This window comes from Lutra lutra, chromosome 3 (genome assembly GCF_902655055.1).
Source record: "Lutra lutra chromosome 3, mLutLut1.2, whole genome shotgun sequence".
Taxonomy (NCBI): domain Eukaryota; kingdom Metazoa; phylum Chordata; class Mammalia; order Carnivora; family Mustelidae; genus Lutra; species Lutra lutra.
This window is the reverse complement of record NC_062280.1, coordinates 160,219,113-160,291,201: the sequence shown is the minus strand read 5'-3', so window position 1 is coordinate 160,291,201 and position 72,089 is coordinate 160,219,113.

Genomic DNA, 72,089 nt, shown 5'->3' with positions numbered 1-72,089 from the left:
AACTTTTATTCCCTTGGTATTTCATTTGAAATATTGTGATGAATTTTCCACTTGCCTGAAGAGGGTGATAAAATAGTTTCCCCATCAATGTACTTCCCTCCTTTTCAACCAACTTGGGAATCATTGTGTTCAATGATACCATGGGTATATTGGGTGGTGTTAAATGGAGACTCTTTATGGAAGATTATGAAATCTATATTTAGAATAGTTGATGTAAAATTCAGTGTTATGGGGACTCCTGGGTGGCTCAGTCAGTTAAGTCTCTGCCTTAGGCTCAAATCATGATCCCAGGATCCTGGGTTCTTGTCAGCCATCAGGTTCCTTGCTCAGTAGGGAGCCTGCTTCTCCCTCCACTTGCTCTGCCACTCTGCCTGCCTCTCTGTCTGCCACTCCCCCTGCTTGTGCTCTCTTTCTCCCTTTCTCTCTCTGACAAATAAATAAATAAAAATCTTAAAAATAAAGTAAAATAAAATAAAATTCAGTCTTATGTTAAAGACTAATAAAATGGAATACTTGAGATTGAGTAGTTGATTATGAATGTAAATATGACAAATGACAGTTTGTCTCTTAAGTATTCTGTCATTAATTCGGGAAAAGTGAGATGGTGATAAGACCATCTCATTCAAGGTCATATGTAGTGACATTGAATGGGAAAAACATGCTTATAGATTATAATATCAAATATTTTATGAGATTCTAATCTTTCTTATGTACTAAGTAGTGGGATCTAAATGAAACTTTAATCAAGTCTAAAAAAATGATGCATTAGCCACCCACAATTTCCGTTACATTTATTAAGGTGCACAGGATCTTATTAAGACTCATAACTGTCCTTTAGTTCCATCTCGTCATGTTGTGGTAGCCACTGTTGGTGACCAAATCCTCCTCCTTTCTGGCCAGGAGAATTGCAGTGTTTGGCAGTGCCTGGGTGTCTTAGTCAGTTAAGCACCCGCCTTCAGCTCAGGTCATGATCCCATGATCCTGGGATGGAGTCCTGCATTGAGCTAGCTGCTCAATGGGGATTCTGCTGCTCCCTCTCTTTCTACCCTTCCCCCTTCTCATGTTGACTGTCTGTTTCTCTCTCAAATAAATAAATAAAATCATAAAAAAGGATTAAAAAATAAAGAATATAGTGTTCGTTCTGGAGTTTGTCAGATATTGAATAATAATTTCCAGAGAATGAACTTTTTGGACTAATGATTGGTTTAGGGATGGTTATATGACAACATCTGGCAAAGAAATTTAAGGGGAATTTTTACTAACAGAGAAAACTTCTGCAAAGTATTTATTTAAGAAAGAGAGAGAAATGCTATGCAAGCTATCTCACCATACTTCATCTCACACTTCTTCTTTGGTTTGAGACTTTTTTATATGGCTTAGAGATGCTATAAGGCATTTTGTAACCATGAGGAGAAGTTCAAGAGCTCTACAGAGCTGACCCAGATTCCTGACATTATTGATCCATCGACAGAACAAACTCTGGAACTTCTGACCTATGGATAGTTATCCTAGGATAACTGTATATGGATAATAAGTCTTTTATACCTGAAGCTTACTTAAAATAACTAATCTATTTGCAGGAAAAACAGAGTTGACACAAAATAATTTTACTATGACTACATTGTCATATAAACGATCAATCATGTAAAAGAGTATTTAAGACTACTTTAAATAATCTATAGCCTTTTGGCAATAGTAGGATTAGCATTTGGAAGCTATATCTACTATAGTATAAACAAGATATGACATCTTTAAAATACTAAAGCCAAATAAAAAGCATGCTAGTTGATATTTATGGCAGAGGAACCACTCAACCAAGAGCAGAGGCCTGACTCTAACTCTAGGTCTTTACTGCCATTTCCAGTACACCTTCAAGCTCAGGGGCGTGTGGTCTGGCTTTCAAGTCATTAGTAATGATGAGTTGCTAAAATATGTGTCAGTTCATGACGAAGATGGCTAGCTTTCCAAAGTTGTTTCACACTGCATGCCATTATGAATAAGTACTTTTGCATTACCAGTGTTAATGAGTAGGGACTGAAGGGGTCTTGAGAGACAAAGGTATTACAAGACTTTTCATTTGAGCAAATGGCTTTTATCACAGAAAATATTAAAGCTTATTGTTTCAGGTTAGAATTTCTTGTTAAAGGTTCTAGCCTTTATTTCAGATGACCTAAAGTAGACATCACATATTAAGAGTGGTGGGTGAACGTGGAGGCCAGGAAGCCAAATATAATAAAATTGATGTTGAAAGTGTCTATAGGAAAGGACTTTGAATATGGTTACTATATATGGAACAGTTTGAAGAAAATAAATCATATAGACCATTTATAATTTTTAAATTTTGGAATTATTATAGGTGCACAGGTAGTTGCAGATAGTGAAACAGGTCCCATGTATTCTTCACCCAGTTTCCCCAATATAATGTTTGCCTCATTGTAGTACAAGATCAAAACCAGGATTCTGACACTGGGGCAAGTGTGTGTATGATTCTATATCACTTTATCACAAATGGAGCTTACCACTGCAATCAAGATAACCAGCTATTCCATCACCACAAAGATTTTCCTCATGTTATCCCCTTACAGCCATGCTCATATCTTACTCTTCTATCTCTATAATTCTGTAATTTCAGATATTTCATAGAAATGCACTCCTTCAATATGTCATCTTTATGGATTTTCTTCTTTCACATAGTATGCTTAATACACTTCTCTGGAGACTCATCTAGGCTGTTGCATACATTAATAGCCAATTCTTTCATTTGCCCAGTATCATTTCATGACATGGATGACCATCATTTGTTTGGCCATTTGCTCACTGAAGAACATTTGAGTTGTTTTAGGTTTTTGGAAAAACTACTTTGGTTGTTACAAAGGTGCTATAATCATTCATCTATAAATTTTTATGTGAATGTACATTTTAATTAACCTGGGATAAATGTCCAGAAATGCAAATTCTAGACCAAATGGAAGGTACATGTTTAGTTTAAAGAGAAACTGACAAAGTGTTTTCCAGAATAGCTGTACAATTTTGCATATCTCAATATGGTTTTGATTTGCATTTTCCTGATAATTAGTGATACTGAACACCTTTCATGGACCTGCTGGCCATTTTTGTATCCTATTTGGAAAAAAAAGTCTACTCAAGTCTTGTGCCAATTTGAATTCAATTTTCATTTTCTCACTTACTGAGTTGTATGAATTTCTTACATATTTTGTATAGTAAGTCCTTATCAGAATAATGGCTTGTAAATATTTTCTTCCTATTCTATAGGTTGCCTTTTATTTAAAAAAAAAGTTTGTTTTTTACTTTGATGTCCCACTTGTTTATTTTTGCTTTTGTTGCTTATGTTTTCTGATGTTATATAAAAAAAAAAATCATTGCATATCTGGGTGTGTTTGAGAAGAATGTGTATTTCACTACTGTTGGAAGACATGTACTGTTATATCTATTAGGCCTGTTTGTTTTATAGTGTGGTCCAAGTCCAACATTTCCTTATTTGATTTTCCCCCACTCTTACTCTCTTCCTCCCACTCTCTCTCAAATAAATAAATAAATAAAATCTGTAAAAAAATTAGTCTCTCAACTTTTATAGTAATCTTAAGTGGTTAATAAATATTTTACAGAAATAGAGTATTCTGATTCTGACTATATACTTTGCCAGAGTGCTGTTTATTTTCATGTATTCATGTTACTAGGTAGCATCTTTTGTTTTTAATTTAAAGAATTTCTTTGAACATTTCTTCTAAGCCAGGGGTAATGGTGGTGAACTTTATCAGCTTTGCTTTTTAGGAAAAGTCAATATTTCACCTTCATTTCCTAAAGGAAAACTTTGCTGAATAAAATATTCTTTTTTTTTTTTTTAAAGATTTTTTATTTATTTATTTGACAGAGAGAGATCACAAGTAGATGGAGAGGCAGGCAGAGAGAGAGAGGGAAGCAGGCTTCTTGCTGAGCAGAGAGCCCGATGTGGGACTCGATCCCAGGACCCTGAGATCATGACCTGAGCCGAAGGCAGCGGCTTAACCCACTGAGCCACCCAGGTGCCCATGAATAAAATATTCTTGATGTGCAGTTTCATTCTTTTAGCACGTTGAACCTTAGATCTCATTCTTTCCTGGTCCAAGGTCTCTACTGAGAAATGCACTGATAGCCTTATTAGTTTTCCTATGTATGAGATAAATATATTTTTGTTCTACTGCTGTTTTTTAAAATTCTCACTCTGTATTTAATTTTGGACAATTTTATTATAATATGTCTTGGGTAATATTTTTTAAATTGAAATTTAGGCAGCAATTATTAGCTTCGTGAACATGGATGTCCAAATCTCTTCTCAGATTAGGGACATTCTCAACCATTCTTTCTCTCTTTTTAAAAATTATTTATTATTATCAATTTTTAAAATTTTAACTTCAGTATAGTCAACATACAGTGTTATATTAGTTTCAGGTGTACAATACAGTTTTCAGAGTTACAGGTCTTTACCTCTTTGATTAAGTTTATTCCTAGGTACTTTATTATTTTTGGTACAATTGTAAATAATACTGTCCTCTTAATTTCTCTTTCTCCTACTTCATTGTTAATGTATGGAAATGCAACATATTTCTGTATATTGATTTTGTATCCTGCAAACTTGCAGAATTCATTTATCAGTTCTAGTAGTTTTTTGGTGGAGTTAATGTATTCTATATTTGGTATCATGTCATCTGCAAGTAGTTAAAGTTTTACTTCTTCCTTACCAATTTGGAAGCCTTTTATTCTTTTTTCTTGTGCGATTGCTATGGTATGACTTCCATTACTGTTTTAAATGCAGTGACAATGGACATTCTTGTCTTGTTCCTGATCTTAGGGGAAAAGTGTTCAGTTTTTCACTACTAAGTATGATGTTAGCTGTGGATTTTTCATATGTGGCTTTATAATATTAAGGTGTGTTTCTTCTAAACCTACTTTTAGAGAGCTTTTGTCATAAATGGTTATTTATTTGTCAACTGCTTTGTCCTTTGTCCTTTGTCAACTGCTTTCTCTGCATCAAGTGAAATGATTATTTGGTTCTTATCTTTTTTCTTGTTGGTGTGTTGTATCATGTTGATTGATTTGTGAATATTGAACCACTATTGCATGCAGGGAATAAATCACACTTGATCATGGTGAATGTTTTTAAAAAATTATTATTGGGTTCTGTTTTCTAATATTTTGTTTCTCTCTCTCTCTCTCTCTTTTTTTTTTTTTTTGTAGTGTCTTTATCTGGTTTTGGTATCAGGATAATGCTGGCCTCCTAGGATGAATTTGGATGCTCTCCTTTCTCTTGTATTTTTTTGGCACAGTTAGAGAAGAATCGGTATTAACTCTTCTTTAAATGTTTGGTAGAATTTACCTGTGAAGCTGTCTGGGCTTAGACTTCTTTCAATGGATGCTTTTTGGTTACTGATTCAGTTTCATTGCTGATAGTCAGTCTGTTCAAATTTTCTATTTCTTTTTGACTCAGTTTTGGGAGTTTATCCATTTCTTCTATGTTGTTCAACTTATTGACATATAATGTTTCATAATATTCTCTTATAATCCTTTATATTTTTGCGGTGTTGGTTTTTATTTTTCCTCTTTCATTTCTAATTTTCTTTATGGAATCTTCTGTCTCTCTCTCTCTCTTTCTTTTCAAAGAAACAGCTCCTGCTTTCATTTTTCTGTACTATTGCTTTCTTCAGTTTCTTTTTTGTTTATTTCTGTTCTATTCTTTATTATTTCCTTTCTTCTACTTAGTTAAGGGGTATTGTTTGTTCTGCTTATCCTAGCTCCTTTAGGTGTAAGATTAGATTGTTTATCACAAATTTTTTCTTGCTTCTTGAGGTAGTCCTGTATTGCTACATACTTCCCTCTTAGGACCACTTTTGCTTCATCCCAAAGATTTTGGACAATCATGCTTTCATTTTCATTTGTGTCCATGTAGCTTTTTATTTCTTCTCTGATTTCTTGGTTGATCCATTCATTGTTTAGTGGCATATTATTTAGTCTCCTTTTTTTTTGTGCACTTTGTGCACTTTCCAGATTTTGTTATTGTTGTTGTTCACTACTAGTTTCATAACATAATGATCAAAAAAGATGCATGATATAACTTCAATCCTTTTGAATTTCTTAAGACTTGTTTTGTGAGCTAATATGTGGTATATTCTGGAAAATATTTCATGTGCACTTGAAAAGGATGAATATTGTGGTGTTTTAGAATGCAATATTCTGAATATATCTGGTCCAATGTGTAGCTGTTTTCTTGTTGATTCTCTGTATGGGTAACATATCCATTGATATTAGTGGGGTGGTAAAATTTCCCTATGATTTATGTTTGTTCTTAACTGCTTTACATATTAACCTAAATAAATATTCTCAGTACCTGTTCCTAAATTCCAATGGTAGTGCATAATTATTTACAATTATTATATCTTCTTGTTGCATTGTTGCCTTTATGATTATATAGTGTCCTTCTTTGTCTCTTCTTTGTCTTCTTTGCCTTTGTTCAAAGTCTGTTTTGTCAGAGGGCGCATGGGTGGCTCAGTAGGATAAGCATTTGCCTTCAGCTCCTAGGGCTTGCGACTGAGTCCTGTGTTGGCCTCCCTATTCAGTGGGGAGTCTGCTTCTCTATTTCTCTCTGACATTCTCCATGCTCATGCTCTGTCTCTCTCTCTCTCTCTCACTTGCTATCTTTCTCAAATAAATAAAATAAAATCTTTAGAAAAATACGGGCTATTTTTTTGAGAAATAGGTTTTGTTACCCTGGTTTTCTTTTCACTTCCATTTGCAAGATAAATGCTTTTCATTCAATTTCATTCAATCTGCAGGTGCTTTAGGTCTGAAATGAATCTCTTGTAGGTAGCATATTGATGAATTATGCTTTTTTTAATCCATTATGTCACACTATGTCATTTGATTGGAGAATTTAGTCCATTCAAATTCAAAATAATTATTGATAGTTATGCACCTATTGCCATTTTGTTACTTATTTTATGGTTATTTTTGTATATATATTTTTTCCTCCTCTTGCTCTCTTTTCATGTTTTCTGGATTCTTTTAGTGAAATGCTTAGGTTCTTTGCTCTTTATTTTTTGCATATCTGTTGCTGGTTTTTGATCTGTGGTTACCAGTCGGTTTGTATATAACATCTTATGCAGTTTATATTAACTTTATGGTCCCTTATGTTTGAACCCATTCTTTACTCTTCTCCCCTTATATTTTAGGTATGTGGTATCATACTTTACATCATTTTATTTTATGAGCCCCCTGACTAATTTTTATGGATATACTTATTTTTACTGCTTTTGTGCTTCCTACTTTTCTTACTCCTACTTATGGTTTTACCTTCCCACTCAAAGTGCCCCTTTACATTTCTTTTAATGCTGGTCATAAAGGTTTTTTAGTGGTTTCAGTGGTCATGGATTCCTCTAACTTTGTTTGGGAAATTCTTTATCTCTCCTTCAATTCTTAATGATAGCCTTGCTGGATACAGTATTCTTGGCTGATTTTTTTTTTTTCCCTTTCAGTATTTTGAATATGTCATGTCTCTCTTCTGGCCTGCAAGGTTTCTACCAAAAACTCAGCTGCTAGATTTGTGGGGTTCACTTTGTATGTAATTTATTTATTTTCTGTTACTGTTTTTAAAATTCTCTCTTAATCACTATTTTAAAAAAATATATTTGTTTATTTATTTATTTATCTGCCATTTTAGTTACTCTGTGTTTTGGTGTGGACCTCTTTGGGTTGATTTTGTTGGGGAATCTCTGTGCCTCTTGGATCTGGGTATATCTATTCTTCCTCAGATTTGGCAACTTTTTAGCTATTATTTAATCACATAAATTTTCACCCCCTTTCTCTCTCTTCTCCTTCTACAATCCCTGTAATATGAATGTTATTATACTTGATGTTGTCATCACTGAGTTATGTAAGTCTATTTTCTTTTTTCTCTTTGTTCACCTTGGTTGCTTTTCATTACTGTATTCTCCAGGTCACTGATCTATCCTTCTGTTTCATCTAGTCTGCTATTTATTCCATCTAGTGTATTTTTAATTTCAGTTATTGAGTTTTCATTTCATTGGTTCTTGTTAAAAAAATTTTATTTATTTTTTAAAATTTCTTTTCAGTGTTCCAGAATTCATTGTTTATGCACCACACCCATGCAATACATGCCCTCCATAATACCCACCACCAGGCTCACCCAACCTCCCACCTCCCTCCACTCCAGAACCCTCTGTTTGTTTCTCAGAGTCCACAGTCTCTCATGGTTCATCTCCCCCTCCAATATCCCCCAGGAAATGTGAGTTAAGGATAACTCACTTATCCTCTCCATCTCCCCATGTCCTCCATGTTATTTCTTATGCTCCACAAGTAAGTAAAACCATATGATAATTGACTCTTTCTGCTTGACTTATTTCACTCAGCATAATCTCTTCCAGTCCCGTCCATGTTGATACAAAAGTTGGGTATTCATTCATTCTGATGGCAGCATAATACTCCATTGTATATATGGACCATATCTTCTTTACCCTTTCGTCCACTGAAGGACATCTTGGTTCTGTCCACAGTTTGGTGACTGTGGCCATTGCTGCTATGAACGTTGGGGTACAGATGGCCCTTCTTTTCACTACATCTGTATCTTTGGGCTAAATACCCAGTAGTGCAATTGCAGAGTCATAGGGTAGCTCTATTTTTAATTTCTTAAGGAATCTCCACATTGTTTTCCAAAGTGGCTACACCAAGTTGCATGCCCACCAACAGTGCAAGAGGGTTCCCCTTTCTCCACATACTTTCCAACACATGCTGTTTATTGTCTTGTTAATTTTGGCCATTCTAACTGGTGTAAGGTGGTATCTCATAGTGGTTTTGATTTGAATCTCCCTGATGGCTAATGATGATGAACATTTTTTTATGTGTCTGTTAGCCATTTGTATGTATTCTTTGGAGAAGTGTCTTTTCATGTCTTCTGCCCATTTTTTGACATGATTATCTGTTTTGTGTTCTGCTGAGTTTGAGGTGTTCTTTATAGATCTTGGATATCAGCCCTTTGTCTATACTGTCATTTGCTAATATCTTCTCCCATTCTGTGAGTGTTTCCTTTGCTGTGCAGAAGCTTTTGATCTTGATGAATTCCCAAAAATTCATTTTTGTTTTTGTTTCTTTTGCCTTTGGAGACATATCTTGAAAGAAGTTACTGTGGCCCATGTCAAAGAAGTTACTGCCTATGCTCTCCTCTAGGATTCTAATGGATTCCTGTCTCACATTGAGGTTTTTTATCCATTTCGAGTTTATCTTTGTGTATGGTAGAAGAGAATGGTAGAGTTTCATTCTTCTATACACAGCTGTCCAATTTTCCCAGCACCAGTAATTGAAGAGACTGTCTTTTTTCCACCGTATATTTTTTCCTGCTTTGTTGAAGATTAGTTGACCATAAAATTGAGGGTCCATATCTGGGCTCTCTACTCTGTTCCACTGGTCTATATGTCTGTTTTTGTGCCAGTACCATGCTGTCTTGGTGATCACAGCTTTGTAGTAAAGCTTGAAATCAGGCAACATGATGCCCCCAGTTTTGTTTTTCTTTTTCAACATTTCCTTAGCAACTCAGGGTATCTTCTGGTTCCATTCAAATTTTAGAATTGTTTGCTCCAGCTCTTTGAAAAATGCCAGTGGAATTTTGATCAGAATGTCATTGAAAGTATAGATAGCTCTAGGCAGTATAGACATTTTAACAATGTTTATTCTTCTGATCCATGAGCATGGAATGGTCTTCCATCTTTTTGTGTCTTCCTCAATATCTTCCATGAGTTTTCTGTAGTTCCTTGAGTACAGATCCATTACCTCTTTGGTTAGGTTTATTGCCAGGTATCTTATGGTTCTTGGTGCTATAGTAAATGAAATCAATTCTCTAATTACCCTTTCTGTATCTCCATTGTTAGTGTATAAGAAAGCAACTGATTTCTCTACATTGATTTTGTATCCTGCCACATTATTGAATTGCTGTATGAGTTCTAATAGTTTGGGGGTTGGGTATTTTGGGTTTTTCATATAAAGTATCATGTCATCTGTGAAGAGAGAGAGTTTGACTTCTTCACTGCCAATTTGAATACATTTTATTTCTCTTTGTTGTCTGATTGCTGTTGCTAGGACTTCTAATACTATGTTGAACCAGAGTGGTGAGAGTGGGCATCCTTGTCGTGTTCCTGATCTCAAAGGAAAGGCTGTCGGCTTTTCCCCACTGAGGATGATTTTCACTGTGTGTTTTTCATAGATAGATTTTATGAAGTTGAATAATGTTCCCTCTATCCCTATACTTTGAAACATTTTAATCAGGAAAGGATGCTGTATTATCTCATTGGTTCTTTTTCATGTTTTCTACCTCTTTGTTAGGCATCTTCCTGAGTTTCTCCACTCTTTTCTCAAGACCAGTGAATATCCTTATGACCATTACTTAAAATTCTCTAATAGGATATTAATTATCTCATTTCATTTAGATATCTTGTTATGATTCTCTCCTGTTCTTTCATTTGGGGCATATTCTTCTGTCCCCTCATTTTGTCTAACTCTGTGTCTGTTTCTGTGTATTTGGAAAGTCAGCTATGTCTCCTGCTTTTAAAAGTAGTGGCTTTATGAAGATGAGGTTAGGTTCTTTAGTGCCCTGCACTGCAATGTCCCCTGGGACTTCAGGATGTCTTATATGTGTGTTATGTGTGCCTACTATTGTGGCTGAAGCTCATTTATCTTCAGACAAGACATCTGCAATGTCTCTACTTGTCTGTTATGGGAAGCATTTGGAATCAGTTGTTAGTGGGCCAGTGCAAGCCTGGCTTGGGTTTGAGTTCAGTCAGATCAGGAATTTATGAAAGATGTGGTAGGGCCAAATTGTAGGGCAATCACCCCGTGTTGTGACCTGAACAGCTTTCACTGGTGGGCAGGGCTTGCATTCAGACCAGGTATCAGCCCCCAGGCCATGGCTAGGACAGCAGTCAAACTGGTGCATAGTTATCTTCCCCTTTCCCTATAGCAGGATTCACTTTGGAGTGGTGCTTGCCCCTGTTGGGGCCATTTGTGAGCACCAGGTTTATGACACTTTCTTGAATGGTCTCAGCCATAGGTGTGTTAGAGGGGCCAAGTCTATAAGAAAACACCAAGGTAAAGTGTGAGGTGTTAGGAAGGTTTGTGTAAGTCTTCTGTGGGAGGAGACCAGGAGCTGTTTTAGAAAAGTCCTTTCACAGGGTTACAGGGGATGGATCCATAAAAGAACTTGAGGGCATGGTGTGTGGTGCCAGCTAGGTCTGCTGGTCCACTGCAGGAGGGGAACTGCAGCTACTCAAAACTCTTGCCAAGGCCAGCTGGGTTGGAGGTGGTGAATCAGAAGTGTGTGAGGGCAGAGTACACTGTTAGCAAGTTGTATGGAAAGTGTTGTCCCTGAGCTGGTTCCCACAGTTGTTTGTGTGTCTAGGCTGTGGGTTGGGGGAGGGAATTGGTGTCTGCCAACTCTTTTGTTCCTGGAAAATTCTCCCAAAGATCCCTGCCCCTCCAGCACATACTTTGAGATTCATAAACAAATCTCCTTCCTGTATACCCAAGGTATTTTCCAAACTTCTGCTTCTATGCTTTATCTTCCATGGGCTGTTTGTTGTGCTAGCTCTTTAAGGGTGGGGGCTCAGTTTCCTCTTTCCCTCCTGGCTCTCTCAGAGCTAAGCCCACTGAGTTTTAAAATTCAGAATGATAAGTCCTACTGATTTCAAGAACTCTAAAAAGTATGTCCCTCTGGTTTTCAAAGATTTTATTTATTTATTTGATAGAGATCACAAGTAGGCAGAGAGGCAGGCAGAGAGAGAGGAGGAAGCAGGCTCCCCACTGAGCAGAAAGCCCGATGTGGGGCTCGATCCCAGCACCCTGGGATCATGACCTGAGCCGAAGGCAGAGGCTTTAACCCACTGAGCCACCCAGGCGCCCCTCCCTCTGGTTTCCAAAGACAAATGTTGTAGGGATTTGTCTTCCTTGTGTGGATTCCCCATACCTGGGCTGTCTGATATGAAAGTCTCTTTCTTTCCCCACTCCACAGCTGGGGTGTCCTTCCCTCCTGTGGTTAGTCCTCCATTTATTTGGGGCCAGTTACTGGAGAAATATCATATTCCTTTGGAGGAGTCATGTTTCCATGACTCTCCATGTCCCTGCAGCTTTCGACAGTTGTCTTTGCATTTTAAGAAACAGTTACCTTTTTCACAGTTAATGGACTAACTTCAGTAGAGAAAGATCTTCACCTGGGGTTGGAGGGAAGCTGGTGTTTGCTATGCTTAGTGCAGGGCACCCAGTGTGGGAACAAATGACAGGACCATATCAGGAAGGCATGGTGACTTGTTGGCCCAGACTGTTATGTCCATAAAATCAACAACTGTATGGTCCTGGAAAAATGCTGTGGGAGACTGTTGAGGTGAAACCAGGTCCAGTGGCTGGGGATCAGGGAAAACAGTAGTAGTGGCTGTAGTCAATGCATATGCATAAGCTCAGCTGTGAGGACCAGCTGCAATACTTGTGTAGTAACAGAGACTTCTTGCAAACACACTTATAGTACCAAGGACCATGGCAGGCAGCAAGGGCTGGGACCAACTGTGGGGCACACTGGCTATTGTCGGAGCCCTGGCTGCTAGTGTGTACTATCATGGCTGCTGGGTCTTGCAGTAAAGATTGGTGCCAGGGATCTGGGTAGGGGTGTGTAGATGCACAGCTACAGAGTCTAACAACAGGTGAGTGTAGTGGCACACGCTGGTATTAAGACAGAGCAAAAGTTGATGAAATCTCTAGGGGGTCTGTGGTGGCTTTGCTGGTTCTGCTGGTTGTTGATTTATTCAGTGGCAAAAGCTGCTAGGGTTATCTTCAGAGCATGTCCTTGGAAACCTTGTCACCCTCACTGCATGACTGACACTGGTAGCCCCTACTTTCCTTCTTTGCTCTTGGTATTCATTATATGTCTCAGCTTTGCTACTCTTTGGGTAGGATGAAACTAAAGTGAGTACTTTGTGATGTGCCCCTAATAGTGGGGGAAGCTGCTCATTCACCGTGCTCTTCTTTCCCAGTAAGAAGAGCCTTTTTACTGGGGAGTTCCCTCTTTGCAAAGAGCAGTCCTGGGTGGGGCGATGGGATGGTACAGACAAAATGAAGCTGTTCTTTTCCCCCATTTTGTGCTGTTATTCTCAAGTTGTTTGTTGCTGTTGTTGTTGTTTGTTTCAGCATGTTACTGAAGCTTCTTAAGTGGACTCCAGAGTTCTCTCAGAACGGATCTTGTTTGTGTATAGATTTGCAAGTGTTGCCCTTTGTGAGAGAATGTAGGTTGGGGTCTCCTGCTTTGCTATATTGGGAACATCATTCTCTTCCATCCATTTCTAATGGAATTTCTACCTCTATTTGGGGGTATTGCAGAGTCTATAAATGTCATTTTGGGGGCTGAAGTTATTGAAAAATGAGCTTACCTTCCTCCTGATCACTACTCATTAACTAGCGACTTGAAGAAACAAGAGACAAGATTTGGAAGGAACCTGACTCCTTTAATCACCTCATAGAAGTTCACTTACTAGAAATCTACATTGCACTGTTCAGAGAATGAGAAAGAAATTCCATTGGGGTTTATCTGTTAAAATAATCATCATTACCCTATTACCCTACTCCAGGACCTACAGAAACTATCACAGTTAGTAGCCATATAATCTCACAATTCTCATATTTTTCTGATGAATCTGAAGCTCCAGGAAGTAGATAGACACAGTGAAATTGAAAGAGTATAGCTTAGTTTTCATAAGGTCTAATGATTTTTTTTTGTTACTTTAAATTATTTTTATAAAGTTAAGTAGGATTTCTTTTCCAAAGCAGACAATAAAATACTGTAGGTACTATGAATATTCAACCATTTTGAATCTACTAAGTGAGCTAAGGTGTAAGGAAGTTTATGTGAATAGTACATAAACACAAATAGCTAAATAAATACAGTAGATTTTTCTTGAGCATGGCTCTAGAATGTATTATCTTACTCTCTAGGAAAGAACACAAATCACTATTATTTTCTATCTAAATGCTACAGTCCATTCCAACTGTTGAAACTGCAGTGAGGAAAGGTCTCAACAGCCCAGTTCTTTGAAGGGTGATCCTTATCTCTTTCAGGAAGAATAGAGTCCAATGTTGAAATAGTTTATCTCCTTTCCAGTCTTTAAATATGTATGAAGAGTAGGTGTTTGTTTTGATATATGGGATCACTGGTGTTAATATTAAATAGTTCCTCTTTTATTCCTAAAGTAACGCTTCATTAATATGTGAAATATAATATCACCTTTGGTCATATTGTTTTAGTCTATTTGGCTGCAGGCTTAGTGTGACAGTCTTGCATCAATTTACATAGTGAAGATTATTTTTTGCTGCTGAAGGGGACTAAAATTTCATGTATAAGCATAGGTTTTTTGCAAGGAATAAGAGAAAATGGTTAGGATCCATAGACTTCAAATGGCTGTTAGATTTTCAATATGGTGGTATGGCTGAAGATCCTTTTCTTTATTAAGAAATATATATCAGCATCTTCTTAATTATAATAGATCATCATTAAACCAACAAAGACTGAAAATTGATGTTCTCAAACTGTTTCAGGATTAGTAATATTTAACAACTTTCTATCAGAGAGTCAAACCCAGCAGTATAACTTGTATGCCTTTACTTAACCTTTATTTTTTTTTATTGAAGTCTAATTAACATACAGAGTTATATTAGTTTCAGGTGTACAATAGAGTAATTCAGCATTTCTATACATTGCCAAGTGCTCATCACAGTGGTGTACTCTTAATTCTCTTTATCTATCCTAACCTTTTTTCATGAGTAAAGCTCCTGCATTTACCTTTTAATTATGAAAAACTTCAAACATTTAGAAAAAGATAACGAATAGTATAACTAATCCCCAATTATCAATTCATGGCCAATATTTTTTCATTTGTATTCTCACCCATTTCTCCTGCCCCAAAATTAACTTGAAGTAAATCCCAGATGTCATAAAATTTTTTTTTAAAGATTTTATTTATTTATTTGTCAGAGAGAAAGGGAGAGCAAGTGAGCACAGGCAGACAGAAGCAGAGGCAGAGGGAGAAGTAGGCTCCCTGCCAAGCAGGAAGCCTGATGTGGGACTCGATCCCAGGACGCTGGGATCATGACCTGACCCAAAGGCAGCTGCTTAACCAACTGAGCCATCCAGGCGTCCCTCATAAAATTTTCTTAAATAGATATTTTAAGCAGATTTAGAATTATGGAGAGTGACAAAGATTATTAGTCAGAAGAAAGCTAAAAGAAAAAATGTATGTATATATATCAATTTTAAATTGATTACCTGAACATATGCTAATGTAATAGATAAGTACAAATATTATAGAATGAATATATGGTATATGAAGATGGCTCCATATTCCTAGACAATCCTCCCACTGAAAAGTAGGGTCTGTGCCAACCCCCTCCTTTTAATCTTTGAGGGCTCTCTGACTAATTAGCCACGAGGAATATAGGGAAAGTGGACTGTGACTCTTTCCAGGATGTTACCTTATGAGACTGGCAGCTTCTACTTCCTGTCTCTTAGAATACACCTTTTTGGAACTTAGCCACCGTCTAGTGAGGCAGCTCAAGCTTCCCTCTGCAAAAGGGCCCGCTAAAGGGGACCCAGTTCCTGCTGCTAACCACAACCAGGCCTCCAGATGAATTGCGCACACATTTTACCCGTCATATGAATGAATCATTTTAGAAGTTGTCCTCTAATCTGAGTGAAGATGTTGCATCTCAAATTGATTAAAGCAAGGATGAAGTTTCTTCACCAGCAGGTTCAGGAGCAAAAGAATTGATAACTGTTGTTTTAAACCACTAGGTATTTTTGTTGTTGTTGTTGTTATGAAGCATTAGATAATACTAGAAGGATAATTCTCCACACAAATTACTTTAGGAGTGGGCTATATGAAGGAGAGCTATTTCTGATGTTTACACCATATTCTCAAATATTGCTATCACCATTAAAACACCAAAGTGTGTGTTTGTGAACTGTGTCCTTCTTAAAGCCTCCACTAATTCTGTATATGACTCTTCAAATTCCATTCATTTTCCCCCCCATGTATATCATTTTGTATTTCTCTTTGCTTAGTACTTAAAAAAGTTATGATGTATATTTGATATATTTTCAACCTCATATGTTCTGGTGTCAAGCTGTCCTCTACATGGGATATAAAATCTTTGAAAATAAGAACCATGCTTTTAATCTCCCAAAGGAACATATTTGTCACATAATCAATGTTTATTTTTGAATGAATGAGTGATTTAAATATTGCTTTGCTTAAGGTTCTTATTCAGTGAGTGTATATAGTTTTTTCTAAATAAATATAGCTCATTGTGGTAACTTTATAAACTCTAATCTATCTTTTTCCCAATACAATTTCTTGAAGTAGATTATAATGAAAATGGTACCTTTTTTTTATAACAATGATGAATGTTGAAATAAAAACTTGTAGGGTAACTGTAAGATGCAGCCTTTTTTTTTTTTTTTAACCCAAGGAAAATACTATAAATCAGTCCCATGATCCAGTGTTTTCTAAGGGAAATTGTACATGCAGGGGAGTTGAGGGGAGAAATGAACATAAGCTTTTATCTCTTTAGTTATTTACACTTAAATACATATAGCTAAAAGCTAGTGGCCTGAAATAAATCGTATATCAAATATCATTCATTCAGGAGATCAGAGACAACACCATTATTTTAACAAAGAGAATTTAATATAAGGAATTCTTAACCAAGTATTAGAGAAATGAAAACACAGGAAGGAAACACTATGGTAGTAACTATAAGGGATAAGTACCACCAATGGGGTGAAAAGAGGCTGAGATTATTAAGCCTCACAAACTTGGAGAATGGGCTCACCCTATGGAGTTGGGTGCTGGATTTCTGAGAAAGGGCTTAATGGGTTGTGATTTGTATTCTGAGAACAATGGAAACAACTGCTGCAGGAGGGACAAACTGTCACTGTCAGGATGAAGAACCACTGCTGAAGTTTTGCAGGAAGCAGGGTGTCCTTCTCCCTCCTTCAAGTGCCCTCTGTTACAGTTCTGCAAGGAATTTGCTGGAAGAACTGAAACCTGTTTTCCAAAGTCCCAGTATTCCAGGGCAGAGTATGAAAGTGTTGTCCTTTAAGCTAAGGGACAATAGCTTAAAAATCAATCCATATGGGGCCCCTGGCTCAGTAGGTTAAGCATCTGCCTTTAGCCCAGATCATAATCCCAGGGTCCTGGGATGGAGCCCCATGTCAGGCTCCCTGCTGAGCAGGCAGTCTGCTTCTCCCTCTCCCTTTGCCCCTTCCCCTGTTTGTGTGCACTCTCTCAAATAAAAAAGTAAATTCTTATTTTTAAATTAAATAAATCAATCCATATGGGTTGTTATTAAAACCGTTGGTTACTCAATTATCATGTTACTATTGGCAAGAGGGAGTAATTAACATATCAGAAGAGTGGTCCTTTACAGTTTTAATAGTTATCATTTAAAATAAATGGGTCCAACTTCATATTTATGGTTTTAGTCTGGAGTAACTTTATTCAGTTATGCAATGGAAACATAACCTGTAAATTTTAATAAATTTGGCCTTTTAGTTTGGTATTTGCAAGAAATGCATACATCAAAGTACATTTATAATGTCCAGATAATTCTATTGCTTAATTGCATATAAGATATTAAGATAGTTCAGGAATATATGAATCTAAAATATCAACTATTCTAATGAGGGAACTAAGAGAGAAAGAGAGAGTGAACAGGTTGCCATTATCGAGTTTGTTTATTAATAGAGACACAATTAAAATATTTGTAGTTTTTTTCTTTTAAAGGGTAAGAGACAGAAAAAAGAAGGGGAGCAATGGCTAGAACAAGGGGTAAGGACAGAAGAAAAATGAGAATTAACAGTGAGAAGAACTTTGAAATGAGCAGAGATAGGAGACTGAAAGGAGGTAAAGAAAGGGAAGGGAAAGTGGTAACAAGTAGGTAAGAGAGAAAGATATTATGAAAAACTCTTGCCAAACAATGTCTAAGATTATATCTGCTTAGCTATTAAATAGAGACTCTGTAGAGTCATAGAAAATCCCCCAGTTTAGAGGTTGATTTTATATATATATATATATATATATATATATATATATATATATATATATATAACTGAATTTTCTAATGATCTTAATCAGCGAGTAATTTCTTGTGCATGAAGCCATTCTGGTATTTTTAAAGAGCTTTACATAAGTATTTCTATTTTCTTCAGATTCTAAAATTTCACAAAGGCCTAGATTTTGCCACTTTTAAAATACTCAACACACTGTAAATTAATGCACCATTTTCTTGTTAAAATCAGCCTTGCATAAAATGATCTGTAGCTGAACAGGAGCAATAGCAAAGGTGTGAACTACTTCAGGGAAGTGCTAACTTCAGAGCCCAAATGAGAACATTTAAATGCTAAAATTTTTCAGCAATAGCAAACAGATGTTTCTGCAAAATATCATTTTTTTCGTGTTTTCCAAACTGCTTTTTCTATGTACATTCACTTCTTCATTCTTCAAACTTGGACTTTCCTGCCACTTTACCAATTTTCAGTGCCCATTCATCCTTGAAATGTTTCATTTTTACTTCTCAATCTCTCCTCCTCTGCAGTAATTGCAATGGAAGATGGGTATATGGCTTTGCTCTAAAAAATGAATTCAGTATTAGTGACATGTACCAGGCTGATGGCAGTGCAAACAGAAGGCCATTGTTTTAATCACAGTAACCCAGGCACCAAACAACATATCTCACGGTGCCTGAACAACTATTCTCAATTCTATCCTGAAAGAAGGGACAATGATTAACCCTTTGGCTTAAAACATAATTTGTGTTAATTTTTGAAATGACTGTGCGTGATATAGGTTTCTGCTTGAAAAGACATATTGTATTGATGATGCCAATCAAATAGCCATTAAATGCTATTGAATTTGGATGGCTCACTAAGGCAGACACCTGCCTACTGATTGTAAGTTCCAATTAAATTTGTGATTGCATAGAAATTAACTCTCAAAAAGAGGGTAAACACATATTTCAAAGGCAACTTGGGTGGTTCTAATCTCATCATTAGCAAATTTTATATTCCACAGGACATATAAATTTCTAGTAATGTGTGTTATAAAACATGATAAAATAAAACTGGTCTCTCCATGCATAAGTAGACTATGTATGGACTACATCTAAGTTTCCTGCTGTCCAAAACAGCACCCTAGCTCCACAAATACCAACTGAGAGTGGTTTCTTGGGGTTAAGAAAAAAAAAATGGGCATAAGATTCAGGAAGACTAGATTTAAGTAAGACATATCTTCACAGTGAACTGATGGCATGACCCTGTGCAAATTTCTAAATTTCTCTGGGCATTACTTTTGTCAGCTATAGAAAGATAGGGTAGAGTAGGTAATCACAGAGGTCCCATACTCTTTAAATGCTCTCTGACTGAAATGGCCCTGGGCTCTTGAATCTAAAACAAACCCTATAGAAAAGTAGAGAGATTGAGAGTCTGTCTCAATGAATCTTTAAAAGAATACGACCCCTTGTGGGTAGTTAGAGTCAGAAGTTTTCTCAATGTTGTGATTTGATGTAGCTTTAAACTGTCTATTTCTAAAATATAACCCCCTCATATAGCTTCACTATTAGAGCTTAATTACTTCGTACTTTAATGGGTTTTGCTTATCAAGGTTCTCCTTGATAAGCAAGGGGAAGCAAATAACCTTTAGGACACACCATACTTTATGTTTGTCATTAGTTAATATAATAACTCAGATTGGTTTATAACCCAAACCTGCAGAATAGGACATAAACAAAGCAGATGGAGCTAGAGCCCTATCTTTGAGGAAGGGAAGGGGATCAGAGAAGGAAAGAATAATTCCTAGCTTCTAACTCATGTGTTTGGTGAACTAGCCAGATTACATTTCATGAATTAATGTAATGATGAGATTATTTGAATTCCAATTATGAGAGGTACAAATGACCAAATTAGAATGTTTTAGTTCAAAGGAGAGGGGAAAAAAAAAAAAAAAAAAAAAAAGCTAGGGAGGGGAGAATGACAACATCTTGAAATATTAGAATGAGTATTCAGGATGTCAAAGGGTTGAAATCAGTACAAATAAGTAGAAATTACATAAAATAAATTGCAAGTGAATATCAGCATAAACTTCTTAATATTTATAGTTGTGAAAAATCAGAATAATGTGTTTTTAGAGGTAATAAGTTCTTCACCCTTGAAAATTTCAAGTAGAGTTTGGACAGCCACCGCCAAAAAAAATATACAGACAAGTTTCTTGCCTAAAATTAGCATTTAGACCAGCTTTAAAAAAAGTATTCCCCAAAATGTTAATTCCAAAGGACACTAATTGTAATCTCTAAGGGGGGAAACAGATTCTATTGTCCAATAAGTATGGTAAATGGCATTTGAGTAAAGTTAATCATGCAACTTAGATACACATCTTCCCCTAATCTTTAAATTAATAACACACTATTCAAATCCCCAGTGGGAAATCTTGCTTATTTATTTATTTATTTTTTAATTATTATTATTTTTTTATTTATTTGACAGACAGAGATCACAAGTAGGCAGAGAGGCAGGCAGAGGGAGAGAGAGGAGAAAGCAGGCTCCCCGCTGAGCAGAGAGCCCGATGCAGGGCTCGATCCCAGGACTCTGGGATCATGACCTTAGCTGAAGGCAGAGGCCTTAACCCACTGAGCCACCCAGGCGCCCCAAATCTTGCTTTTTTAATGTAGGTAACCATGGAATCTTTTTCTGTGAATGATCATATGACATAATGTTTTATATATGTTGAAAAGTGTAATATGTTTCACAAATTATATAAGCTCTTATGTTCTTTCAGAATTTAATCTGGTTCAAACTATTAATATTCCCTATTGGAGTATAGTGTAGTGATTATGATTTAAGTATAAAACACTTTTGAGCCCTACAACTTTTTTCCCCCTAAATTCTATCTCATAGATAAATGCCCAGCTTGCCTATACAGAAGACTGGGCGATGTCACATCTTTAGAAGGTGCAATCTTTTTTAGGAAGGCTATGGCAATATTAGGTATATGCACGATGCTATTTAGAGAATCAACATGGATTATGGCAGTTAATTCTTACAATAAATACATGAGAATATATTAGTACTGTGATTTTACAACTAAGAAAACCATGCATCAGGTAATTGAAATAACTTGTTCAGAACCATACATTCAAAAAATGGGTAAGACTCAGTGTTTTTGCCTTCAGAATCTGTCTTAAAATTCTTATTATTTTCCTATGATATCAAATATGTGTGATGTTTCGTCAAGAAGCTGTCAGGCAAAGATCTTTAAAAACAGACAGCAAAGTAATCTTAATGATTTAGCTATTTTCTCCCATGAAAACACTAAGGTGAATAAATTATCCCTGGAATTTCTTTCTGGCTTTGTGATGGTAGAGATAAACTGAAAAATAATCTCCATACAATCGAGACATTCACACACCGTTATTAGATCAAGAGGCCTCACCATCACCTGTTACAGACATCTGTGGAAAACAGGATTCATTTTTATCAATCTGAAATTGCTTTGTGGAAATAGTCATTGCTTAACAGAGAAGAATGGATCAAATTGCCTCTAAGCTTCCTTCATCTATATGAATGTAGGAGCCAAATTTTAAGATTTTATTTATTTATTTGACAGACAGAGATCACAAGCAGGCAGAGAGGCAGGCAGAGAGAGAGGAGGAAGCAGGCTCCCTGCTGAGCAGAGAGCCCGATTCGGGGCTCGATCCCAGGACCCTGAGATCATGACCTGAGCCGAAGGCAGCGGCTCAACCCACTGAGCCACCCAGGCACCCCTGTAGGAACCAAATTTTAACTACTCTTCCTGCAAAAGATACATATGATGAACATTAAAAGAAAAGACACATGGTCTTTTCAGAAATTTAGCAATTTTTTTCAGTGGGTAGCACTGCCAATTTGCTAAGAAACATAAAGAATTTTAAGAAAATTAGCTCTAAATTCAAGGCTATGAGGAAAAGTCTAGCATTACCATACATATGCCAAGATGGTTTTGAATTCTTTGGATTGAGTATTTTAATTTTTTGAAATTGCCAACAGTTTGTTAGGAGATAACCTAAATTAGCAGTTTCTGTAAAAAGAATGATTTCATTTCCCCATTCATTGACATTGTTAAACATTAAATCTCCATTCATTATGGATCCGTGAGATAAGTAGTTTTAGTAATTTTTTTCCTACTGTGAAAAAGTGGTAGAAACTGTAAAATATTAAAGGAAAAATTTTATACTGAATAGAAGAAAGCACTAATAAATCAAAGATAAAGAGTTAAGGCTCATTCGCTTTTCAGACTTTCGCTGTTTTGCTGGTAGCTATATAATATAAACCTTGTTCTGAATCTATATTTAATAGAGCTTTCAGGATTTATTAGATCAACTCAAGATGTCTTTTCCAGAAAAAGTACACTGTCTATGATTCTTAATGCTTACATGATCCGAATCCATAAATAAGAAGACCACTAAATTCATCTATCAATGCTATTTAATTTTCTTTAGTTTTATTTTATGGGGGAAAATTTTACATTTGGCTAGTAAATATGACTTCTGGGCTTTGTAAAGATCAGCACCCTTGGTTTGTCTAATACCTCCTGAAAAACTCATGACTAAAAGCATTGAAACCCATTCTGTTACTTCCTTCTACTGCCTTAGTTCGTGGAGGTGTTCTGAGGACATGCCATATGCTTTCTGAACTTTTCTGAATGACAGCTACCTAGTTAATCAAGGGCAGACTTCTGAAATACTGTAAAATGCTATTTTCATCTGCTTTCCTTTCTTTGCTGCTTCTTTTTGCATCTCAGAAAAAGAACAAATGAGAAGAATAGAAATAAATTAGAGGAATAAATCCTATCACTTTTTCCTAATCAATGTTTATGGAAAATGTTGAATCTTTTCATAATTCTTTCAATTTGTAAAAAAAATTAAATAGGCAATTATGTTACTAGCATAACTCAGAAAACCTCTCCTATCCTGCTTTATCCACACTCTGAATACCCTTTTTTTCTAAAATCTGCAGTTTGATCAGAGAAATTTGTTCATTAAAACATGATTTTTTAATACCTGACACATATTTGAAATTAAAATTTTAACCTTTTCCTTATAACAACTATCTACTAACAATGTATGTTTTATAAATATATGATTTAAGGATTGTGGCTAGTGGCTTCCTTCCTACCTTCCTTCCCTCTTTCCCTGAAGATTCATATTTCATTGCTAGGGCCTATGCTAAGACATGGGATAGAGTGTATGAAGCAATAATTGTGACCCTTCTCTTCACGTCACTTAGAGTCTAAGGGGGGAGACTGGAAACTATCAAAATTGTATACAAATAGCCTTTCAGTGTTTTATACTGTATGTTGTGGCAACAGTGAAGTCAATGGCCAAAGATTTTGAAATAGATTAATATCGATGGAGTGCAGCTACAGCATTAGATAGAATAGTAAAGAATGCTTCTCTGAGAAAGTAGCACTTTATTTTATTTTTTATTTATTTATTTTTAAAGATTTTATTTATTTATTTGACAGAGAGACATCACAAGTAGACGGAGAGGCAGGCAGAGAGAGAGAGAGAGGGAAGCAGGCTCCCTGCTGAGCAGAGAGCCCAATGCGGGGCTCGATCCCAGGACCCTGAGATCATGACCTGAGCCGAAGGCAGCGTCTTAACCCACTGAGCCACCCAGGCGCCCGAAAGTAGCACTTTAAACTGATACTTGAGGAATGAGAAGGAGACACCCATGGAAAAGAATGTGTGTGCTTATGAGAGAGAATGATTCACTCTAGAGACTGGCATAAACAGTCTGACTCAGATCAGTGAGAGATGGGCTATGGGGATTAGAAGAGCGAGCTGGCTTGAAGTTGGAGAAACAAGCCCAGGCTGCCTCAGATAGGTCTTGCAATCTATGTTAAGGAGTGTGAATTCCCGTATGAGTGCCACAGAGAAATACAGAAAATACCTGGCAAAGGTGTTATAAATTTATTTTACATTTATTTATAATTACATTACATTATTTCCATCTTACATTTATTTTACATATATTTATAAATTACTTTTCTCTGCATGGAAATACAACAAGAGTGAAAGGGGAGACATTAGTGCTCTATTAAAATGAGCTAGAGTAGTGTTGGTGGTGAGGACTAGTGCAGTAGAGAAGTAGGACGCTGGAAAGAATGTAAGTTTGATTTTGGAGGCAATTTGGCAGAATTAGTGATGATATGGGGTCCTCTGGGAGGGGGAGAGTGGAATCCAATGTGATTCCTGAGTTTTTGGCTTGAATGACTCAAGTAGACCTGGTCATTGCGATGTTGGGTGCCTGGAGTTGGTCTGTGAGAGGAGGAGGGGAGAAGTTTTGAGGGGAAAATTAGGAGTTTACTACTGGGTGTGTTAAATTCTAAAGTCATTTTTTGTTCATTTGTTTGGCTTGCACATGAAGAGAGAGACCAGTGTTGGTAAAAGTTTGAACAGAATATAATCTTGGAAGAAAACTGGTCACTGTATTAGTTTCCCAGGGCTGCTGTAACAAAGAGGCACAGATGGAGTGATTTAAAACAGCAGAAATTTACTCTTCCGCAGTTCTGCAGGCATGAAGAAATAAATCAAGGCCTCTCCAGGACCATGCGCCCTCTGAGACCTCTAAAGAAGAATATTCACTTTTCTTTTCCAGTTTCTGGTTTGCAGCAAGACAGCTGCTATCTAAGTCCCCATTTTTACCTGGCCATCCTCCCAGTGTGTGTCTGTGTCTTCCCTCGTGTGTCCATCTCTCTCTACCTGTTAAGGCTACCAGATACATTGGAATAAGGTCCTAGTCTGATCTCATCTTAACTAATTACATCTGCAATGACACTATATCTAAACATGGTAGCATTCTGAGGTCTTGGGGGTCAGGACTCCAACATGTCTTTTTGTGGAACAAATTCAACCCGTAATTCACCTATCAAGGGAGTATAGAGAAAGAGAAAAAAAAACAAGCTTAACAATGAACGGTTGAAAAATGCCAGCATTTGGGTTTCTTGTGGTGAAGGCTTTGATGAAATTCTGGAGTGTTTGGTGGGAGGAAGTCAGACATGTATTTCACCACATCAAGTTAAGAGAGTATTAAAGGCAGAAGGGAGTAAACAGAGTTCAATTCTATGGTGAGGAGCAAAATGAAGGCAGGAAATGGCTAAGGTCATTAATGAACAGTGGAAGTACTGAGGTCTGTAATGATAATCCTGGCCATTAATAAAATAGTAAGTTATACCAAGTCAACATTATTAACAAAGCAATGTGTAGTGTCTTGTAGAAGGATTTACATAGAAGTTATTATTCATAACATTATTATGTAATTTAGGTGTTGATGTTCTCTGGAAACTCAATGATGAATAACAACTAATTTCCAAGATTAAAAGGATTCTATATGGCTAATTAGCCCTATATTGTCTATATATATGATGGAATAGAGGAGCTCTCTTTCATTTTAGCTCGCTATGGAAGGAAATAAATGTGGACTCTGGTTTCACAGAATAAAAAGAAATTCTATCCTCACAAGTGAGATAAATGTAGAAAATAAAATGAAAATTTGAAAAGAATATAAAAATACATACGTATAATACAGCTTTGGGAACTAAAAAAAATACTGGAAAGCTAAAAGTTATAGAAAAAAAGAAATATTTGATTATATATTAAAAAATGGTAAGAGATACCATAAGCTAACACACTGATCTATTTTTTCTAATGCTAAAATGTGTAATATATGACTCTTATGGATTAATTTTACAAACACCAAAAATGGAAGATATAGAGTAGAAGTGAGGTAAAATAAAGAGAAAAATTGAAAACAAATGTGTATATGATAAAAATAATACTGTATTATCTTAAGTAAGTGTGTTTATGTTTTTATGCATAGCATATACGTCTGCATAAGGAGATAGACACAATTATAGTCCCTGAATGATGCTTAATTTAAGGAGATGAGAATTTGGGTAATTTTTACTTTCTTTCATCTAATATTTGTATATTTAGTATGATATGGAGAAAAGCAACAAATATCTTTTCATAGTGTATAAATGAGCTGATTCAGTTTTTCTAGATTTTTTTGGTATCTACAATTCACTCTATTCTTGCGCGTTTTTAGAAAGATATATGGGCGCCTGGGTGGCTCAGTGGGTTAAGCCGCTGCCTTCGGCTCGGGTCATGATCTCGGGGTCCTGGGATCGAGGCCCGCATCGGGCTCTCTGCTCGGCAGGGAGCCTGCTTCCCTCTCTCTCTTTCTCTGCCTGCCTCTCCATCTGCTTGTGATCTCTCTCTGTCAAATAAAAAAAAAAAAAAAAAAAAAAAAAAAAAAAGAAAGATATACTGACTGGACATTTATGATTGTCTTCTCCGAGTAAGGAATTATGAATGAGAACTATATACATGCCCTTATGGGCCTGATATTGTAATGGATAAAACGGATCTCAAAACAAGTGCATTATTTTTACCTTTTTACTTTTTACTTTGTAAGCACCATGATGTGAATCAAGGATTTCCATATATAAAGATTTATTTTGTATGACTCTTCTTCTTCTTGCTAGTTCTCAAATATTTTGGCCCTAGATAATTTTTACTCTTAAACTCCTTAACTTACCTTTCTTAGAGTTAACAAAAAAGGGCAATATACAGGACATCTAAAGATTGGCTGAATAGATCAAATTAATGATAAAATTTAACATTCTTAAAAATTGTGAATAAAAACAGAAATCACAAGTATGTCTGTACTTAAGTAAATATGTTCATTTTTATTATATTAAAAACATACCTGTTGTTTCTCGTGAAAATGTACAAAGGTGACTCAATTCAGGAAGAGTAGGACATAATTAATTATGAGACAGGTTAATGCAACCTTCTCTTGAGTCCAAACTTAAAGCATTTTAATTTACGTGCCATTGTTTAGGAGAGGAAAAGGTCAAATTAGTCTCTAAGGCGAACTAGGGAATTTTCCTAGTCCACCAAAACTATCAGATGAAGAAACAACATCATTCCTCTGCATTATATGCAAGGAAATAAGTAGAAAAGTAATGAAAACCTAGGGAAATATGGGCTCATATTTATCCAGTACAGTTCTGAAATACTCCACAAGAAAATCTCGAGAACTGAGGAAGCAGTTCATATCCTCCCATTATTTTCTTGTACTCTCTCCATAAAGCTGGTTTGAAGGAGGAATTTCTCAGTTAATAGTTTCTATAGAAGCAGTTTAACCAGTTTCCTAGGGAGCATAGTTGCTTAGGAAACTCAAATATATTAGAACACAGAGGCTGAGACTAGACACCTGCTGGTACACACAGTTTCAGGCTGCCATTTTTACCCACTTCTCTCTCTCCTTGGCTGTGATTTCATAGGGTGGAAGTGCAGAGTTGGAAAACCAATGCCATTCTTGGGATGGGGTGGGGATAATGTAATTGCTTGTGGGCTTACCATAAAGACCACCTTTGCTAGATAAGTTGTTTCCGAGGGCAAATTGGGCGGCATGTTCCTTCCCTGAACATGCCATCCATTGGCCAGTGGGATAATCCCTGTGGATTTACTATAATCCTGGCACATTAAGAAATGGTAATTGAATTTCATGAGAGCCGATTTCCCAAATCTCCTCAATTAAGAAAAAAAAAGAAAAAAATTCAAGGGCATAGATATACAATATACATTCTAAACCTTAGGCTGGTTTCCTGAAAATAGCAATGATGTTTTCCCTTTGAAATGTATAATGATATATAAAAATAGAGTGCCTGCTATATAACCACTTCAGGATTTTTGAATCAATGAATAATTCTGGTTTTAATTAGCTGTTTTTATTTTTTATATGAAATATAGGTTGCATAGATAGGAGGTTATATGCATTTATCTCTTTCTCCATCTATCTAAATGTGTTTTGTAATGCCTTTTTAAAGTTGACCACTCATTTTCAGCTGATATCCTTTAAAAATGTGAAATGATGATGGCAATGTGGTAACACGTGCTGCAAATGTGACTTGTGGTCTCAGCACGCCAGGCTGCAACATTTCACAGCTGTTCAGAAGACATGAGGAACAAAGAAACAGAACCCGTGCGAGTGGGCTGAGAACCCCTAGATGACACAGCATCATATAAAGAGAAAAAAAAAAACAACTTTGCAATTAACCAAAGCAATCCCTGAGGTTTGAAGCTCAGCATTATCCCTGCCTTCCGCATTCTGTCTGTGAGCTTTTAGACACAGGCAATCACAACATTTTCTCAAAAACATTCTGTTGTAGCAGATTACCGTAGTTATTCATATCTTAGCAGTCAACAATCCCAGATATTCAGAGAGAGAGAGAGAGAGGGTAGAAAGAAGAGAGAAGAGTGGCCTAAGCCTATTTGTTACCCTAGAGTTAAAGTGAACTTCAAATTGTTTTATAAAGTGTTTAACTTGTCAATTAACTTTGTTTTCCTTTGATGGCTAAGAGAACTCTGAGACTCCATTCGGACATTACCTGCTTAGGGTCAAGATCCACACTTTGGATTTTTATCTTCTTTCTGTGTCAAGTTTTCCCCGAACATGAGAGAAAAATGCTAAATGTTTTATCCACAAGTAACAGTCCATAGCACCGTCGTCCCAGTAAATCCTCTAATCTGGGCGTCCCTCCGTGATCATTGGCTCTTCAAACTGGAATGAATTCCCAGCTTCACTAGGATCTCAGACTCCACCTTGCACTGCCAAGAGCATATGCCCATCAGTGACCTGTTAAGTGCCATGCTGGTCTTTCTGGAACAAAGATAAATGGCATAATCTGTGCCCTCTCTCTCCAGTAAAACAGAAGCTCAAGGAGAGATTCTGAGATGTCTCTTCTTTTATTTTAATTTTTCAGTTCATTCAGTAATTATTAGGTATTAACTCTGTGCTTCATTGTGCTAGGTATTATGCCTTCACAGATACCAACATGAATCAACATCTTTGCAAAACTTACGTTCCATTTCACGATTCCCCCTCAGGAGTTTCAGTACCTCACTGTCTGTGGGACGTGGGCCACCTCCAGGGCCATCTGTTTACACTGAGCTGATTTTGTACCTGGATTTCTCAGTTTCTACAGCTGCTCAATAATGTGTCAGGGCCTCTCTTTAAGCAGAAGCAAATAGCTTCTTTGGGGCAGATTTTTGTTCTTTTTAATTTTCTGCCTGTCTTCCTGTTAAAAGGTAGAAAGATCACAGTGGAGGGCTAATGTGGATGGGGAGAAAGAGCAACAGAAGGAAATATCCAAAAGCATATTAAATCATTTTACATATAATAAATATTTATGTGTCTAAACTAACAAAATGACTCTAGGTCTGTGAACATTTCCAACAAGTTAATGTAGTCATTTTAATTTATCCTCAAGTTTCCCATTTTCTTTGCAGGATTTTGGATTTTCTTTTAAAATACAACTTTACTTGGTTCATTAAAAATGTATTTTCCACAGAGCAGCCAAAGAGAGCCATTTAAAACTTTTTCAAATCCTATTAGGCCCCTGCTCAAAGCACTCCAGTGTCCTTCCATCACACTATGGAAAAAAACCTCAAAGGTCATACCTACAAGCTCTTACATGATCTGCCCCTGACTACCTCTCTTCCCTATGTACCCTGCAGTGTCCTCTACACTCTCCTGCTATGTGCCCTGTATGTTCCTACATTAGATCCTTTTCCCTGTTATTCCTTCTGTCTTGAAAACTTGTCTCCAGATAGTTGATGGCCCATTCCCTCATTCCTTCAGGACTCTGTTGCAGTGTCTCCTTCTCAAGATACCTTTTTCTTTCTACCATGTCTAAATGTCAATACTTATACCTCTTTATTCCTTTACCTTCCTAATCATCTTATTCTATTATTCTATTTTATTCTATTATTCTATTTATTTCATGCATTACTACATGATAATTGTGGGCTTGCTACTTCATTTTGTTTGCCAAGTAAAGTATAAGTTCCAAGAAGGTAGAGTACTCTAGCTTCTTCACTGTTGAAGTCTTCACATCTAGAATAGACTGCCTGGAAAGTAGCAGAGATCAAAATATTAGTGAGTTGAATGAAATAATGGATGGATGGATGGACGGATGCATGGATGGATGGATATCTTTATGGGTAACAAGCAGGGTAGAGTTCATGTTCTCTCTCCCTGTGTGGGGTGTGTGTGTGTGTGTGTGTGTGTGTGTGTGTGTGTGTGAGTTCATGTTCTCTTGAGTTACTTCAGAATACCTCCTCAGAATGCCACTTTCCCAGATTCTTCTGGCTGTCTCTTTTCATGAAATAAAGCAGATCAAGCTTTGAAATAATTTTCAATAGTGGGTAGAGGTGTTTTAAGTGACTATACACTGTATTATAATGGATAATTTATCAATCCTTGTTCTTGAGGATTTCAAAATAAAACATGTAATATACAATTTTGTCTTATTAATTGATAGTGATGTTGTAATGAGAAAAATACTGCAAAAAATAACAAAAGAATGTTAGTCTATGTATTCATAGTCTATGCTATGGGGTACATTTAGCTTTTACTGTTTGTCACATCTTAAAATCAGGTGTTATAAATGAATGTATCTTTGCTGTAACGATCTAAACAATACCAAAATGAGGAGCAAAAAAACAAAAACAAAACAAAACAAAACAAACAAAAAAAAACCAGTCCCCTGTGTTAGCTTGGGTGTTCTCAAAAATAGACTTGAGACAATACTTGTGTGCAGATAGTTTGAGAAGTGAGCCAGAGAGTAGGAGGGAAGCATCAGAGAATGTGAAAAAGAGAGAGAGGAAAACCAATATAAGGGTGCATTATTGATTGCATTGCTATAGGCAACAGATGCTTCTGGGAAGCATATGAAATGCCTTCCAGGATTGTCTAATCAAAGCATTTGTCCATCAACTCTCATGGGAATTGATCAAAGACTGCTGCTTCAGAGTTTTTATGCCTAAACTTCTGAGGTGCCCATGCTGTGAGTGTTTTTTGCTTCTACCTTGGCAGAAATCACAGGAGAAGCCTAGAAGATGTGAGTCTGGGGCTTTGGTCACAGACAGAAGAAAAGTCCAGCCTCTACTCCATCTACATGTGTGCCATGTGAAGTCCACTATGCTCCTGAGTCTTCAAGGTATCTCCAAAGGATTTAATATGCAAGGGATAATAGAATAAGCTACAGTTCTCTTTACTGAAACTGGCCCTAATGCTGTTAGTGATATTTCTCATCTTCCTTCTCCGCCACCAATTTTGGCTCTGCCTCCCCTTCCAGCAACATTTCATCTAGTCTTGGATGCTTGCCTGATGGGTTGACACAGACCTTCATTTCTGAGAAGTATAAGCCTTGAGACTTTGGTCATAATTGTAATTCCTCCAGTTGTCCTTTTATCATAGTGCTGGACTAAGAAACACAAGAGGGGCCCAAGTGGATCTACTGAGTTCCACATTCCTCCCTGCCTCAAGTAAGTGTCTGAGAACCCAGCACCCCCATGCTCCCAACTATAAACATCCCCAAACTTCTACTCTCAGGAACCAGAACATCTAGTTCAGCAAAAGCTAAGGTTTTGGGAAAGGCAATATAAATTTCTTATTGGTGACTGGCTGTGATGGTGAGAGAGGCCAGCCCTACCCAATCCTTGCCCCATGTGTTATTGAATATAAGCTATTGAAAACAAGCTCCATATTTCAAGAACTCAGTTCAATGCTTACACTGTATCCTGACAGACAACATCTCAACCGTGAGAAGTGTTATGTCAGATCCTTTGTTAAGACATCCTATTATTCCATAATGCCAGGTCATTCTACATTAGGTTAAATCAGTGGATCTCATATTCATGTGCTCATTGAAACATTACCTTCTTTGTAAAATGGACCTTTTAGACATGTGGCCACATGTTATAAATCTTGGATGTTGGTGCTAGCAAAAACTATGGGCAGGAAAGGCAGACTTGTACTAAAGAAAGACTCAGTCCTATTAGAATGAAATGCTACTCTCCAGGATGAAAGTGCCTGATGTAATCACTTTGCCACAAAGTGACTAGACTTGTTTCCTGGTAGGATGAGACCATTTCATAGGCTCAGCATTGGTCTCTACTATGAAAATCATAGGCTTCCAAGCATACATGGAAGGTATCTCTGGCTTTTTTAGAAGAAGTTCAAATCACTGGGCCCACACATAATTTCCATCCCTGCTACCATAGACATTGTACTCATGACTTCTTCCACAAACACTTGGGTTGTTAAAGACATAATCTGGCTGATGTCTGCTGGTTGGCTCATCTTGTTCACCTGGTTTTTGTGTTCTTTGTGGTATATCAACGTTAGTGGTCATTAACTCGAGACACAAAAATCTTGACTCCCATGAGTCTACCTGTGCACTGATTTTTTCAACTTCTTTGACCTTGAACTCATTTCATGCTCATCATGAACTGCCAAATGATTGTCACTTCTCAGAAATGGGTGTCCTGATCTCACATCAGGTGTTACTTCATGCCAAGTGATTAACCAAGTACACCCCTTCCAGTTCTGCCTACAATGAGGATTTTTTTTGTCACTGCCTTTTACAGTGTCACTGCCACTCCTTGTTGTATATTTAATTGTGTTCCCCTAAATGTTGTGTTAAAGTCCTTGCCCCCAGTACCTGTGAATATGACCTTTTTTGGAAATAGTGTTTGTGTGGATATAACCAAGTTAAGATGAGGTCCTAACAGATTAAGGTGGTCTCTAAGAGAGTGACTGGTGTCTTTATAATGCAAAGGAGAGGGAAATTTGGATATATAAACAAGTGAAGGAGAACATCATATGAGAATCAAGGCAGAAACTGGAATGATTCAGTTGTAAGACCCAGAACACCAGAGATCTCTGGCAACCATCAAGGACTAGGAACAGGCAAGAAAGGGTTTTTCACCAGAGCCTTCAGAGGAAACGTAAACATGCTGACACCTTGAGTTCAGACATCAAGCTTCCGGAGATATGAGAGAATAGATAGAGAATAAATTTCTGTTGCTTCATGCCACCCAGCTTGTGGTACATTGTTATGACAGCCCAAGGAAACTAATAAAATCCTCATTGTTCTGTCCTGCAGCAGCTTTACAATTCTACCTGGCCTCAGCTTTCAAGCCACCTGTGAACTGTGCTTCTGTCAGCCGTGAGACCAGGGTGGGAACTGGGGAATAGACATTGGTGAAACAGAATCCAGGCTACCTGCTTGTCATGTAACTTACTTGTACCCTCCAGATCTGTATGGGCCAGTTCCAGAAGGTACCATTCCCATTGCACAAAGGATGGCTTCTGCAAACACCTGACCTTGGGATTTGGTAACCTGACAATAGCAGGGTGAATGCTGGGCAGCTCTGATGGCGCAGTCATGCTGTTTTTTGGTCAGGCATTCATCTGTGTAACAGGAGTTATTTTTCACACACAGGGTAGTTCTCTGCTGCTGAAGACGTGGCTCTGCTACAGAACACTAGCATCTGTGCTGAGACACTCCAATTAGAGCTTTCCAGAGACCTTAAACAGCTTCTTTCTCTCATATGGATGCCTGTAGCATCACTGTACTCACTGAGTCATACAAACGAGCGGCAGGGTGTCTTGCACGACAGATTGGACCTGTTTGCAAAGCCTTCTCTTTGTCCCTCAAACTAAATTTCACTAAAGAGGACAGGTTGTATGCTTTAATGTCAGGAATTCATTCTTTTTCTTGGGCTACATGCCTCTACGAAGTAAGAAAACCTATTTAAAAAAAAACCTTCATTCCTTGCCTTCTTGGGCTTTCAAATTCGTTTCTTTCTCTTACTTTCCAAATCCCGTGAGCATACTGTGGGTTTAATCTGTGTAGGGCCTTCGTCACAGATCTCTCTCTCTCTCTCTTTCTCACCATTAGTTGTCTGATAACAGGTGTCCCAAAATACTGCTGAGGAAGGGAAGACATCAGATTGTTTAGGGGTCTCATTTGATCTTCACTTCTAGCTCAGGGCTCCAAAGCAGATTTTTTTTTAAAGATTTATTTATTATTTGAGAGAGTGAGAGAGAGAGGGAGTAGGAAAAAGAGAGTGGTGGAAGGGGAAGAGGGAGAAGGAAAGAAAGAATCCTCAAGCAGACTCCCTGGTGAGCACAGAGCTGATGTGGAGCTCAATCCCAGGACGCTGAGATCATGACTTGAGCCAAAACCAAGAGTTGGACACTGAACCAACTGAGCCACCCTGGTGCCCCACAAAGCAGAATTTTCTTGAGCTCAGTGGTATACAGGGTATGTAAATACTATTTATAAAATGGTCATTTGATTCATTCTTTGCAAATACTCTTTTGGAATCAGTGTCCATCTAGGGCAAGATTTAATTGTTCTTGTATCTCTGTGCATAAGAACTATCAAATTCCATTAGAAAGTAAACCTTTAGCTATAACAATGTTGTTCCACCTTCTCCTTTTAGAGAAGTCAATGTCTAAAGTACCCTGAAGAGATGTATATGGTTTTCTCCAACAGTTAGATCTATATCAGGGACATGTCTTTCAATAGACTCTGAATTTGGGCGCCTGGGTGGCTCAGTGGGTTAAGCTGCTGCCTTCGGCTTAGGTCATGATCTCAGGGTCCTGGGATCGAGTCCTGCATCGGGCTCTCTGCTCAGCAGGGAGCCTGCTTCCCTTCCTTTCTCTCTGCCTGCCTCTCTGTCTACTTGTGATCTCTCTCTCTGTCAAATAAATAAATAAAATCTTAAAAAAAAATAGACTCTGAATTTGATTTTTAATGTCCTAGGGGATGCGTTTAAATATTGTAGCTGCAAGCAAATTTCAGAAAAGGACTTCTTACCTATTATTAAGTAAAAGCATACAAAATCAAATTTCCATTTAAGTCTTAGGCTTACACACCTGTATTACCCTTCCCAGCAGAATCCAGTCTCCATGCTTTGTGAACTTAGCTGTTCAGTGTGGAATTATACTAATATATGCATATATAGTCTTAATTTATTACCATCACTTCAGAGTTTTACAGGGAATATGCACAAGGAATGCACACATTTAATATACTGGAAATTCAAATCTTATTAGAAAAAAAAAATCGTTCCTCAACTTTTTCTTCTGAGAAATGATATCCAAAAAGAAATGCAAAATTTGGCCCAAATCTATTCCTGTATACCACAGAAGAGACACAAAACAAATGTGTCTCTTTGTTAATAAAGATCTTTTGTTTGCTTCTAGAGTATGTGGGCAGAGTTGGGCAAGGTGTGATGTTTCTGAAGCATAAAAATAAAGTTGAAATAATTCCATAATATAAGCTTTTTGGTTTAAAATTTTTTGAGTTTTATAAATTAGTGATAAATTATAATTAAATGTATAATTTCTTTCTGAATAGTTTCCTGAATAATTTCCTATGGACTTTTTCAACATATTTTAAAATTTTGGTTTTAGTGGTGCATGAGTGGCCCAGTCAGTTAAGCATCTGACTCTTGGTTTCAGATCAGATCATGATCTCAGGGTTGCAGGATTCACCAAGGTCAGTGGGGAGTCTCCTTGGTATTCTTCCTCTCCCTCTTGCTCTGCTCCTCCTTCTGCTCCTGCCCCTGCTTGTGTGCACTCTCTCTCTCTTTCTCTCCGTCTCTCTCTTTGGAAATAAATAAATCCTTTAAAATTAAAAAAAAAAAATAAAGTCTGGGTTTTTAGGTCACTTTCATTCTTTTTTTTTTTTTTTTTTTTGAGGAAGTGCAAGAGCACATGCTGGGGGGAGGGGCAGAGGGAGAGGGGGAGGGAGAATCTTAAGCAGGTTCCACACCCAGTGAGCAGTCTGATGTAGGACTTCTTCTCATGAGACTAGGATCATGACCTGGGCCAAATCAAGAGTCAGATGCTGAACCAATTTGAAGCCTTAGGTCACTTTCTTGATGGTCATTTTCAACACTTTTTTCTTTTTTTTTTTGCCTTTATTGTAGTGAAGTGGACAGAATGGGGTATGCTTTTTTCCCCATTCTCCTCTCTCTGTGTCTCCATCTCCTTCTCTCCTCTCTCTCCCTTCCTCTCCTTAGTTCTCCTGAAACATTCATTTATTGATTGTCGTACTTGTGCTGTCCAAAGATCACTCAGACCAAAATCCTCTCTTACCAAATTGAACACCTTTTCTTTATTATATCATGTGTGTGTGTATGCTTACAATTTTTACCAGAATTCTCTTTCCTCACTAATTAAAATATAGAACATCAGTTCATCTTTATCATGAAGACACATGTTTACCACTTGTTTTAATGATAATTATGAATTTTTAAAAGTAATACCAATATGCTTATTTTTTACATAGGCAACTGATTTTCAGTGTCTGAGGTACAACGTGTTCACATACAGGAACTCCATTAGGATCTTCACAATACTTCACTTGGTATATTCCAAGGTTTGTGAAACCATTTGCTTATCCACACACTAGTACATTGCTGTAATACATCACTATAAATATGCATTTTCTAGCTTAACTGTGGTAGGCAAGATTCTAAGATGGTCCCCTCACATTCTCATTTCTGGGTGTGCACATCCTCTATAATGCCACACCCTTGAGTGCCTCTTCAGTCTGTGGTTACCGTGGAATGTCACACCCATGGTAACAGTAGTAGTTAGTTGCCTTTGAGATAATTAAAAGCACACTTATCTTAGGTGGGCCTGATATAACCGGATAAGCTTTTAAAAGAGGTTAAACTTTAGAGACACTCTCCTGCTGGCCTTAAGAATAGCCTCCATGAATTCCACAGCAGCCAGGAGGGAAATTCTTCCAACAAACAGCAAGGTTGGAAGAGGACCCTGAGCCTCAGGTTAGATCATGATTCTGGCTAATATTTGATGCAGGCTTATGGGAACCAGCGTAGGACCCCCCCCCCCCCCCCCCCCCCCGCTAAGGTTTGACTGGACTCCTGATTCACAGAACTGTGAGACCATGACAGGATGTTATTTAAAGCCACTATTTTGTGGCGATTTGTTACACAGCAATGGAAAATAAACACACTGAACCAAGGTTAGAAGGAAACAGCTCCCAGTTGCTTATGACTGTATTTGTCAACATTCTAACTAAATTGTTTCCTGTTAAAAAGAACAGTTATTAAAATATTAACAGTAACAACTGTAATATATGGAATGCCTTAATTCTTTACATATGGCATGTAATTATTACAAAAACTCCATGAAATGAGCATTAAAGTTCTGAATTCATAAGCAGGAAAGGGAATCTTGGGGAAATTAGCTCTCCTATCAGAGGCACAGAGCTAGTGTGTGATGTTCTAACTGGGAGGGATGAAGAAAAGTCCCCTGGCAGACAGAACCTTCTCCTGGGGTTTCCAAGCTCACACACCCTTCCCACCTCAGTATACCGCATTTCATTATGTCTAGGAAATTACACACATGGTATCCTCTTCTGCACGGGATTGCTAAGATCAATAAAGTGTGCACCTATAATGAAGGACTTTAAAATTCAGCAGGGAAAACAGATATGAATTACACAATATCTTCCAAAGTCTAATGAAGCACTTGCACATTGGGGTGATGGTCTGGTGGGATTAGAAAACACTTAGAGAAGCCATGGCAAGTGAGCTAAGCCTTAAATACTCTAAATGATCTTTCTGGAAGAAAAATTGGGGCTGCAATCATTCGGGGTGAAGAAATAAAATGCTGCACTTGGAATTGTAAATGTACGGAACATGTTCACAGAATGTTGAGTAGACAGGAGCGCAGGGGAGTCAAAGACATCACTGTGTTTTATACCTTAATGTATGCTTCCTACGCTGTCTACATGATTTCAATACCTGTCTCCGTTTCTTTTGCTCTTTCTCTCAATTTCCACACTCCTTAATCTAACTGGTTTTTGCATATGAAATTGAAATTTTTGGATTATAGTGTCAGCACTACATTTTTGGAAATATCTCAACAGAATATCATTTTTTTTTATTTTTATTTATTTATTTGACAGAGAGAGATCACAAGCAGGCAGAGAGGCAGGCAGAGAGACAGGAGGAAGCAGGCTCCCTGCTGAGCAGAGAGCCCGTTGCGGGACTTGATCCCAGGACTCCGAGATCATGACCTGAGCCGAAGGCAGCGGCTTAACCCACTGAGCCACCCAAGCGCCCCAACAGAATATCATTTTAAGATCCAGTTCTCACAGAACCATACACCCATACACACACCCCATGGGCTTTTAGTTTGTTGCTAAACTCATGATAGATGCTTAAAATATGTATTATTTATTTTCTTTTGTCTTTGAAATTTAGAGAATTTTTGAAGTGATATTCTTGATTTCTATAGTTAAATGGTAAGATCTTGGGTCCTATGGACTGAGGAATAAGCCAGTTAGGCAAGAACGCTAATACTGATTGTGTGGGAATGACATTGTTTGGGGAAAAAAGCTGGGATTGAAGATACCAGGAAAAGGTATATGAAGAACATGTGGCAAAGGACAGCAAACCTTAGAGAATGAGATGGAAAGATATGCTAGGAAGTAACTGAGGAACTGTCAGAAGAAGTGGTCAGAGAATGGGTTTCTGAAGAGATGGCATCAGAACATGCATATTATATATTTTCTAATCCATCAAATATATGTAGTCTACAGTGAGCTGCCTCTGGCTGTGAAGGCCTTGGTTTAATTAAGTATAGTTCTTAATGGAAAGAAAATATGGTAGAAAAGAAAACTCTACTTCTGTATAAGAAAAAAATATATAGGGGAGCCTGGGTGGCTCAGTGGGTTAAGCCGCTGCCTTCGGCTCGGGTCATGATCTCGGGGTCCTGGGATCGAGTCCCACATCGGGCTCTCTGCTCAGCAGGGAGCCTGCTTCCCTCTCTCTCTGCCTGCCTCTCTGCCTACTTGTGATCTCTCTGTCTGTCAAATGAATAAATTTAAAAAAAAAGTAAAAAAACAAATAAAAAAATATATATGTCCAATACTAAGGAAAAAAAAATAGAGATAAAATGCTGTGGAAGTAAGTCCCTGTTAATGCATTATAAAAAAGAAAAGCTGCCTAAAACCAATTTGTGATCATGAACAACTTTAACAAGCAAAGCAAATTTATCAAATGAATTTCCTCATCGCTTTCCTGTTACCAATAACAAATAAACTAGATGAACTGAGCTGAAAGGCAACTATCAAATTTTCCAAAGTTATCATTCAGGGATTCGTATAATTCAAGCATTTTATATGGGGGAGGTGTCATCTTTGCATACACTTTAATTTCACAAACTCAGTCATGTATCCTCTTTATGGGTTTCTCTTTTTTATCCATAGAGGAAAAAAATGAAAGAGTAAAAAGTCCCTCAAAAAACAGTTAATCACTTCACTTGCGGGGAAAGGCAGAGTAATACACATCTTGTAGCAACTGGGAGGAATGCAGGATAGACTGTTTTGGGGCTCACTAGAGAAATATAAATCTTTTGAAATTTTTCCACATATCATTTCTTGTATTCTATCTATTTGGTATATTAAATTCATATATAATAAACTTGAAAACCAGTCATTTTACGTGAAACTAATTATGTTCAGTGGAGACCCAGAGGACAGATCCATCCTGACAGAGTACTTTCAACACCATTTACTTGTAGCTTGCTATATACAGTACAACGCCTGTGTTAAAACCACATTTGCAGCTAGTGATTTACACTCGCTCATGCAAGAACAACTGGTTTTTTTTTTTTTATGTTGTTATTGTTTACTTAACTCTTTTGGAAAAACTTATTAAAAAAAAATATTCCCAGATTGGTATGGGTTAAAGTAAGCATCGATTTAGAAATTATAATTTATATACACAGAATAATAACTGATTTCACAGTTCATTAATTCAATTGATGAAGAACAATAAAAAAGAGGTACTGCCAAATATAACCATGTGATAAGGTGGGAGAGGAAGTGTATAATTTTACTCACTCGCTATTCAAAAGAAATAAATGATCAAATGCACTTTACATGAAATGGTAAATTCACTATAGAAAATGATTAATTTTAATTAAGGTAACATTTTAAAATCTGTACTTCAAGGATAAAATTGGAGAGGCATTTCTTCGGGAAGTTATAATTCTGATATTACTTAAGATTTGCAATTCTGCCATAGGGAATAAAGTCTGTTTTTCTACCATGAACGACATAAAATGTCTAGTTTTCTTTCTGTGTTAATTTGTGTTTGGTAGTTGCAGAAAAAATAGATTTTTGTATAAACTATGTGTGGTATTTATCAGTCATAGTAGCATTATGTTTTTAAATACTAAATGTTTATCTTTGTATTTTTGCCTCAATGAAAATAGGGCTTTTTTTTTTTTCAAACCTAGATCATATTAGTGGAAAGATAGGAGATTTTTCCAAAATTCTTGTTTTCCAGATTAAAATAAATTTTACAGTATACAAGCCCTAATGCCTGTGATGTGTGTGTGTGTGTATACAAACATATATGCATATGTGTGTGTGTGTGTGTGTGTGTGTGTGGAATAGCCAATACACAGGGTAGATAATTTTCACATTTTATTATCTTATTATCCTGTAAATCTTGACTAGTTTAAATAATTCCAATGATACAAATGGACTTAAGCATGCACATATGTTATTTAATACATATATTTTCAGTGTCATTACTTTGATATATTGATAGGGTATGAAACTAATATTGTATGTGGGTGCATAGATAAAATTTCTCCTGCAATGCACCTGGAGAGATTAAAAAAAAAAAAAAGGAACATTTTATTTTTCTATTTATGGAAAGAAAAGTTAGTAAATGACTTTTCAAATGCCAGCATACAGGGACCACACATAAGCTCGTCCAGCAAATGATTCTATTAACATTACAATTAGAATGGCTACCTCGTAAGGAGAGCTTCCTTATTTTCAAGCGAGGTTTAAAAGCACAAAATAAGTTTATTCTGAAGGTTAAGCATATTCAAGTCTGAACTCTTCACGGTACACAAATAAGGATTAAAGATAGAAAGTCTGCAGCACCACAGGCTTAGAATTAATACCACATGACCACGGCAGTGACAGAGCCGATGAGTCACTGCCCACTCTGAATAAATGCTTGAAGTAGCTAAAGAAAAACTGCCAAGGTCAAAAGCTCAGTGCAGCTCCAGACAGATGTGATTCTCTGTGCAGCAGTCACTCTCGCCTGCTTGCGGCTTTCCAAAAGGAACTGGTGCACTGCAGGCATTCGGGATGAAACTGCCAGATTTAATAATAATCAAGAATGCTCTTAAATAAGTGTCGCCAGGAAGAGCAGCAATGGGAAAACTTAAAAGTAAGGACTACTTGAACTGTGGCTCATCTCAGAGAGCACACTCTCCTCAGCTCATTTCAAAACACAGGTGCTAAGGAAGACGAGGGAAGACGCATAGGGAGATTCATTTGTTGCAGCCAAAAAGATCATCACATTCTGGTCAGTGGCCTGGATGAGTCTAGTAACCACACAGCCAACATTCTGGAGAAATACAAAATGGCTAGGAGCAAGTCATTTTGATTCAATATTCATGGGCTGGAGATTTATTTTCATATTAACGCAACCAGAAGGCACATCTTTGACCTTCTGAAGATTTGGAGGGCCTTCTGAAATTTAAAGGAAAATGTTTAGTAAAGCTGTGATGTTAAAGGGAGAGTGGGAGACAGCTGGGGTCTGTGCATTATTTGAGTGCCTCACAGTATCAGTGTTCCAGTAACTACTATCCGCTTTTCTTTTGGGGGGATTTAAGTGTATTCTTAACATCAGCTGTCACTTAGCTTTTCGCAGAAAATGTTTCCAAGGGAAAACTGTGACACTTTGTGTGCCTATTTTAGCTAGCAATACAATTTTGACTTTAAGCCAAATAAATAACACTTTCAGAACTCCCAAACAGTGTCGGTGAATCGGGAAACACCCTGAACCTCACCAAAAAAGTCAACACCTCAACCCCTTTCACAGCCATCACAACCACTACTTTCAGAGCAATGTTCTTCCATTTAGATGAACTCATTCAGTAGTGTCCATGAGAGATGCACACATTTCACCCAGGAGAATTATTTCAATCATGCAAGTCATACATAGCTTACAAGATATTCATGAACTGAAAGTAAAATCACAGATATTTGCAACAATGGGTATGTTCCGGTTGCTACTTACATGTAACAAACAACCCAGAATTGTAAAACTCTGCATTGATCCCTTGCTAAACAGTGGTTGACTCCAGAAATGGGTCATGACTGGGGGTGAGGTGTCTCTTCTGGCAGGCAATTCCCCCAGAGAAGGTGGGACAGAGCAAAAAATTTCTTCTAGCATCAGGTGAATTGAGGCCAGGAACACTGCTAAACATCCTACAGTAGATAAGATAGCATCCCCACAACAAAAAATCATCAGGTCGATATGTATTGACAATGCCAATATTGAAAAACCCTAATCTGTATCATTCCCCCAATTAGCTATGATAAATGCATAGAAAGAAAGAAAAGAGGAAATGAGTGTATTTGTTGAGATTTGTTCTTTGTTTGTTCTTGTGCTTTTGTTCCAGCTCTTAACAATGACCTCTTCTTCCCTTCTTACCTTTCTAAGTTCTCACAGGCATCTGTTTAATAAAATATTCTTAAACTGTCTGTCATTTTCCACAAATTAGCCAGCCTGACAGCTTTTAGAACTGTGTTATTTTCAATATAGTTCCTCAGAGACCGTTAATGGCAGTTCAGCGATATCAATGCAAGTCTTACTGTACCTCAGAAATTAATTTGTCTGACTCAAGACACCCAAAGTTCTTTACAGTACCAAGGTGCTCACTTGCTATCTCCTAATGTGTTTTGGACTTTGATTATTTTCTATCAAAGACAGTTCTGCCCTCTTTCATCTGATAATCACTACACTTGAAAGGGTAGTTGGGAAGTGGTGAATTTCTCATCGGTTTCTAAGTCTGATGGACAATTCAAGCCTCTGTACATTTTCCCATGTTATGTTTTCAGATGTTATAGCCGTCCCTCCTTCTTACATATTGAAAATGCATTTCCTTATGGGAAGGTCTTCTTTAGCCATAAATAAATCACTCTTGGGGCACCGGAATGGCTCAGACAGTTAAGCATCTGACTTCAGCTCAGATCATCATCTCTGGATCCTGGGATCAAGCTTTACATTGGGCTCCTAGCTCAGCAGGGAGTCTGCTTGTCCCTCTCCCTCTGCCCTTCCTCCCACTCATTCTCTCTTGCTCTCTCTCAAATAAATAGAATCTTGAATCAATTAATCAATCACTGTCAACTTCATAGTCCAGCACCATACTCTACTCCATTTTTATCTCTTATCCCTAAACACCGTCTCTTGCAAATATGTTTATCAGTGTTTTTAGAATCAAGGAATCATAGAATACAAAGGAAATAACCCATGTATACTTTGGTCTGATAACATGCCTACTTACACTTAATTTGTACACTGTCATTTCCAACTTTGTTAGGTCTCTTTAAAAAATAAAAATAAATATTAGAATTATGATTTCCTTGATTTATTTATTAAATGGTTTGACTATCCATATTCCTTTACTGTGTAATATTTCATAAGCAATGATTTATTTCTGCTTCTTAAATGTATCATTATCTTTTCATCTTAACAAAACTCAGTTTTATCCCCTTGAAATTTTATTTTCTTTTTTGGATGCCATCTCTTGAGATTACATGGAACTTTATCCTGCAAAATGGCACATTAAATGTTTGTTCTGGAGGCTTGATGCAAACCTCCCTCCCTAACTTTTTTTATAGCATATTTTGTCATTTATTTTTATCTTTCACTCTTCTGAATATTTCTATTTTAACCAAATTTTCTATTCTACTTTTAGACATATTCTGTGTATCATTCTGAGTATAATATCACATGCCCTATGGAACAGATGCTGCAAGAACTTCTAGTGACACATTTCCTGGAAAGTATCCCTTTTATCCTAATACTCAGAGTGCAGATGGGAGGCAAAAGTGAATAATCCAAACTGCTAGCATCTATAACTCAGAGGCTTTCAATATATAATCATGTTACATGTAGGACTAAGTCAGAATGATTTATACATTCCATTCGAATAGAAAGATTTAGTGATCACTGTGCAGCCATCTTGACCACCATAGTACACCTTGTACAGTCAATAATGCTTTCCTTTGCACAATTTTAAAAAGGTAAGTTATGCATAAGTTTAAGAAATGGACAACTCTAGAATAAAAGTACTTCCAAAAATATGAAATAATGTGAAGGTTGATGTTGGAGAAGCTCATCTCTATTAGACTCCCACTCTACCATCAGTCATTCATACTTTTGGGTGAAATCTGTTATTTATCATTACTAGGTACATTCATTATCCATTCAGTGTAACATTATTATGTTGATTAAATTGACCTAATCTAAAAAAGCAAACAAACTTTCTTGAAACCTGCCAAGGAAACTTTATCAGTGTTCTTTCATGACTTACCTTAATTGAATTAAATTTTAATACCATAAAAAAAACCCTGAATAATCTGGGCAGAGATCTAATCACTATTTTATGAAGTAGACAGTACCTTGTTTAATTCTGTAGGTCAGCAAAAATAAATTTAAACAAGCACCAAATATTAAAAAAAACTTTTTTTTATTCTACTAATTTTTGTTCTACTGAGTGAAATTGACCCTAAGCACTATGATCCCTAGATAAGATAACTAGCTAATAAGAATAAACTTGGTATTTCAAGGAATACCAATTCTCATTGTTAGCTAAGCAATAGATAAATTAATTTATGTATAGCGAACTTAACATTCTAACAAGAAACTTAATAGTCCTCAGCTGCACTTTTGCAACATTTGACAAGCAATTCAGTGGAGTAAGGATTTATCTCAGTGAACCATTTGAGCACATGCCCAACTCTGTCTCAGCATATTATCAAGGGTAGAGTTTCCATCGCTAAACATTTATTTATGAGTCTTGAAAATTTCACTCTCCAAATATCTCTCTCTTAAAATATCAGTATAAATGAAATAGGAAAATCTTTGTCCTGTCTTAATCTATTGGATTTATTGGAAAATAATCAATTGGCCAGTGAGGAAGGAAGAACACATGGACTTGGAAGGATTTAAGAGAAAAAAAGAAATGAGACAAATAAAATGTAACCAGACAAGTGCATCTGCTTAATTATTTTGCTATAACTCATTTTTTTTAGACATCTTCACCTTAGTTAGTGAACATTTTGTGTGAATGAATGTGTGTATATGTTTAGGAAAGAATAAAAAATCTGCATTAAGGGAAAATACAGGGTGGGGGAGGCTTTGGATAGATTTCTTCTCTGTCTTGCTAAGGCAGAGAATTTTCATGTTTTCAAAATCAACTGTCCCATTCTGTTAAAAAAAATTAATTATATAACATTTTTTTAAGTGGTAGAAAAAACTAGAGGAAACTCAATGAGAATACTTCTCCATGTTAACTTCTGTGAATACCTAGATTTTAAAGTAACCTTTACAAATATGTAAGAAAATAAAATAGACATTTCAAAGGCTGTTGCCAATTGTGACCTGCCATACTGCCTCAGTCAGTTGAATTGCATTTTGCCCTTGAAGCTATCTATTTCAGTTGTATAGAAAGGAACAAGAAAGAAATGAATATTTAAATAGAATAGAAAAGTATGTGTAATTTCACATTGCAGGTTTTTGTATTCTTCTCAGGTAACTTATTCAGAGCACTCAGTTACTAAGCCTATTTTGTGTGTTGCCTTGCCATATATATATATATATATATATATATATATATATATATATATATATATATATAAAATATCTCAAAGAGCTATGTGTATTTATACAGAGAAACTGGCCCAACTTTCCTGATACATTTTTAAATTTTTCTTTCTAGCTTGTTGTCTGTTCTATAGCTTCTTTTTTTTTAAATTTTATTTATTTATTTGAAAGAGAATGAGAGTGAGAGAGAGAACATGAGAGGGGAGAGGGTCAGAAGGATAAGCAGACTCCCCGCTGAGCAGGGAGTCTACTGCAGGACTCAATCCCAGGACTCCAGGATCATGACCTGAGGCTGAAGGCAGTTGCTTAACCAACTGAGCCACCCAGGTGTTCCCATTCTATAGCATCTTAAATTCATCCCCAACATGGGTAGGCATTTTGTCTTCTTCATGGTCAAGGGTGAGAGAAGCCAAATTTCCACTCTACGAGTCCACCAGTGGCTTTTACTCTCAACTTTGGTTGAAGTCTTGATTTCAAGCCTTTAAAAATGGATTTGAGACAACAAGAATAATTTGGCTTCTATGTGAGGCCTCATTACCCTAACACAAGAAGTGTCCTTGTTCCAAGGAACAGGTGTAACAGTAGGACATGTCAACACAATAAATAAATAAAATGAAATTTGTCTTACTTGGGACATGGTAGGTTGCAAAGTGACAGAAAATGAACTCAATGTAGCTTAATAAAAAATGGTTAAATTGGGGCGCCTGGGTGGCTCAGTGGGTTAGGCCGCTGCCTTCGGCTCAGGTCATGATCTCAGGGTCCTGGGATCGAGTCCCACATCGGGCTCTCTGCTCAGCAAGAAGCCTGCTTCCCTCTCTCTCTCTCTCTCTCTCTGCCTTCCTCTCCGTCTACTTGTGATCTCTCTCTGTCAAATAAATAAATAAAATCTTTAAAAAAAAAATAAAATAAAAAAATAAAAAAATGGTTAAATTGGCTTAGAGTATATTCTCCCAATTATTAAACTATTCCCCCAATTAATTAATTATTTAAATTAATTTATACATTTATATATATTATACCTATATATGTGTCTACTTATATTTAAAAAAAATGGAAAGAGCAAGAATGAAAATTGATTTTGAAAGAATTGCAAAGAGAATCTGAGATTCTACCTTTCTTCTGTTTTCTTTGAAGATTTCTTTCTTTCTGCTTCTTATTTTTAATTCCTGTTTTCTTATTTCTACTTCTCTTTAAATACTTATTCATTACTTCATTGCACATTATTTCTCTTTGTAAGGCAGAAACCATGGCCAACCAAACATAGAAGAATCCAACCAAACATAGAAGAAAGTTTTAAGTCTAAAACTCCTAGAAAAAGTAATTGTGTCTTTCCCCCTCCTCCTCTTCCTTCATTTGTTTATTCTGGACCAATCAAATATAGGAGGCTGACTTTGTTGGAAAAAATAGCAACTCTAGGAAAAATGTTATGGAGGAGGCAGGAAGAAGAGAATGTCAAGAAAGATGGTTAAATGGGAAAGTGTTCTGGAGAGAGGAATAATAGAGATGCATGAAAATTTGTCAAGTTGGTGTTACCCATACAGGAATAAGAAAACCTTTATCTCATAGAAATTGATGAGCATTATAAAATAATTTTGTTGGAACAATTTATAGGATATTTATATAAATGCCCAACATAAAATTTAAAAATGGAAAAGAATACAGGGATATGCACTGATGACCATATGTATGAAACAACTATGCATTTCAGTATACACATTATAACACTTGAACAATGCACATATGATTTAAACGGGTCACATATTGCTTTCCTTTAAGTTGTAATAGGAAAATGAAACCACCCAACACATTTAAAGCAGAGAGAACCTAATAAAGAGAATTGGTCACACCAGTAATGGAGAAGCTGAGCAACAAAATGGGGACAATGATGAAATGTAGATATCAGCAATGATGGGGAGAGATTAGTTCTTTTTGGCTGGAGGTAAAAAGGGAAGAGGCCATGTTACTTATGCTAAGGGAAGAGGTTTATGTGTGACAGCTAGATTCAGGCCGCCTATCTAGTGAGAATTAGAGTCATGCTGGACATGTGGGCATTGCTGGAGGTGTCACTGGCACAGTGATAAAAATCCTGGCCAGGGGAAGAAATGCTGGCTTCTTCCTTCCTCTCATTCCCCTGTCTCCTACTATGGCCTCTATGGGCCCTAGTCTGAGGTCTGCTATTGTGAGAGCTTGGAAAATGAACCGTTAAGGTCAGGAACCCTATCTTACAAGTAGAGAAGCAAATATGAGGAATGGATCTTAAGGGCTTATGTTTCTGTTTTTCTTCTCAGAGTGAGTTTGTAATAGAATGACTTTACTGCCTTTTTTTCCATTTAGTTTGTTTTTACTGAAAGATGACTTATAGCACTATCCTAGGTACACTAAAAAGTGTCTATATCTGACTTAATAAGAATATAGTCTAATTTTTAAGTGTAAACATTTAACAGTCTACTTATACAAATTTACTGCAGATATGTTCAAATTGTATTTACTTTTATTTTTTGTGTCATAATTTTATTTCAGGGAAAATAGTTGTCCTTAATATGCTTAAAATTCTAGAAGTTCACAATAGCGACAATTAAGAAATGAACAGACTGAATGAGTACAAGACATAAAGGCTTGTACTAAAAGGTGACATACAAAGAAATGAGTATTGAAAACATGACAGTCCTTGAGGATAGGAGAAGGATCCAAACAGCAACATTGTTGTACTTGATGATATTTGTTTCCTCTGCCTGGGGCTGAATAATTTTCTTGCTGATGTGTTCAGTGAAAAAGACAACAATAATCCTTTCAGGATTTTTTCATTTATAATATAGAATGTTTGCTTACCGGTGATTTCCTATCTAAATTGCTCTGATATGAGAAATGCATGTCATAACAATCATTTCCTTTTAAACATGGGTTCAATTTAACACTCTGTCCTCCTTTGAAGCAAAATATTTTGTACTAACCTTGGTTGCTTAAAAAGAGAATGTTCTGTTTCTTTTCTTTCTTGCCTTAATTTTTTTGTGTGTGAATTTTTTTCTTCCTTGAGGATGAAAGGCCAGCAATATGAAACTTCAAACTTTGAACAGTACAAACATTGTGTCCTTCTGAACTAAAAAAGGAGAGAGGTACTTTTTACCTTTTCCTGATAGTTTCCCCAATATCTGTTTCACACTGTCTTCTGGAAGAGTTTAGAAGCTATTCTAAGGAAGGACTCTCTCCTCTTTCTAAACTAACCCTTCCTCCCAAATCATTTTCTATCTCCTTGCCATGTTTTATTTCTTCATAGTGTTTAATGCTATTTACTTTACCTTATTCCCTTGTTTATACACTATTTCTATCCTGTCTCACTGAACTGTGACCTTCTTGAAGGAGGGGGAAGTTTTCTCGGTTATAATTCTGTCTCCTGGGTCTAGAACTATGCTTGACACATTCCAAGTGTTCTTTAAATATTTGGTGACAGACAAGGAGAAAATTAACATACATGTCGTATCTAAAGTTCCATGTATAGCAAATGATACATATTAATCTATTATTAATGTCCTTTGACACTTAGAAACTTACTGAAGATATATTCTACTAGTTTGAGAGACTGTTAAGCATACATACTTGGCTTGAAGTAATTGTATAATGCAATGAGGAACAGGCACGGTGACTAACATATAATGGGTATTCTTCAGATGCGTACAAATGAGAGAATACATGAATAATAACAATCTACTAAGCCTCCTCCAAACATTCACTGATTCATTGATTGATTCATTCAACAAGTATTTGAGTGCTCTCTATATGCCAGCATCTGTCTAGACAAAAGGGCTATATCAATTAATAAAGCAAATTATCTGTTCTCATGTATCTCACAAATAGATTTTAGAAAAAAAAAAAAACAGAACCTAGAAGATTTATTCACATAATTTTCCTATGAATTGGATGCCAAACATTGATAATAGATTATGTGTTTTTAACCTCTGCTGGAAGGTATGGTAATTTTTTTTAAAACTTGGTGATCATTGGGTTATGGACATTAGGGTGGGTATGTGCTAGGGTGAGTGCTGTGAAATGTGTAAGCCTGACAATTCACAGACCTGTACTCCCAGGGCAAGTAATACATATGTGCTAATAAAAATAATTAATAAAAAAAAAACAAAACTTGGTGATCAGTTCCTAAATTTGAGACCAAAGACTATGGCAGCCTGGTGAGCAGTGGCTATTATCTTTTGGGTAAATGTTCTCCTAAGTAGAACATTACTAGTGAGATATGGCATTGTTTTATCAAGTTGTGGGCCATGATCCAGTTAGCAAATTATAAATTCATTTTATTTTACTTTGATCAGCCTTTTTTAAAGACGAAATAAGAGAAAAGTCTAGAATATAGCTCAAAATAAGGTAATATTAAATAGAATAAACTAGAAAATGAAGAATGCGGACACTTGCCAGGGTTAGTATTATTTCCTAAAACTTGTATCTAAGTATGTGTTGTGAACTGTTATACTGGCTCATTAGGTTATAAGTTAATATTTATTGTAAGCTGAACTGCAAAACAAAACAAAACAAAGCACAACACCTGAACCATTAGATGCTAGAGAAACAAGAACAACGGGGTCCTAACCCTAGGATAAAGATTGGGCAGCGAAGCACTGCCAGAGTTCAGGGAAGGATTACTGGTCTTGGAGGTGGGAGTGTCCTGAGCAAATCTCCCACCTCCCCCCAAAACACACACATCAAAATCTAAGGAAGTGAGACAGAGGTGATGAAATGGTGGCCGATCCTATAGATGGGGAAAACAAGATATTGCCTAAATGTGGTCTATGGTGGGGAGAGGGGCAAGTACACAAAGGGGGTGATGGATTGGGGTACAGTGGGGTAGAGAGCATAGTGAGAGTTGTGGTTACAAGGGAGTAAAAGGCGAGGGTAATTATGCTAATAAGGCAGAGCCTATGAAGGCATTCAGAACTTGCCCCAGCCATGCTGAATTGCAGTTTCAAATAACATGTCATAATGGATGCACAATGGAATGATCCAGATAGGAGTTTATTAGAAAAAACAAGGAAAACATTTAACACTATTCGTTCTGAAATGGGGGTAAAAAGTGCTGATATTACACATAGCTGCTGTTTTTAGATCAGAATTGCCTCAGGATATGGATAACATTAAGACCAATCTGAGGTTTTTGCATTGGTAGATGATTCTTTGTGTAATTTCACGGGAAAAATCTTGATGAACCTAAGAAACTGGAAATAAATGAGGAACTAGAAACTTAACAAACTGTGTTACTGGAGTTTATTTATTAACATTTCAAATGAAAACAAGAGTGCTTGGCTTATCTACCTCTAGGACTTCGGAGAGGATCTAATGAGATGATGTGTGAACAAAGCACACATTCTTTTGGGAGTAGGTATTATTACTACTATTATTATTTCTTCTTAATGAATGAACATACAGTCGCAGAGATTTAGGAAGTATCTTTACAGCAGGAGAGTAAAGTCCTGACAGCAGTCATGATGGAGTAGAAGGTTGTAAGAGTACAAGGCTTTAATTCTGAAGACTGTTATAAAGGACAATAACAACAGAGGAAGAGAACATTTAGTTGAAGAAAAAAATCAATCTTTCTTCCATCTTTTTTTTTCTTTTCTTTCCCTCTTTCTTTTTCTCTTCCTTTCCTTTCTTCCTTCCCTCCATCTTTCCTCCCTCCCTTCTTTCCTGCCTGCCTTCTTTCCTTCCCTCCTTCCTTTTTTTTTTTTTTTTTTTGGTTATTTTTTAGGTTCTCAAAGATAGGTACACATAAGGGATCTGTGTGAATATTTTCTAGTACTTGGGGATCACATTATAGTTTACATTCTTTCTTTTTCACCATTTAAATACAATAACACAGTCTCTGGCTCTTATTTGTTTCTTCTACACTTGGTTACTTTGACATTGATTTTAGAATTTTTAGTTCCTTTTGTTTCTATTGTGAATTATCTTCACCATATGGAGAGACCATATTTAGTCACATGGAAGATATAGTGACTTTTCTTAGAAAACTTGTAATAAGTGCTTTCTCTTAAAAACGCTGTTAATGAATATTTTAAGGCTCAAATAAAGAGGGCCTTATAATTTTACTTCGGATGTTTAAAGGAACTAGTGCATGTTAGTAAAAACATAAAACTAAGATTTTTTTTTCTTATCTTTTCTTTGTGCTAAGCTACTTTAGGATGGGCATATCACTTTAGTCATCTTTTTAATTGTATACCCTAACCGAGGAAGTAAATTGTACTTCGCAAATATCTGTTCAATTATGCAGATGTGGACAAATCATCCTACAAAGCTTTACGATTTGCATTGTTTTCCTAAAAAATTCAAATTCAGAAAAATACTTCTAGATATTCATGCATAATTAATGAAACTGTGATATTCTTGCTTCATATTCCACAGACATGAATAAAATGTTGGGTCATGAAGTCAGCATCTATTTAGCAAGTAAATCAATTGTAAGTGTCACTTTCAACCATACAAAGAAGAGTCACACTGGTCTTTTCAGGGTACTATTTCTTCCAAATCTAGTTCACATGCTGTCAAAACAAGCTAAGTTCACACCTAAATGGATAAAGTTCACAACAGTTGAATAAATTGTGTTGAAATGGCCCCTTACCTTTCTTTATCTGCTGTCTGATGGAATCATAATCATAATCATAATAATCATAGCCCTCATATTTCCTTCATCTTTTAAGTTCAAAATATAAGATACTTTAAATGTTACTTTTCTGGGTTGCTAAGAGTAACCTTCTAAAGTTGTGTTTTTTAGATCTTAAAATTCTTTTTGCCATGTCTAATATATAAGTTTGAGCTATTTCTTAGGAAAATTTCCAGTCCTATTTAAATTCTATTAAGATTCCTAAATAGAAACTTGTAGATTTATCATATTAGCAATGTGCTTTCATTAGACAAAAATCTTCAAAGATTTAATAAAGCCAACCAAAACTTCAAAGTTTCCAGTCTGAAGAAGAGATCATCTTAGGTCATTCTGAGGTTCTCAGTGGAGCACATTTATTCACTGATTATACAGATCATCTATCATCCAGAATAGTTGTTCTCTCACAATATCCCAGTGACACAAAAAGGAAGTTAATTTTGAAAAGTCATGAGACCTACTTAGAGCTGCACCACATCTTTGAACTCCTGATAGAGATCTGAATAAAATTTCCGCTCTGGGATGCTGCATTTAGCAGTCTACAACAGCGATGCCTTTTTTTCTGAGTTTCTTAAACTGTCATCATCTGGTGAACTCAAAAGAAGTTTGAGTTCCAGCAGCAATCCCATTTAAAGCACTTTTTCCTCTTGAGGATTCTTAATTTGGGGGGAAAAAAAAATCACTCCATGATTCTGTACACAGGACAGCAACCTGAAGAAAAATTAATTTAAACCACTTCCATGAGGTCCTATACACAAAGTTTGGTTATTTATATAAGATTTCAAATAAAAACTTCATATATTTTCTCCTTTCTTTATTCCAGTACATGGAAAATATTTCTATTGTGTAGAATAATAACTTCTGCAGAATATCATGTAGTAAATGTCTTATCGTTCCTTAAATTACACATATATTCTACTGATAATAATGAAATCTTTGAGGATTTTTACAATTAGATATTGTCAGGCCTAAAATATCACACTTCAAAATACTATGATATTTTATTATAATGAAGTTCAACTTACATTTTAGAACTTGTACATATCAGTGTACTTATTAAACAAGATATAAGTACATATTGGTCATAGTTTTGCTACATTGAAAAAAAGGTATCTGGTAGAATAATATTTTGAGTTATTAACCTAGGTAATTTTCCACATATTACCATGTACCCCTTTATCTTACCCCAAATAGTTCATTCTAAAAGCCAAGTCTAGAAAGTTGGATTTAAGGAATATCATTAATTTCATAAATAATAGATTTAGAGGAGTAGATTAAGAGTCAAGACTAAACTTAACTAGATAAAGATGCTCTAGATGGAGAAAAAGAAAATGTTTGAACTAGATGTTAAGAATCTTGTCTCTAATTGACTCTAAGAAAGAATGGTATTATAATACCCAGATAACGTGGCAATTGAGAGTTGGGTCCTCTGCCTGCCCTTCAGCCTCCCCTCCTCCCCGGCAGCCCCCCCCCCCCCCAGCAAGTATCCAAGTGTAATAGGCAATGAGTAGAAATATCTTTGTGAATTGTCTATGCAGGTATGTCTGAGGTGGCCTCCAGAGTTTTCTCTAGCTCCTGTGTGTTTTCCTTGTACCTAAGAGTACCATGGACTTGTGCCAAGAGCCACTGAACTTAACATGTTTTGCAATCTGGGTGAGGAGGGAAAAATTGTGAAATGGGTGGAATTCCAAAGATCAGCTGCAAAAGTAAGTCTGTGTAAATCATTAAGATTAGATGATAATACACCAAGAAATACAATAGTTTTCTAATGTCTCAGGCCCTTGGAATTTGTACTTATACACAGAAAACTGAAGCAAGCTGGGTTAGAAGGATTGGGAAGAAGTTGAACTGACTGAAAATAGATCCACTGTGTGCATTACAGAAGTTCACAAAATTTACAGAAGTTCACAGCAATTTACATTTTTAAAAGATAGCAATACATTTTTTATGCAATCTATTTATGATTTTATTGACATTGTGTTTACCAGTTATATACATGTAACCTATACTCTAGTTAGCATTAATTTTTAAATACACAGCATGTGCATAGTTTTATCATTTTGGCAGCTACATCAAATATTGGCATATATTATGCTGGAATTACAGTATGATGACATGGCAAAATTGGGTGGGGGTCCAAGAAGGGTAAAAGCTCTAGGTCTTTATTCTGGAATAAAAAATGATGCTGTGGTACCATGCACAAAGCAGTAAACTAGAATTCTTATTTTATACCATCTAGGTGTCTGAAAGTGCTGCTCCTTTACCAAATGCAAAGTCAACCTTTATTTTTTTCCTCCCATCTTTCAGATAAAAATTATTAACACAACCAATCTTAAAATTATGTGGTACTAATGATATATGTGGATTAGCTTTTAGTCAAAGAAGCTATATAATTCACTATACCTAAATGATTTATTGCATACCAATATGGTCTGCCTAACAGTCTCATAATCAATTAATCTGTAACCATACTTTATTTCTTTGTTACTTTTTCTTCCTGGCAGTACTTCTTCCTTTAGTACTCATGTACTCTCTTTAAAGTTTCTAACATAACTATTTCAATCATATTCTGTTTTTATTATGGTGTCTTTCCATATAGGAGAACTAGTAAACTTCATCATATACTGAATATGAATGGAAATGCTAATGTGTTCACTTTTATGTATTTGGCCACTTCATGTTACCTATAATTTATGAGTATTTTACGTGGAAGTGTATGGAAACTGAATACCAAGTCAGCTGTGGGATCATTTATGCAAGGAAGTAACTCAAAGAGTAACAATTTTTAGATATTTTTCTATATTTGGAGCACAAAATAATACATAAGCCAATATCTTAAACATATTAGTGACTAGATTCATATTTTTTATTAGTATCAGGTTTCTTGCTGTAGCTTTCCAAAATAAATGTTTGTATTCTGAATATTTTTCCATATCTTATGGGAACCTTATGAGCAAATTGTGGTTCTACATGTATCTTGTCTAGCACAACCTTAATATTTTCTATGGGTAGTCGGAGTTTGTTATTTTTTTTCACAACTGCACATCACAAACATTTCTGCATAATTCACCAGAGACTGTCGATTAATATGTAACCTTTCAGATGGCCTGTAAGGTGATGGTAAATGCATCATTTGCTCAGTTTTCTAATGTATTAACGAGGTTCTACTTAAGTCACAGTAAAAGGAATACAATGTCAAACTAAACACTTAATTTGATTAATGAAGAAGATTATGTAGAGTATAAAGGTATATAGATGTTTACTAACATACCGTAATTAAAAAACAAACGGAATATTGGTGATTATGTTTAACATTGATTTTAGTTAGCATCACGAGAGGGGACATATTCGCTAACACAAAGTCTGGGAATACGGCCAATTCAACAGCAGTGAAGTCACAGTTGCTACAATGCAGCTCCACTGGACTGCACAAGTGTAAAAAATGGATGACAGCAGGATACCTGGCCAGCTGTTGTATGGTGAGCTCAAGTGGGGAGATCTCAAATAGGGCAAGCTAAAGGAACATGCTGCAGACACATTGAAGAACAATTTCAAGTAATGAAGCATGGCTATGGAATACTGGGAAATAATATCAGGGGAAAGACTGGCCCTGTGTGGAGCAATCAGAGCAGCAAAGGTGTTATGCAGCCAGGTTAGGAAGCAGCATTCCAGATTGCAACAGCTCCTGTACAGAGCAGCCGTCCTCCCAATCTGAGAACTCCATCCATCTGTATTCATTGAATAAACATGGCTGATTTCTTGCCTCACATTTTAGTAGTGTTAAACATTTTTTAAATGATAATCTCATGAAAAAAAAATTCCTGCCAATGCTATTTTTACCAATTATGCACAATGGTGTCTAATTTTCAAAAGTTGTTTCACAATGCCTAGTGGAATGTACAAACTAACCATCCAGCGTGTTTCACTATATGTTTGCAAGTGTCCAATGATACAGGAACCCCACACAGAAGATAATTGTGTTAGGAAAGTTTCACATATTGAGGATAGCTGCTTTGGGAACTTTCCTGGAGGGACAATTAATTCGTGACTAGCAGGGTAGAGTGAAGTAGTTAAGAGCAATCTTAGGAGTCAGGCCATCCAAGAGTTGAAATCTTGTCCCTGACAATTTACACGATTTTAGCCCTGGGCAAGTTGCAAACCTCTCTTAGCTTCAGTTACCCTTTCTGTATAAAGAGGCCCTCTTAGGGCTATAGGGAGTACAATGTACAGCAAGTATTCAGCTGTGTCTGACTACATAGTTATTACTGGGAGATATATAAATATTTTTCTTCCTGGTCTATATAAAAACAACGAGGATTCTGTAGTTCCCATATGCAATATTGCTGCCTGAAGGGTATGTGTGGAATCCATGAAAAATGCAGTGTATGTTCCAGTCAATATTATTGTACATTTTTTATCTGAAAATAAACTATAAATGGTAAAGAAAAAATGGGTTCTGAAAGAATACTTAAATAAACGTAGATAAAATTTCTTCAGGATTGAAATTTAAAACTAACTTACAACTGAATTCTATGAGGTTCTTGCATTTTCCATCTTTATGCATCTGATGCCTAGCATAGTGCTTAATTTACTTTAGTAAGTAAATAGTTGCGACTGGAATGGAATTATTATGCTTATAAATCAACACCCAGGACCTTGAGTAAGTTATTAATGGAAATCATTTAATTTTAATAAATTTTGGTTGGGGATTATGTCTTCTTGCCTTCAAATATTATAAGATGTGCTGTTAAAAAAATAACCTTATTTTATCTCCACATAATTGAAGGAAACTGGGCTTTCATCTCTGAATTATATACCTAAAGTATATTACTACTCAGAATAATTGAATAATTTCCAGTTTTCCCCTTACTTCAGGTTAGGTAAACCAACTATTTTCTAATTATTTCTCTCTTTTAGTGAATTTCTTCATATCCTTGAGAGACCCATCTTTGATCTAATGAAATTCTCCTTATTTGCATTATTAAAATGTCTAATTGCTTTTTCCTCTAATTTATGGCTTAAAAATTATGTAACATACAATTTAAAATTTTTCACATTGATATAGCAATAATCCATGATCATCTAGCTGCTATGCTTTACATAAATAGAGTAGAAATTTATAACTTGATCCTAATAAATGAGTCAAATAACGATCTCTCTCAGAAAGCAATTTTTAAAAAAAATTTATTTATTTGACAGGCAGAGATCACAAGTAGGTGAAGAGGCAGGCAGAGAGAGAGGAGGAAGCAGGCTCCCTGCTGAGCGGAAAGCCCGATGCCAGGCTTGATCCCAGGACCCTGGGACCATGACCTGAGCCGAAGGCAGAGGCTTTAACCCACTGAGCCACCCAGGCGCCCCAGAAAGCAATTTTTTTTAAAGACATGTTTTGAGTTACACCTATATGCTATGTCATACTTTCTATCAGATTTTAGAAACGGAGAAATTTGATTATGGAGATTAAATAATTTAGTTTAAATTTTATTTTTGTTTCCTTTGTATGCCTGTTTTACCATGTTAAATTTTGTGCTCATTGTAAACCAAGATTTTGAATCTTTGACTTCAAGATTTTCACCATTCTTAATAGAAGCTTCTGATGCTTTGAGGTAGGCAGAAAGATTAAGGATGGTCATTGAAAATACCAGTTATCTGGAGACTGGTAGCCTATCGAAAATTCTAGGTGATAAGTTTAAAAGCAAATGCAGTGATTGGAAGAAATGTCTAGTCCAAATAAGAGCTCTCCTACCATTTCCACTAATACGGCTAAACTTTATTTAATGATATTTAGTGACTTTGCCATATCTACCTCATTAGTAAAACTTTTCTACAGTTTGATTGACCTTACTGTCAAAAAGTTTTCCAAATATCCAAGATAAGTATAACTTTCTTCAATTTCAGTCCAGCATGGCTAGTTTTAACATTAGCTTCTACTATTAACATTCCTTCCTAATCTTTGCCAGATTCTTAAAATGTCACCAGAAATCTTAATTACCTACCGCGTTTTGTTTCTGAATTATTTTTCCTATTTTTTAAATGAAAAATTATTGTAACTTTATAGTTTTCATAGCTACCTTTTAATTGGTTTCTATCCTCTTGATTGAAATTTGTAATGACCTAACTGTTCAAAATTCACAGTGCTGTAGTTTTGCAGAGATCATCTATGGATTTTCACTACTTTCTTGTGATGCAAAATGAAAGCATGTGCCATGTAGGAGCTATCTTAAAATTCTAATAACAAACAGGTTTACAAATAGAACAGGTTAACCAACTACCATACAGCACTCAGGGTTGTGCCTCCATTTATGAATCTGTTTATCTTTTGGGTCCACAGCTCTATCAGACTTCCTGGATCATCCCGATAAGCTCCTGTATACAGGTGGATCAGAAGCTGCATCTTGAGGCAGCAACTGTGAAAGGATGCAGTTGAACCCTTTTCTGGGAGAAACTGGCAGCTGGGCATTCTAACCCACTCCCTCTTCATTGACCTTGGAGAAACTAGCTGTCAGAAATGTTTGTGTGCCCATTTGATAACTGCTTTTTTGTTTAATATGTTCCTGGGGGAGTCATGAATGCAAAGCTCCATTGGCTAGCCCAGATAGGTTGATTCGAGGTACATCTCTTGGGCGGCAGCTACAAAAGTTGGGGGCTCTAGCTGTATTGGCAAATTGCTTCCGGGGAGAAGCTGGAGACTTGATTTTATTGTTGAAGCAGGTGAAGAGCACATGGTGGGGGAAGGACCCACTGGCTCTTTCTGGCTCCAGAGACTACCTCACTCAGTGCCTAGATGGGGGCTAATCACAAGCTAGACTCTCAGGCAGCATCTGAGCAGTATGCAGTCAAGTCCCATCTGTGGAAAACCTGGGAGGTGGGTGTTTCTGTCTTCTACCTCTGTGCTTGAGGGGGATAGCCCTGGACAGTGCTCCCACACCCATTTAGTAACTGCGTCTTTGTTTGCCGTAGTCTTGTGAGACTTATAAATACCAATCTCGTTGGCTCTCAGAGCTAGATGATTTATGAGCCCATTTCTCAGTTGGCAGTATTAAAGGTGAGGTGCTAGATGTGTGGTCCACGTGCTCCTTCACTCCTTAGGGGGAAGCCAAGAGTGGAGTTCCCACCTAATTGTTAAGGCGCTGTGTTGGAGTTGGAGTTGGAGTTAAAGTTCAAGGCCAGTGTGTTTCAGGCTTTCCTGACTTTCAGTGTAGATATTTTCTAAGTTCCCCAACATGTAGGAGTCAGTCAACTAGTTTCTGTATTTGTCTCAGAGGGAACTAATCTATGTGTAGCCATATATTGATACATCCATGGGAAGAGAAAACCTCAATAGTATTCTATGTCATCATGTTTGTGAATTGCCCTATAATTTTAATTTCTTTTAGGAAAATACACTGTTTTACATATTTCTCAATAGTATCACATATACTAGAAACTCGGTAAGTTTTGAAAAGTAAATGTATAGAGGCATGCTTATGTTTTATTTGGGTTCCTCATATGGTGCAAAGCCAACTGAAAACTAAGCTATTTTTACATGACTCATGAACTAGGTTGTCTAACTCGAAGAAAATAGATAAGGGGCATGAGTAAAAGCTGAGATTAGATTAAATTTTAAATAGCAGGAATATAATGTAATATCAAGTAGTGCAGATTATTTTATCTTGTTTTTAAGGACTTGTTAATATGGTTATGTTTACTCTATGTGAATGCTAAGGCAATAAACAAATTTATTTTTCCACAATGAAAATTATCATAATACTATACCTCTGGTAGTTACTAGCACAAAATCTGTTTGTAATAAAGTTCCTGATTTTCACTTTTATTGGTTCTTTCCCTTTTTTTATTAAGACAGCAAATGATAATTACATGAATATAGTAAAACATCTTAGGCAATGTGCTTCATTGAATCAGAGATATTTATTACTTCGTCATTCTAGTTTTGAAGAAGGGGAGGCTCTATATAAAAATACTGGTATTATATCCTCCTCTGCTTTTTGCTTTGGATCTATAAAAGTCTTTAATAAATGTTAGAATATTTCAGTTTTTTAGTATAAATACTTGTCATTGTATCGTTTTTTGATAATCACTCTCCAATTTATAAGTATAATAAAATTGTATTTTACCATTACACTTAAAATCACATGCAAGTTAGACTCCACATGAAATAATCTAATAAAATCAAAACGTGTGTGACCAAAAAATGCTAACAAACCACTTCTTTCAATTGTTGACAGCTGAGCATGCTACTCATTTTCAATGCAATCAGTAGTCTATCATTTTTTCTATTTATTCCTACTATGAGACACACTAATTAAATTCCCCTTTGCCTGATTCTTTTCATATACCACATGAATAGCAGGTAAAGTCAATTTGTGAACTTATTGTCCTTGACATAGTGTAGAAGTGTTTCCAGCTGGAACTGATTATGTTTATTCTTCTGTGTTATCTGGGTAAAAAATAATCTAAAAGATAACAATAAATAATTGCAGCTCTAACTTTATTTAAATTTGTTCTGCTACTGTTATGGAACAATGCAGATAAATAACAAAGGATCTTTCACATTGTCCAAAGAGTGTTGCTGTGGCTGTAATTATTTTCTTGCATGTGACTATGTGCCCTCTGCAGCAGGTGACAGGTAAATGATTTTAAAATATGAGAAAATCAAACTGAAATATTTATTATCCTTTGAGGAAATAGATTTGGGACTAGGATGTGCAAGTCTTATACGCTATCTTCCTGAACAAGGCAGCATAGACATATCTCAGAAGGCCAACTTTTTAAAAAATTTTATTGTGCCTTTTTTGTTGTTGTGGTGGTGGTGGTAAGAACAGGTCATGGGAGATCTAACCTTTTAAATTTTAAGTATATAGCCCAGCATTGTTAACTATAAGCACAATGTCCTACAGTGGATCTCTAGAATTCATGTATCTTGCACAACTGAAACTTTGTATCATTTAAATACCCACTCCTCATTTTCCCCTCTTCACAGAGGGCAACCTTCCACTTTCCACTTCTATGAGTTTGACTATTTTAGATAACTCACAGTAGTGGAATCATGCACTATTTATCCTTCTGTACCTGGGTCTTTTCTCTTGGCATAATGTCTGCAAAGTTCATCCATGTTGTCGTATATGGCAGTATCTCCTTTTTTATGGTTGAATGATATTCTGTCAGATGTAGACACTGTATCTTCTTTATTCATTCGTCTTCCAATGGGCATTTATGTTGTTTCCACATCTTTGCTATTATGAGTAATGCCACAATGAAAACAGGAGTGCACATATCTCTTAGAGACCCTGATTTTATTTCTTTTGGCCAAATATCCACAAATTGGAATTCCTGGATCATATGGTCATTCTTTTTTAAATTTTTTGATGTAAACTTTTATGTAAACATGAAAGAAGCATTTGGGATCTTTCTTATATTCTTAAAGAAGAAGTTCTTGCTGGCTGGTCATAGTGATTATTTTCAAGATGGGAAAATGTTGGTTTGCAAACATGACAGAATCTGTAAACTATATTTTGAACACTATGAGAGTATATATGCCCTTTATAGGACTATTATTCAAATAATATAAACACATTAATTATAACATAACATATTCAAACATATCATATATGCCTTTTATATATCATATATACTTTATGATTTTCATATACATTTTAAAAACCTGATTAACAGAAGTATTTTATGTGCCAAATTTCATAAATTAAATTCTAAAGTAAAATGACTAGATAACTCTAATTACATGATATTTTAAGTTTTAGACAAAAATACTGAACATGTAGGAAACTAATTCATTCTATAGAGATGGAACAGGAAGCTATCATGTTTAAACTCATGCAGGCCTATGAATTTTTAACAGAGAAACAGGACAATAAAAAGAACATCTTACATGTGTTAAGTGATATTAATTGGGAATATACACATTACAATTTAAATAAAACTGCTCTGGGTATTTGGTGCCTCTTATTGAATGTCATTTCATAGAAAATTTGCTGAAAGTAGAAAGTAGCATCTTTCAATCTTTTTCTTTTTAAAGATTTTATTTATTTATTTGACAGAGAGAGATCACAAGTAGGCAGAGAGGCAGGCAGAGAGAGGGAGGGGGAAGCAGGCTCCCTGCTGAGCAGAGAGCCCAATGCAGGACTCGATCCCAGAACCCTGAGATCATGATCTGAGCCGAAGGCAGAGGCTTAACCCACTGAGCCACCCAGGCACCCTGCATCTTTCAATCTTTAATTATTGAGGCTTATAAGCTTTAATCTATAAAAGCTTTTCATAATGCATGTATATTAATCTCTGTTTAAAAAGAAAAAAAGATTTAATGATGAATGCTGTATTAAAACATTATCATCTGAGTTTATTTCATCATGTAATAAGTTTTCTTATAAAAATTTTAATCAAATCTGTTTTATTTGTTTTCATTAGAAGATAATTTACAATTCATGAAAAACTCTATATATTTTTATAAAAACATAGGTAATGTTATAAAGATATTTTAGCATTTTATCAACTGAAATAAAGATACATATGTGGAAAAAATAAATTTATTCAATTATTTATACCAACGCTATACTAGCACTACAGTGATTTTGTATAAACCAAATCTCTAAATAATCTGAATATCCAGCATGGATCAAAATTAATATGCTAACTCAAATTCATCTCAGGAAAGAGTCTCATTTTGTGTTTAGGTTTCTTCACCTTACTTTCTTTGTATTAGTTCGGATTTAATGTTTACTTATAGAACCATACACTTGACAATATCTTGTATTTCCATTTTGCTCTGACATGTGCCATCTTGTTTTGTTCTTTCCAAGGTTATGAAGGAGGCAGAGACAGTACTATCCCGCCAATGAATAAATAAGTGTGTTGGCTAGAGCGATTAGGAGGTTTGTTGCATATCATACAACAAGTTTGTTTTGTAGTTAGACATATAAACAACTTCTTTCAAGCTTTGTAGCCAATCAGTTGTGGATTTCTTCCCTCTGGCACTTTTTATGAAGAATCAAGATCTCACACACACACACACACACACACCCCTTGTAAAATAAATATTAACAAAAATCCTATAAAAGAGAACATCTGTAAAAAAATTAAAAAATCAGAATAAAAATTTAAAAAGCAGCATGAGAAATTTGTGGGAGGAAAGAGGGATACCACAAGCCCCAGTCTTTTAGCCAAAGTGTCAATGGATTTAATTAATGGATTGAAGTGAGATGATTACATGTGAATTTATATGTATAAGCATCTCAGGGTTTTGTGTCACAGGACAAAAGCATTTTCCTAGTGCTTCCTCTCCTAATCTCTGGTCTCTAATCCTGGAAGTGATGCAATTTGTCATATGTTTCTATTTCAACTGCAATGCAATGATATACTCTCCTTCACTTGGATTCAAGGCCCTGCCCTGGACTTTCCCTTTATATGTATCTTAATCCTTGAAAGAACTTCCTTCAATATCTTAGACTCACACTAGCCTTTCTCTTCCTTGCTACAGGTATAACTAGGTTTGAGTCTCACTGTTTTCTGACCCTGGCATCCAATTTTTCTGTGGCTCCTCTGTTTAGATCCTTCCTCTTCAGTCCAGAAACCAGAGGTCCCTTATTTTCATCATTTTCTTCTCAGTGACCTGAAACCTTCTGCTCCATCAACTGTATGAAAACAGCAATCCTTCATCTCTTCATACAGTTGTCATTTCTGCACCCCAGGTTCTGAGCATTAGTGAAGAATATCACTCAGTTGTGTAGCTTCATGATAATATACTTATAATAAAGCTTATCTTTACCTTCAATAATGTCTGCTCACCATTCCCTTTCCATTATTTGTTTCTTCTTCATTTCTTGCCTGCAGTCATTTTACATTTCTAATGCTTTCAATTCCTTATTTATGCCATTTATGCCTTCAGTAAAATATTAACTTCTACTTCTCATGGAAAACAAAATGTAAGGCAGTAATGCCTTTTTAAAAAATCCCATCTGCCCCTGTGCCACCTAAAGATGTAATTCTTTTTTTTTTTTTAAAGATTTTATTTATTTATGTGACAGACAGAGATCACAAGTAGGCAGAGAGGCAGGCAGAGAGAGAGGAGGAAGCAGGCTCCCTGCCAAGCAGAGAGACCGATGCGGGGCTCGATCCCAGGACCCCAGGATCATGACCTGAGCCGAAGGCAGAGGCTCCAACCCACTGAGCCACCCAGGCGCCCCTAAAGATGTAATTCTAACCATTATCTTTGCTTCTTTCCCTCATATAGCATTGGGAAAATATTTTTCCTCTTATGTGAGACTTCTGGTTCCCTTTGTGTGCTAATTGATTTTTGCTTCTTCGTAGAGCTTAATCTATTCTGTTTCCTTTATTTTGAAGCCACAACTCATATTCCTGTTTCCCCAACATCTGAATGTGATGAAGTCTCTGCTCTGATAGTCAAACCGGAATGTCTCGCCTCAGCACTTTACAGTCACTGCTCTAATGTCTTGCATCCCATTTATATTTAACATTTTTACTATAAATATCATATGTAGTAGTCTGTATAGTAGATTTGTGAAGCTTAAGAAATGAAAGAAATAAATACCCATTTACTCATTATCTAGCTCAGAACATGGAAAATCACCAGGTAGTACAAAGGCTCCTGTGTGCTCTTCCACAACTGTATCGCTCCACATTCCCCAGGAAGGAAAACTATTCTGCACTTTATGTGCTTTCTCAAGGTTTTACCACATATTCATATTTTCTTCTATTTTATGTAATTCATTTTGTAGTATATGCATTGTTTCATGATTTTTTTCTTCATATTGTCACTTTGAGATGTTTCAATATTGACACATGTTGTGTGATTTTATTCATTTTCACAACAGCATAATATTTCACATTATAAAAAACGTCCAAGTTATGTAGTCATTCCACTGCAGATGGGCATTTGGATTGTTTCCAAATTACTGCTATGACTCATAGTACAGGTATAGACATTAATGTTCATGTCTCTTGGTGACACGTATAGGAGATTGTGTATGTTTGTGTGTGTGTGTGTGTGTGTGTGCAACTTAGAACAGAATTTCAGGTCATAAAGTGCATACATTATAATACCAAATTGTTTTTCAAAGTTGTGAGATCAACTTACATCCTACTAACAATTAATGAGAAATCTGATTGATTTACAACCTCAACAGCAAATAATTACCCTTCATAATTTTAACTTAAATTTCCCTGATTACTAAAATGAGGTTGAGTGCTTTTTCATGTAGTTATGTGCCATTTTGGTTTTATTTATTGAGAAGTGTTTGTGGATAATATTTAGCCATTGGTCTCTTGAGTTGTTGATGTTATTGGTTTTTAGGTGTCATTTATATTTTTCATATGAATCTTGTTATCCTATACATGTTGAAAACATATACTTCCATTTTGAGGCTTATATTATTACTTTTCTGTGGTGGTATATTTCAGTGAATATAATTTTAATTTTAGTGTGTTGAGTTGTTAATCTTACCAAGTGTAGTATGGCATTTGTCTTGCTTATGAAATGCTTCTCTTCTGCAAGTTTATAAAAATTTTATAAAATGTTGATTTTTCTTAATATAAGTCCTAATACACCAGCACTTGTTTTTATGCATGGGATAGATAAAAATTTTAAAAATGTGGATTTTAATTTCTTTCAACACTGATCTGAAGTATAAACTCTAGAGCCAGATAAACAAATAAACATGCACAAGTGAGCCCACACACATATACACACATACAAGCAAACATCCAGATTATATGCTTTTGCTTAATGTTTGTCTTTGTATGAATGAGATTTATTTTTTTGTTTTCACTATTATTGTTGAACTAATTTGAACACTTATACTAATAAAACCTATGGATGTTATAAAATCTAACAGTAATAAACACATAGTAGTTAGCTATTTATTGACATAACAACTTTTTAAAAGTCAGTTCAATGAAGTATTTCCTCATTATCAAAAATTTATGTGAATAATATCTAAGCAAAAAAGAAGTACTGTAGTAGCTCATTGTAATAATGGAGTAAGCATGGATTGAATTTTGAACAATCTGCATGCAGTATTGGGAGACCAGAAATTACTTCACTCCAAGGAGAGTTTCCACCTTTTTAAATCTCTGAAGAGTGTATGAATACTATGGGTAGAGTTGGAGGAATTTCTTATTGCTTTGCTCTCTTTCCCAACTTCAGTGAGGAACAGCCCCTTTTAGGAATTGGTTATGGTCCTAACTCAAATGGTAACAAAATGGCCACGTTGAGAATCCTCGCTGTGAGCAAGTATCTTAATCAAACTAAAACTGAAACCATATCCACATCTCCAACTGAAGGTGTTAGACACAGTTGAGGATGAGATAGATCTTGTTCTGAATTCCTTCTTCATCATATCACTAAAAGAAAGAAATGAAAACTCAACTCTGATTTTCCCCCTGTAGCCTACTCTTCAGACTAAGTCATATTTTTCATGAAAGGTAAGATAAAAATAAATTTGATTATTATTAACAAATAAAATACTATGATATTTTTATATATTTACAACTTAGAAAGATAAGAATCTATGCCCAAGAAGAATGATTTAGAGATGTACATTAAAGATTACTATGTTGTTCCTACATTTTACTGATTTCCAAGAGAAGTTTGAATGAAGTTCAAAATCCATATATTCCAATAGCCGCATCAAGATCAAGAGAAAAATACTAATGGTTTTCCCCATAAAATTGTATAGATTATAAAGTGTTTTTAGGATATGTCATGTTATATGAATGCCATAAGTATACCATAAATAGATCTGTAACAAATTTAATATATTTGGGACTTTAAGGAAGATATCTTTAAAAGTTACAGCCTATGGATCATGTATATTGTCATTATGGTTCTTGAAACTATTGACTTTAAGCTATATTTACTATATTATATTACTATATAATATATAAGCTATATTAAGCTATATGGACACTATATTTAAAGTACTAAAGTTTTTAAAAATTATGTCTAAATTTTGGAAGACTTCCAAAAGAAAGAAATTTTCTTCAACTATTTCAGGACAGCAAGTTATCAAAAAATAAGAAATGTCAAAGGTATTTATGATTATCAGTAACATGATACACTAGATTATGAAGTGATTATAATATCTAGTTTAGTTCAAATTTTGGATTTTAGCATTGTTTAGAGGAGTCTAATACATGCTAATTGGAGATAATTTTTTGAATTTCTTTTTGTAAATAACAAAGAATAAATTTACCTTAGTCATTTTATTTTCCTTTCAGCAAGAAAAAGCAGTATTTAACATTTAATTCCTGATATAAGAAAGTATTTGCAGATCAAGGCAGCAGATGGAGAAAAATAGCTGGAATATATAGTTAGTCAGACTTTTTCTTTCAAAAAAGGCTTCACTCTAGAAAGAAAAAAAAATGATGGTAATGATTTCAAGAATTCTTAGTAAGTGCTTTCTCTCAACAATAGCTAAAGTAACTCCACTGAAGTTCTTAACCCATTGATACAGAGAACTATTGTTAAGGTGGGGCAACATTAATTTGAAAATCACTAAATAACCTAAACCAAATATATTCATACTGGTAAATCATATATTTTCATATGTAATTAGGAGATCTTTTTGGTGTTAGGCTTTATTTTGCCATGTCTTTTGCATGTCAGTGTGGGTGTTAACTACAGCCAGCATTTCAAAATCTACCTTGAAAAAGTAATGTTATGTGTGGTTTAGCATATGATATGTACTTTTTGGAAAAACAACTTAACTTTTTCTTATAGGAAAATATCTGGAGAGTACATTTGACACCTAGTTTCAGGTCACATTAGCACATAATATCAGTAGTAAAATCCTTAAGATTACACACATAAGTGTGAACACACACACACACACACACAAACATACACACCTATGCCCCCCCACATATACACACACAGGCAAGGAGAAATAAATAAGGACAGTTTCGATTTTATTTAAAATAAAGCACTTCAGGTTAATGAAAATTTGAAAGACAGATACTGACTAAAATATCACTCTAATGATAGGACCCATCTGTGTATTATGGTGATTAAAATACTGGCTTATTAATTTTCAAACTACAAATAATCATATGCCTTATCCACTAAAATATAGAATGCAAATATTACAAAAGCAAATGAAAGGAAGAAGCAATGACATATTGGTTATTTGTACATGTGGCTTAAATAACTAATATATCTAAAACATTACTTGGATATGAAAACCTGATAAAGTCTTTTTTTTTCCTCTCTAAATAAGTAGTAATAGTTGGAAGAAAGGTTTTTATGCCAAATAAGTACCTTAATTTGTCAAAATTTGGATATAAGGTAGATGAATAGTAATAATCTCAAACAAAATAATTCATAGATAATAATACAAAAATTTTTAACATTTCCATATTTGTTATACAAACATTAAATAACATGTTATTCCTTTTCAATAGGACATGTTTTCAAGTTTAAAAATGATCTCAGTAATTAGATTTGGAATTTTCAAAGAGCTTATACATATTTTCAAGCTATTTATATGGATTGAAATTGAATGATCCAAAGGAAGGATGATTTAATGATTTAATTCTTATCTTAACTATGGATATGAACAGATTTTAGTTATTTTTTAAGTAAACCTTTTGGAAGTAAAGTTTTGTTGTTAATAATGGTTTCTAGGGTTAACAGTTAACATTTTTAAAAATATAACTTTTTCTTCATTTGTGAAATAGTCTACATGTTTTCTGAGCTAGGAAAAAAGAATTTTAAAAGAAGAAATAAGGCAGAAGTTGAAGGCATTTATAAATTTATAAGCCATGCTAAATAATTTTTAGAGACTACAATCATACCATGTAAGGTCATACAAGAGTTTCAAGGTACATTACTAAGGGTTGTCATTCACAAAGATTATAATTAGAATTTGTTTCCATAAACTTCTCTGTGTGATCACCTTGGGATTGTTTGTATGAAAAGTTGTACACACAAATGAAAAGTTAAACAATAAAAGACAAAGAAAACATAAGTATGTCGATAAACAGAGTTTTCATAATACTCCTATTTATAAATAGATATATATTTACACTGTTAAGAAAAGAATAATTGTCATGGGACAATTGCTTTATAGAGAGTAGATATGGGAACAAGAGCAGAAAAGTGGGGCAGGAGTAATTGAACTTAAGCTGAAGTAAGATTTTTACATTGTTCAGGATATAGATTATTCTAAACAACTTAATGACTTAAAGGTATTTGATCTATTATCTGGAACAGAAATAAATCTAAGAAATCAATAGGCTAGGTAAAGCAAGATAGTAAAAAAAAAACTTGATTCACTCAAAAGTAGGATGGGAATGAGGAACAGAGAATCAGATCAATGAGAGCATATAACAAGAAAGTAGATTTTAACTCAGCTATCTCAATAATCACCTTAAATGTAAGTGGACAAAACACAAAATTAAAAGGCAGAGATTGATAATGAATAAAAAGTACTGCATCATATGCTATTTAAAACCACATTTCAAATGTTGAGAGTAAAAGGGCTGAAAGTAAAAGAACAGAAAAATGAGCCATGAAAGCCCTTTAAGCATTAGAAAGCCAATGCAACTACATTAATATTATACAAAGGAAACATCAAAAATAAATCATGGCCAAATAAAAGAACAATATTTCGTGATGGAAAAGAGTCACTCTGTCAAGTTGTAACAATGTTAAATGTGTACCCACTTAATAACAGACTACTTCGGAACAATACAATAGACAGAACCACAGGAAAAATTCACAAGACTATTTTGCAATTCTGAGAGCCTTTCCTCAATGATTGGTAGAACAATTAGGTCAATAAAAAAAGTATGAAAATAAAAGATTAGAATAATACTATTAATCAGTTTGACCCAAATGACAATTACAAAACACTGTGACAACTGTTGAACGCATATTTCTTTTCACATTTGTATGAAAAATTCACTAAAATCTGAGCCATAAAATAAGTATCAGTAAATTTCAAATGATTGAAACAATGCAGAATGTGCACTTTGGTCAAAATGTAATTAAATTAGAAATCAATAAAAGTTATATATCTAGGGTGCCTGAGTGGCTCAGTTGGTTAAGCATCAGACTTCAGCTCAGGTCATGATCTCAGGGTCTTGGAATGGAGCCCCACATTGGGCTCCATGCTCAGCAGTGAGTGTGCTTGTCCCTCTCCCTCTGCCCTTCCTACCATTTGTGTGCTCTCTCTCTTTTTCAAATAAATAAATAAAATATTTTTAAAAATATGTATTTAAAGATCCTAAATAATTTTTAATTTTTTAAAGATTTTATTTATTTACTTGAGAGAGAGAGAGAGAATGAGAGGGGAAAGTTCAGAGGGAGAAGCAGACTCCCCACAGAGCTGGGAGCCAGATGCGGGGCTTGATCCCAGGACTCCAGGATCACGACCTGAGTGGAAGGCAGTGGTTTAACCCACTGAGCCACCCAAGTACCCCTAATTTTTGAATTTAATTTAAAAATCTTAAATATATTATAAAAAAATTCATGATTCAAAGAATTAAGAAGAAATTTTTTAAATATTTAAACTAAATGACAGTGGAAAAGTAACAAAATTTGTGAGATGTAAATAAGATGTGCTTAAAAGAAATTTTATAGCTTCAAATGCCTTAGTAAAGAATATAGTTATAAAAGTTAATGATCAGGTATACCTCATTCAGAAACTCAAAGAAGAGAAAATTAATACCAAATTAAGTGGAATAAGGAATATTCTAAAATGAGTGTATATAAATGGAATTTTAAAAAAAGAAAAAATAAATATTTTTTTTTACTTTTGTTAAAAAATGTCAGTTATTTGAGAAAGACAAATACCATATGAATTCACCCATATGTGGAATTTAAGAAACAAAACAAATGAACAAAAGGAAATCAAAGACAAGCTAAAAATAGACTTATTAGCCATTCTGAAATGATTGAATTTTTATTTATCTTTAGTGAATTATTTTATCTTGTATGGTAATCAATATTTTGTCACACAATTGAAATTCAATGTACATGGTTTGAAGTATATAACTTAATAATTATACATATCTAAATATAGATAATCACCATTTATCTACTAATGGAAATAACATGATTTATAGGGCAATTGAAGGACTCCTTGTAGGATAAAATGAACAGACTAGAGTCTCTGTGTTTATATTAGTATTAGAGTCCTCAGAACTGGGGTACCAGTGTGGCTCAATTGGTTAAGTGTCTGCCTTAGGCTCAGGTCATGATCTCCAGGACCTGGGATCTAGCCCCATATCAGGCTCCCTGCTCAGTGAGGAGTCTGCTTCTCCCTCTCTCTCTGCCCCTTCCCCTGTCCCCCACCACACCTCCCCACAGTCATTCTCTCTTTCTCTCAAATAAATGAATAAATAAATAAAAACTTAAAAAATATAAAAGAATCCTCAAAACTGTCATTGGAATCCAGTTACCAAGGATTAACCAATTTTGTATCCCAGGGTCTAGAAGTAAATTTATTCTATAATCAGTGCCTAAATTAACATTTTTGGGTAAATTTCCTAAGCCATATTATGTATTCTACATGTGCATATATAGGAGTCTTACTCCTTGCTTCCCCATTATCATTTTCTTGCATTTCTGGTGTAATATCGGCAAAGGTGAAAAGAGGAACCTCAAGATATCATGAAAGATGGATCAAGAAATGTTATAGTGTTCACTAGTCATATACAGGGAAATATT